The sequence below is a fragment of the Amphiura filiformis genome, chromosome 8 (assembly GCF_039555335.1).
Source record: "Amphiura filiformis chromosome 8, Afil_fr2py, whole genome shotgun sequence".
Taxonomy (NCBI): Eukaryota; Metazoa; Echinodermata; class Ophiuroidea; order Amphilepidida; family Amphiuridae; genus Amphiura; species Amphiura filiformis.
The window spans coordinates 26,921,170-26,975,359 of record NC_092635.1 but is presented as its reverse complement, the minus strand read 5'-3'; the positions used below and the strand labels follow the sequence as shown (position 1 = coordinate 26,975,359).

At 37.3% G+C, this 54,190-nt stretch overlaps 3 protein-coding genes across 3 annotated transcripts; 2 read left to right on the top strand and 1 right to left on the bottom strand.

Annotated features, from left to right (window-relative positions):
* Positions 1 to 5,476: 5,476 nt before the first annotated feature.
* LOC140158885 (G2/mitotic-specific cyclin-B-like) lies at positions 5,477 to 20,105 on the top strand. The gene is made up of 9 exons (XM_072182146.1): positions 5,477 to 5,642; positions 8,040 to 8,186; positions 8,962 to 9,063; positions 9,708 to 9,878; positions 10,512 to 10,670; positions 15,753 to 15,989; positions 16,234 to 16,377; positions 16,877 to 16,981; positions 18,108 to 20,105. Exons 1-9 carry the CDS (start codon positions 5,616 to 5,618, stop codon positions 18,207 to 18,209), a joined length of 1,194 nt encoding a protein of 397 aa, XP_072038247.1. The 5' UTR covers positions 5,477 to 5,615; the 3' UTR covers positions 18,210 to 20,105.
* Positions 20,106 to 24,309: 4,204 nt separating this feature from the next.
* On the bottom strand, positions 24,310 to 44,956 carry LOC140158884 (coiled-coil domain-containing protein 112-like). Its single transcript, XM_072182145.1, is given in 15 exon segments — positions 24,310 to 26,500; positions 27,249 to 27,364; positions 28,572 to 28,715; positions 28,718 to 28,776; positions 28,779 to 28,818; positions 29,166 to 29,261; positions 30,087 to 30,227; positions 31,978 to 32,127; positions 32,992 to 33,078; positions 33,582 to 33,768; positions 34,579 to 34,654; positions 35,516 to 35,605; positions 36,483 to 36,604; positions 37,418 to 37,593; positions 44,721 to 44,956. Coding segments are annotated over 15 exon segments (1,539 nt in total). The 5' UTR covers positions 44,745 to 44,956; the 3' UTR covers positions 24,310 to 26,469.
* Positions 44,957 to 45,006: 50 nt separating this feature from the next.
* LOC140158883 (sperm-associated antigen 8-like) lies at positions 45,007 to 50,186 on the top strand. Its single transcript, XM_072182144.1, has 4 exons — positions 45,007 to 45,175; positions 46,835 to 47,027; positions 49,208 to 49,431; positions 50,004 to 50,186. Exons 1-4 carry the CDS (start codon positions 45,110 to 45,112, stop codon positions 50,124 to 50,126), a joined length of 606 nt encoding a protein of 201 aa, XP_072038245.1. The 5' UTR covers positions 45,007 to 45,109; the 3' UTR covers positions 50,127 to 50,186.
* The last annotated feature ends 4,004 nt before the right edge of the window (positions 50,187 to 54,190 follow it).

Sequence of the window (54,190 nt, the reverse complement as noted above, 5' to 3'; positions counted from 1 at the left end):
CATTACGGCTGAAGTTGTAGATAACCAATAATAAATCCAAATATACAAGACTCGGCAATTTCTAAAAGAGACACATGCTTATTGGACAAAAATTTGTATTACCAGTCACTGTTATCTGGACAAATAAAATAAAATATCCATGTTACTGTGGAGTCTGTTTTTAGTGACATATTACAAGATACTGCAAATTGTAGATGTAACTTTTCATTTTCAAAACGAATAAAAACAAAATTGCAGTGAATTCTTACTCTGCTCATTTATGGCTGTCAGGTGCACTGAGCATATAAATATGAATGATGTGACATGTAGTTAAATTGAGTTTGGAAATTAACAATTTACAGCCTCTTGTCACAAAATGATGAACTGATATCATCACATATTTATCATTGGCTTGTGCATGATCATGCAATAATATAATAGTTATATTAAAATGCATTGATATTGTGCATTAGGACCATTTTCTGTTTCATATGCCACTGTGTATGTAGTTTTCACTGTCTTTGCTATTCTTAATTTTCCTGCAGCAACACATTAAATAATTTGCCTCTTCCACTGTATTTTATAAATAAAATAAAAAGTGTACAATATTGATATTGTAAGATATTGATTTCACAAGCATGGGTGGAAATTGGATGTGAATAAATTCATTTTAAGTTTTTATGTTGAAACACAATTGAGAACATTTTACTACAAAAACCTGTTCTGAAGATAAAAAAGAATTGGTGCAACAAGCTTTGTCCAACCACACCATCATAATAATGAAATGGTAAATGCAAACAGAAAATCAAGAACTGTCTACTTGGGCAGATTTTGGTTATTCTTCATTTTGTGTTCTTTCGCTTATTGCAGCATAGTTCTTAGAAATAACATAGTGTGTACACTGCAACTAGCACAGGCTGCATGTCATGTAAGCACAGAATTAAAACCAGAGAACCAGGACTCGACCGCCATCTTGATACAGGCATGGAGCAAAATTTGGGGGTATTCGGTTTCCCTCGGAATGCGCTCGAGGCATTCGTTGTCTCGGCAAGCGCGATATGAATGATGGGCGCATTTGAGAGACGCACTTGATGCGACCAGCACGCGAGTACCAAGACGCTTCAGATGAGACGCAGAATTGTTTTCGTTCGTGACCGCGCACCGTCGGCAAGGACCCGAATAACCCCCAATTTTCTCCCCATAGCTGACGGCGCGATTGTACGTGGCGGTATAGGGAGTCCCGGTTCTCCTTCTCTAATTCTGTGCATGTAAGTGACTTACACCTCTGTGTAAATAAAAGGTGCCATGTGCCATCATTCGGAAACTGCTGTAGTTGGAAATATCTTGGTATGAATCAAGATTAGATGAGAAATGTAAAATAAAAAGCTAGACGAATTTAATATCTCCAATTTCCATCACTGTCAAATTCAGAAAGTTTTTATGTTATAAATTATTTGGTAAGTTTTTCTTTGTAAATATTAAATGTACTAATGTATGTAAGTAATGTGCTCATCATAAATCTGCCAGTTAATTATAAAAGATATTGTAGGTTTTAACAAATTATCTATATCAAATAAATAATATACATGTTTGTGCACCGTTATTGTCCCATATTATTTCATATTGTAATTTTTGATTTTTGAATAAAAGGTGGTTAATCTGGAAATAAAATGGATTTTGAGTTGTGCTTCATGATGTTCATGTGAAGACTGATTGGTAAATTAGTTCTAGACCCGACCTGACCAGGGCTGGGGCCATTATTTCACAAAACAAAGGCAACAGAAACAAATTAGTTTGATCTTTTCGATCAACCATTGATGCTTGGATGAACCTTATTATTTATGAAATAAATGAATTGACTATTGTTAATTCTCGCGTTTCACAATACGATGCGCCTCCAGCGGTTGCTGGGTCAAGGCCAAAATACGCAGTGCATCATGGGAAAATGAGTCGACATCCAAAGCCCGCGTAATACGAATACAATACAGGAACATGCATCATTGAGGGTTTAAATGTCATTATAATGGTGTTACATGCGAATGCAAAATAAACAATTTACAACTAAATAGATCCATTTCTATCTATTAATCACAGGGAATCCTTCGTGGAGCTGTTTTCAACATTATTTATTATCACACTCGCGTGAAAATTTAATAACAGCTAGAACGGCGATGTCGACTCTGGAGTCGAAAATTTGACTGCCAAAAGCAACCGCTGGCGGCGCATCGTATTGTGAAACGCGAGAATTGTGATAACATATAAATCTTTGCCTGTATTGATATTGACCAATATAAATTTAGCATTAATTCTGATTAGTTGTCAGTTCATTTATAACAAGCATCAAGCAGCATCTGTGGTCAATCCAAAGATTGAACAAATTTGTTTCTGTTGCCTTACCACACATAAATGTTAGTTAAATCAATTCGCTGTTGTAGTGCACGTTAGAATATGACCGTTGCTAGGACAACTGGATCACGCTTTCTTTGTTACGAACCACTGATCGAAATGATCACAACACATAGCCTATGGTATATCAAAATTCGGAACATGTGTATGAGCCCAGGCTTGGAGCAGTAACCAATGGTTACTAACGTGCACTACAACAGCGAATTGCAAGATCTTTTTAAAGCACAGACGAGTCAAAAATTACAGGTAGGGGTCTATTTGTGTTTTCTGGTGCTTGTGTGAGATACTAAACTCGCTTCATGGCATGATGCACTGACTGCGTCTATGAAATAGAATGTGTTACCTTGCAGTGTGATTATCATGCAGAATTGTTTTCATTCATTTCCGTGTACTCTCAGTAAGGCCCCGAATACCCCAATTTTCCCCCATAACTGACTGTGCTATTGCACATGGAGGCTGGTTCTCTTTATTAATCTTCATTTTTGGAAAACAAAATAAAAATTGTGCACAAATGTTTTTATTTTTGAACGCTTTTACCATCAGAAATGTGGGGGCATGAGACAAACCATTTTTTTTTTGGCCTTGAGCCGCAGGGGTAAAATTTCAAAATGGCCTGCCAAAAATTGCTTGCTTCCCTCTCTGCCTGCCAAAAAATCTCCCTGCCCCCTTTGCAAATGCCAAATTTTTGTGCCGCCAATTTAAAAACCTTAAATGGTCTAGCCAAAATTGCTTGCTTCTGATGAAATAGTGGCATAGGGTATCTCCAAACTTTGGCTTTGACACCCCCAGTCAGAACAACAAAAAGTTGACCTTACACCGAAAAAAAGCATGTTGAGTATATTGCGATGCATATTAGGGGCTGTGCAATAATTATGATGAGCCCTGGGAGAAGTAACATTGGGGATGGTAAGAATTTTTTGGCATGCTAAAAATGCTAAAATAAATGAATTATTGAACAGAACGATGATGGGAGGTAGGAAAGAGAGAAAGAATGAATGAATGGCAGAATGGATCACTCAATATTAGGCCGTGTAAAATTAATATTTTGGTTCTCGTCCCCTCCCTCCTCAATTTCTGGGATTTGTCAGATTTTTTTTTTTTTTTTTAGATTTTTCAATTTTTTTAGACTTTGGAATGATTTATGAAATCTTCATACATATAAATAAGTTTATTAGAGAACAAGCATTACTTCCAAGTCTTTTTGTGGTACTCTAGAGGGTTTATCCCTTAGAATCTCACATTTGAAAAAAAAAAAAAAAAGGGCCTCATCGTTTCCTCGAACACTGTTGGAGAAGACCGAAAACTACTGACAATGCTAATTTTACATTAAAAAAAAAAAAAAAAAAAAAAAAAACCCTCCCTCATCAATTCATGAAAATCCTCTGGACGAGAACCAAAACATTAATTTTATACGGCCTTAGATAAATGAATGAAAGAAAGATGGAATGAATGACAAAGTTACTAAATATTTAAATTTAAAATACACATATATTAAGTCCATAAATAAATGGAAGAATTAAAAAAATAAATAAATTAGTGAATGAGGAAATTGCTGATGGAAAAGTGAATAACATAAATAAATACATAAATGAATGCATGAATGAACAAACAAATGAATGACTAAAATAAATTAAAAAATACTAAGTAGTTGAAAAAACAGTCCATTCAATATGCTATAAATCATTGAGAAAAATAATAGCATAATAATAAGTTATTTAACTAGAATTTTATTTTTATAACACCCCCCACTTTATCTCAAAATTTATCAAAATTGAACCCCTCAAGAAACGTGACAGAGAAAGCACACATTTTTTTCGATCAGTTTAGGGCCTACCATGAACAATGCATGCTTTGTTTAAAATGTTGTTTTTTTAAATTGTAGGTAGTTCAAGAATAAAGTAAATAATATGATAAGTAGACCAAATAAATAAATAAAATTAAATAAATAATAAGGGGTGGTGTAATAATTATGTGTACCCCCGGGTGCATGGTAAATTCTCAAAATGGTCTGCCAAAAATCTCTTGCCCCCCTCCCCCTGGCCGTGCCAACAAATCTTTGCCCCACCCTTTTGACGTGCCAAAAACCTTTACCCCCCCCTTTTGATGTGCCAAAAAAATCTTTGCCCCCCCCCCCTTAATACACAACAAGATTTTTGGGAACCTGAATTTAAACCTAAATATTGTCTTATCATAGGCCTATATAAATGCGAGCACAGCGAGTAGGAAATTTTGCATATTTGAACGTGTTCCTAACGTTTTCCTAGGGCTTATTATAGAAACGGTGCCCAAAATATCTGTGCCAAAAATCGCTTGCCCCCCTTCGACCTGCCAAAAATCGCTTGACCCCCTCTTTCGACCTGCCAAAAAATGCTTGCCCCCTTTTGGCCTGCCCAAAATATTTGCCCCCTATAACCATTAAAATAAATAAATAAATAAATAAATAAATAAATAAATAAATAAATAAATAAATAAATAAATAAATAAATAAATAAATAAATAAATAAATAAATAAATAAATAAATAAATAAATAAATATTTTTAAATAAATAAATAATTAGATAAATAAATAAATAAATAAATAAATAAATAATAAGATAAATAAATAAATAAATAAATAAATAAACAAATAAATAAATAAATAGATCAATAAATAAATAAACACATAAATAAATAAATAAACAAATAAATGAATAAATAAATAAATAAATAAATAAATAAATAAATAAATAAATAAATAAATAAATAAATAAATACAACTGAGACAAAATTTGAACAGAAAAATAAATAAACTTTTTAATAAATATTTCAATCATGTCAATCAAGATGTATTCATTTTGCATGTATTTTAAATTATTATATATTATTTTTATCAATAAAACAGGGATAAAAGCTATTTTCTCTGAAAGTCCCCTGGGGAAATTAAAATATCCCCTCGGCAAAAGTCGTGAAGTCCGTGTGTTACTTCGGAAACGCATTCAAGAGCTTTTGTACTGTAACCAGCTAGCCAATCAAAACATTGTGTGTGTTTCCTATTGACCAATCAGAATGCTCGCGCGGGTTGTTCGAAGCTCATTATGCAGAACCGGAAGTGGTGCTAGACAGGAATTCACAGGAGCTGTATTTTCATTCTGCCTGTCGATATCGTGGAGAAATCAAGTCCGAATTCTACTGAAATTACATTATTGAAATAAGTTTTTAGCAAAGTATAGTGCAATCAACGTTCTGCAGTCATGGCTATGAGAGTTAGAGCTGGATTGGTAAGGTTTAAACCTAAAATCTAACGTATTTTAAAGCTTTGTTGCCAATGTTTTGTTTTTGATATCCGCAGCCATTTTTAAAATTCACGATTTCTGTTTGGACTCGTTGACAGATCTGATGGAGGTTTATTTTCTATCCCGGCCTTCCCGGGATGATAATTCGTGTCAACAACTGAAGTACCAAGTATGAACATGATGATTAGAAAATTATAAATTATAAAGATGAAAATATATTCCTTCGCTGTCCGGTGCCGGTCTTGCGGTTTCTAGCGCGACATGCACGAGCTACTCATGTACTCGCATGACTCTCAGTCGCACCTGGCCTGAATGCCTGCAACATTCATGACATTGGCAAGTGCAAGCAAGACTTCCCGTCTTTATTTATCATATAATAAAACATATACAAATGAAGGCAATGGAAGGGGCATGTCATGGTTAAAATTATAGGCCCAACATGCCAAGCCTAAGGCATGAACATGTGAAGTTGATCTCAAAAGACAAAACCATGTCCATGATGAGTCGGACATTCATGACATTGACAGCCCGAGGCGTATCGGAGCCAGATGAGCAGGGGCATGGTTTTGTTTGGGAGGTAAATTCAAGTCAACTCGAGCGGTGCCACTCTGTACGAGAACAAAATAAGATTTTGATTACTAAGCGCCAAGAGTGGCTTTCAGAGTCACGCCGCTCAGCCATGCAGCGCCGCGGTATGCCGCTCTGCTTGCACATGATGTGTAGAAAAGTGCAAGCGGTATTAAGAACTAGTTCGCAACACAAACTTAAAAAACCGGGCAAAACAGACACATCATTTAAATCGGTATGACATTTTCGTATTGGTGCTGCCCTATTTAAGTTTGCACTGAAGTGCCATCTCAATTTGGGAGCGGCGATTTGGATCATGAGCTAATGAATTTTTATTTATTCTGGATAAATAATAAAGTACCGGTATTAATTATACAATTTCAAGCATGTAGGTGTTTAGGCAAGCAGTACAAGAAGCTGCGTAAATTAATGACAAACCTGAAACTATTTAAGCCACAGGAGCCTTATATTTTTTAGTGCAAACTCTAATTGAAATCGTGCAATGACGTTGCACTATAGCCAAAATAACAATTTCTCGATCATGAGAGGATGTACCTTCTGTGTCAGCGTACTTTTCATAGAATAACACGATCGCGCGACCTGCATGACCGAATCTTGACCTTGCCTAGCAGCGATCGTGTGATTGGTCAATTCTCAAAAGCTGTGGTTGCGCCGTAAGCGCCGGTATTTGCGTAGTACGCTCGGCGCAAATAACTGTGCGTACCCAAGTTGGCTCTCATGATCGAGAATTTAATATTTTGGCTATAGCTTTTTGTATACACTTCATCCCATACCGTTGACGTTGTGCAGAGCTACTACGGTATGGGTTCCCTGTACTAATTAAGGACATGGAGCCGAGTGACAAGCGGCAGAAAGTATCACGAGTACGAAACCAGCATATAAGCATAACTGCACCCTTTTTTTTAGAATTCTAGCTCATTCCAAGTCATGGCGAAATGTGTACATAAAAACCAACCAAACTGCAAAAAAGAAAGTAACCAAGTAAACATGAATACGCAATACAGACTACAGTATTTGTAATTTATTTTTTTGGTTTTGGATTGGCCCTGTACCTACAGTTTTTGTCGGAAGAACAGCTTTTGAAGGCTAGCGGGAGCCTTGTTTTGAGAGCTTGCAGAGTGTAAACACGGAAGTGGGGGTCGGAGTGTCTGAATCAATCATGGCAACCAATAAATCTGATTGAAATCTTTGGACGGCACAGATCGGCGCCCTTGAAGCAGTGTTAAATTTACAAGTTACTTGCATTTGTGCAGGCAACATAGAAAATCTAAAGTGAAAGTAACTTGCACACAATTTAACCAAAAATAAGAAGTTTGTGCCACGAAACTAATCATCTTTTTTACAGATGAAAAGTAAAAATTGGTGTCATTTCGTAAGGGATATTTCTATAAACTACTTTGATTTGGAGGCACATTGTACGTTTCAGATTCCATAATTTACGACTGCGGACTGAAATTCTACATGCAGTACATTTGAAAAGTTACCTGCACATTCGAATCGGTCACCTCAGTAAATCGAACACTGCCTTGAAGTGAAGTCGCTCATTAGGATGCTCGCGTCATCTGGGCAAGGGACTGTTCTTCTCTGAAACCCAGTGTAGAGCTAAATGCTTTTTTATCAATAGGCTATAGCCCATAAAACGCAATATTAGCCAGACTGAAAATTTAATAGCCATGGTCATCGGGCTATTTTGACCCCTGTGATGCAATTGACGTATCAAGATACCTGCAACATGTGCAATAAATATTTGAGGTATAATTAAAACAATGTACGGTACACTTGTTATTTCTACAGAATACTTTTGGCATTGAGAATGCCAACGTCAACTTGCCTGGGAAGGCAGCCACCAAGTCTTTCGTCACAAAGCAGACAAATGGCAGAAGAGCCTTGGGAGCGATCGACAAAAATGTGGTATCCAATCAAAGTGGAGAATCAAAAAAGGTTGGTAATGCACTAAATTTGGATTTATTATATAGTTCAGGCCAATGAAAGTAAATTATTCCTTGTTTCCCCGTTACACAATTTTTCATGACTGTGTAGGTGACCATTTCATTTTTCATAATTCATTATTTCATACCATTTCATTATTGCATCTGTTACAGGTGTAAACCAATACCTATTAATAGATACATGTGATAAATCACAGTTTGTAGTTTACAGATGTAGTTTACAGCCACATGAAGGTGATTGTACAACTATTATCAAAAGTTTCACAATATTTTTTACGGGATGAGATCAAAAAGTACGGGACAGAAGCGAGTAGGTATTCATTATTAATCCATTATTAACAGAAACAGATTTATGATATATTTAAAACCACAATTTGTTGGTATGTTAAAGTTTGTTAGAAATCAATGTCTTATTCAAAATAATGAAATATTTGGCCAGCAATTGATTTTGAGCGGAGTAGGGTAACGGGAAACAAGGATTCAACTTTCATTAGCCTAATATTATGATTTTGCATTTCTTTATACGCTGTATTCTATATCATGTTGTGTACTGACCTTTGGCGGCCAACATTTTTTTATAAATGGGCGAGTTTTTCGAAGTTTGATACGCATTTACAAGAAAAATGCCCGTCTCCCAAACCCTACCCCGCGACCAGATGATGGTCTGCCTTAAAGCATGGGTTACATGGTATTAAAATATTAATTCAACTTGTGCTCATTTTGATGAATCTTGTTATAACTTAAACCTGGTACACATTTTATTTCAGGTCAACAAAAAAGACACAAGACCAACAAGGGGTATGACCAAATCCAAAGCCACTAGTTCTCTTCAATCGGTAATAAAAGATGAAAAAATCACTTCCACACGGGTAGGTAAAACCATAATGCTGTAATGCATAATTTTTGGCCAGAGTATATTGTGCTACAAGTACAACCAATTCTTGAGCTGCAAATTGTAGTTTGAATTCTCTTCTTGGTTACTCAATTGATGCAAAACACAGGATTTACTTTGGGCATGAGAATAGCTTTTTTGAAAACTGCCAGATAAAGCTTGTAAATTTGGCCCAAAACAGGCTGAAAAAGTAAAAATTTGTAAATATGGACAACAAAACTGCTTGAATTCAGACAAAAAACAGAAAATTCTCATGCACGTTACCTACGGAATTAAAAAGTTGACAAGCCGGGGTATGCAACATGCAATGCAGTTGGTGTAACAAATCAAAATCTATGCCGCATCACGTGAGGATTTGTTTCTAGTCATTTGTCCAGCATGTAAGATTGTAAGTACTGTTTGCCAATCGCGATTGCGTACAAGCGACTAGTCTAGCTTGTCAATTGGTCTTGATAGCAAAATGAAAAGGCCAAATTTCACTTGATTGTGTGATGAAATTGTATTTCAGGAGCCTGAGGGGCCTGTAAAGGCAAAAATGCTCCAGATTTGTTGCTTCATTTTGAAGCATCTATTGTATTTGGATGGTCACGTGTTAATTGTAATTGTGATGACCCTTTTCAGGTTAAATCCCCGGAGCCAATGGACATGGAATCTGTAAGCAATGCACTTGCAGCTTTTTCCTCCGAGCAGCTGTTAATAGATATAGAAGACATTGATAAGAATGACCACGACAACCCACAGCTATGCAGCATCTATGTAAATGACATCTACAAGTATCTTAGACATCTAGAGGTAAGTCTATGGGCTTTACAGCAGTGCGAACAAAATCATTTTGATTTTCTTGCGACATTATTAGTTGGGCATCGTGATGACCAAGGCCTAAAAGAAACCCCGACCTACCCTAAAAGTAGGCCCTACTCAACATTTTTTGCAAAAAAAAAGTGAAAGAAAGACGGTTCAAGGCCTTTATCAAATGCAATTTACAGCTTTAAGAAGTAAAAAATCCCTACCTTAAAAGTTTGTTCGGTTTATATAAGGCGGAAAAAGTATGACTCGTAACACCATGTATTGATAGAATGGCATGCATGCAGTTGGGTGCAAGGCTTACGCTAGTTGTGTGTTGCGTAATGTGCGACTGGCGCACGCTTATGCGAATTCACGAGAGCTTGAGTTGGGACTTTATTGACGCGCGCAGTAACAAAAGCGGAATAATTTCCGCATTGAGCCGAACAAACTTTACCTACCTTTTTTTTTTTTTTTGATTACGCCAATCAAACATTTTTTAGGCCTAATGTGAAGAGTTTCAACAGATTCTCTCGGATGGACATGCTTAAATGTCAAAATCCCTATGCCTCCATGCAGTAGAATTCAAAAGTTTTTATAATTTGAGGTGTCGTTTTCTTTTCACCGTTTTCCTTTGTGCAGTTTGAATTCAAGGTGCGTGCCGACTATATGAATGAGCAAGAGATTAACGCCAGAATGCGAACCATCCTAGTGGATTGGCTTGTACAAGTTCATCTTAGATTTCACCTGCTGCAAGAGACGCTATTCCTCACAGTACAACTCATTGATAGGTATTTACAGGTAAGCCACAACATTTTTTGGCTCCAGCGAAGCTACGGAGCCATCGTCATCAGAACCGTAGGGTTACACAATACAGTGTTGGTTTTTATGCTAAGGAATTTTTTGTGCTTGGCTTTAGTTTTTCAAATTGGTTTCTAAGTTTTGCTAAATTATTTTTTAATCGATTGCACTCCCGATAGAGTTGAAATTCAGTTGAGAAAATGTGATTTTTTGGTTAAAAAAGCCACCATAACGAGTTATTACTTGGTTCCCTAGTGTGCTAGAGATTATTTTGGTCTGTATAATTTATCCTTGCGTGACAATGGCGCAAACCAACTGAAGTTTAACATTAAAATGTCTCAAGATTTTAGTACTCTCAGGTTCAGATTCAAAAGTTATTTTGACTTTCTTAACTTTTCTTAACTATTTCTTTACAATTTAAATAAAGAAATAGTTAAGGAATATCAAAAAAATAGTCATGAATATTGTCGAATCTTGAATAAATCGGAACAAATTGAATTTCCTAGTGGACTATTTTCCTTGCGCAAGTGCAAATTTTTGCTTTTTCGGTAACGCGGTTATCTCCCAATGATGTAATGCGTAATTATCCAATCAGTGCTGTCCTTAGAAATTAGCCCCAAAATGAACCAATCACAGACATCGTAATGAACAGTCTTTGGCAGTGGAACAAGTCAACAAACAACCAAGATGTCTGCCCCCACATGAACAATAGCATTGCGCACTCACAACCAGTGTTCGAAATAAGCACTTATCCTCTTGTCCTCTTGTCCAAAAATCACTGGGGACAACCAAATTGAGCCATGTACTTATCCCCTGGATAACCACTATATTTTACCTCCAAATATATGACACATTTTGGGGACAACCAAAATGTTTTGAGGACAAGCAGAATTCATGCTTTAGTTGTCCTCGGGACAACCTCCATATTTTCCTTATTTCGGACACTGCTCACAACCCTGTCCGGCTTACTTCTACCATTGCCAAGCAACCAAGGAGTGTTGGACAGTATCAAATCAGATTCAGAACACACATGACAGATGTCGCCGGCGAAATTGCACCACGATAAGTCGTAAACATGGTTAAAACAAATGAAATTAAATATGTCAAAGGACAGATTGTTACTCTATTTGGTAAAAATATCCCAAAGAGAGATCGCAAGGTGTCTGGGAGACTAGGAGTAGGAGCAGTACTACTACCTCTACGATCGATGCAACTTTCAGAAGTCGGAAACCATCATCATGGCATATCATGATATGCTCATGCACATGATGCACTCATGGACTACATAGTACATAGCACTGGTACATCATGGGTACGTGTACGTAAACCCGGGACGTAAACACGGTAGTCATAGAATTTATCATTACTACTACTAGCCACTGAGTGAATTCAATCACCAAACCAAATATCCTTTTTCAACTGGCTTTTCAAAAAAAAAGATAATTACGATGGCCCAAATATTTTCTCAAACATAAAAATAATGCCCAAAGACAAGTAATAATATTATAATTATAATATTGAATAAATTATGCCCACATTACGCAACGTCTATCTGTCTGTCAGTTTACTCCAGAACTCTAGTTTCGAATTAGCCTCAAACATCATGGCCATGTTCCTTCCTCACTAGGGCCCTGAATGCCATACGTACGTAAAAACGGGGCACCGTGAAGTCACGTCGCGGTGATGACGTCACACTGACGGCATCTATTTATAGGAAGAATTCAAAACACGGCGACGATAACAGTCACAAGTCGGGTCTTTTACATCGTCAAATGTGCTCAAAATTTATGAACATGCACCAAATATGTTTTGTTTAAGTCACATCGTGAGGAATGGTAGGAAGTGTATTTATGAGAAAAAGTGGTATTTTATGTGTACCCTGGACCAGATATGCTCAGAAGTCTCAGACCTTCGCACGGAGAAGGACAGTGGAAATCGAGTGACGGAGGTGTGAGTACCTCGGCTAGTTTCAATTTGTACACGTTCTTACGCATTCCATGCTAGAGTGCTTTGCTATCGTTTTTCAGGCAGACAGCGGTGCAATTTTTTGCCGTTTGCACCGGAGGTTCATTCTGTTAATGTTGAAATTTGGATGAAAGTTATTTCGATGAGTCAACTGCATCTTTTGAGCAAGATTTGCCTTTTTTTGCCGAAGAGTGAAGTGTAATTTCAGCAACATTTTTGATGCAATCGGCTGTGTTGACTTCTGAACTTCCATTGCTTTACACGGTGTCATTCTTCAGCAAATCCCGACTAGATTTTGAATGCAATGGTCTCTAGTCTACCAAGTAAAATGTGAAGCTATCGGTGAGCAAATTCTTATTTTTTCGGAGACTAGGGGTCGCGTGTTCCTCAAACTTGGTGGGTGCATCTTGACCCGAGACAGAACAAGTTTGTTTTGGCAAGTGGGTCAAGGTCACCCGAGGTCATTTGAGGTCAAATTAGTAAAACTGTCATGGCAAGAATTAGAAACTTGGTGGGTACAGTCAACATTTAGAGCCAAATTTTTGGAAGGTCATTTCGGGTCATCTGAGGTCAAATTAGTAAAAACTGTCCTATGGGCATGAAACTTGGTAGGTACAGTCAACATTTTAGGGTCACCAGAGGTCACACGAGGTCAAATTAGTAAAAACTTTTGGGCGGGCATGAAATTTGGTGGGTACAGTCAATATATAGAGCCAAATTTTTGGAAGGTCATTTCGGGGTCAACAGGTCATCTGAGGTCAAATTAATAAAAAGTGTTGAACGGGCATGGCAGGTACAGTCAACATTTGAGTCATATTTTTGGAAGGTCATTTTGGGGTCATCTGAGGTCAAATGAGTAAAAAGTGTTGGATGGGCATGAAACTTGGTGGGTACAGTCAACATTTAAAGGCAAATTTTTGGAAAGTCATTTCGGGGTCACCAGAGGTCATCTGAGGTCAAATTAGTCAAAACTGTTGTATGGGCATGAACATTGGTGGATACAGTCAACATTTATAGCCAAATTTTGGAAAGGTCATTTCAGGGTCACCAGGGGTCATCTTGAGGTCAAATAAGTAAAAACTCAATGGGCGTAAAGCTAGGTGGGTATCGTCAACATTTGGGAGTCAAATTTTTGGAAAGACATTTGGGGGGTCATCTGAGGTCAATGTAGTAAAAACTCTTGGACAGGCATGAAACTTGGTGGGTAAGTCAACATTTAGAGCCAACTTTTGGAAGGTCATTTTAGGGTCACCTGTGGTCATCCAGTGTCTGAGGTCAAATTAGTAAAACTGTCATATGGCCATGAAACTTGGTGGGTACAGTCAACATTTTAGAGCCAATTTTTGAAAGCTCATTTTGGGGTCAACAAGGGTCATCTAAAGTCAAATGAGTAAAAACGGTCGGACAGGCATGAAACTTGGTGGGTACAATCAACATTTAGAGCCAACTTTTTGGAAGGTCATTTTGAGGTCACCAGAGGTCATCTGAGGTCAAATTAGTAAAAACTGTCATATGGGCTTATAAATAGGTGGATACAGCCAACATTTATAGCCAAAATTTTGGGAAGGTCATATCTGGGTCACCAGGGGTCATCTGAGGTCAAATTAGTCAGAACTGTCTGATGGGCTTGAAACTTGGTGGGTACAGTCAACATTTGAGTCAAATTTTTGGAAGGTCATTTTGGGGTCACCAGGGGTCATCTGAGGTCAAATTAGTAAAAACTGTCGGATGGGCATGAAACTTGTTAGGTATAGTCACTTTTAGCGAGTCAAATTTTGGGAATGTCATTTCAGAGTCACCAGGGTCATCTGAGGTCAAATTAGTATTAACTGTCATGAAACTTGGTGGTACAGTCACCATTTAGAGCCAAAGCCTTATTCAGACTAACACTATTCTTGACATTCTGTCGGTCGGACATCCGGGCTATCTCTAGTCTCGGGCCCAAACTGCATGTGGCTCACGGTTTGTTGTGAACAACAGAAACCGGCTGTGAAGGAGGCTACATAGCGATGTTGCTGGAGTGACCCTCAATTTCGGAGAAAACGACACTCGACCATTGAATTTAATTTTAAGTCTGTCAGTATATAAACGGTAAATCAAGTAAGTTTCTTCCACTCTGAAGACTTAGAAACGGTTGTTTGATTCCACTGACTATTTTCGATCGAAATTTACATAACACCAATGACAGAAATCATCAAAAAAAAAATCGAATGTTTTCACTCGACCGTGAGTCGCATCATCAACCGGAAGTGACGTGGCACGGACCGACAGAATAGGCCTACTCGCCTGTATATAATTATATTTTGATGTGTTTTGGCCCATTTGGACTCATTTCCACCCGTTTTGATCCATGTCGCTAATTCCCTAAATTGATTGATGTATCATTGTATGATCTGCAAATGAGATAGCTACCAACCTACCAGATGTACCTGTTGAGGGAATGTGATCTGTCACATTATACTCAAATGATTTCACTTGTTGCCCATGGGACTCCAAGAACAATTACTTTCACTGTCACCAAAAAGCGCAGAGCCACAGCGCCATTGGTGCTCTTGTTTATCAGACGGAGCAGGGGATCGTTATTTAAAAAGTAATGTGCGATTTCCACGAAATGTTAGTTTTCACTTATCATTATGTCCAGCATGGTATTTTAGTACAGTACACCATTGGGCATTGGTCGTGCAAAAAGAAAAAATTAGGTTGTCGCTGTGGAGCAAATCGTGCATGGCTTTTTAGCTATACTGTACTATGAAGGGCACAGCTGCAAACGCCTGCACTGCACCACTCAACCATGACAACTTGTCCAGAGGGGGGCTGTTATGGATGCAGCAGGCACATGGAATTGTACAGTCTAAAATGGCAGCGTGTGCTCGCTCGATTTTAATTTAAATTGGGGGCAGGGAAGGTGGCCTTGTAGGATTAAAACTTTGGAAGATATTTTTTTGTTGAAATTTGTAATCGGGTCTTGATTTGCATGAGATAAAAAATGTGCTGTTGCAATCATTTGAAAATTATGTATTGTGTAAGATGTGGAAAGCATTGGATGTTTAGGCACATGGATGGGAAATGTTTGTTCCGACAACTTATGATTTTTTGTATTATTTGAATCAATTCCAGGTGCAATCTGTGTCCAAGAGTAAACTGCAACTAGTAGGTGTGACTGCCATGTTCATTGCTGCAAAATACGAGGAGATGTACCCACCAGAGATCAACGACTTTGTGTATATTACTGATAATGCCTACAGCAAGAGCCAGATCCGCACCATGGAGATGCACATGCTGGAATCCCTTCACTTTGCTCTTGGAAAGCCTCTGTGCCTTCACTTCTTGAGAAGGAATTCAAAAGCAGGAGGGGTAAGAAAGTTCTGTTGAAATTGAAGTGAAAAGATTATGAGCTACCTGTGGTGTCAGCAATGACTGGACATTGCCTGAGAATGTATTTCCCTATACCAGTGTACAAGACGAGATCCATGCGAAATGTCTGAAAACTTTGCATCCATGTTGTTTCAATAGAAATTAATGACTTTATTAATTTTCATTGATGAGCAGTCAGTAGTTGGGCAAAGTCTCACTTGCTTTTCACCTATTTTTTATTTAGGCTGATGCCCAGAAGCACACACTAGCCAAATATCTAATGGAGCTGACTTTGCCAGAGTATGATTTTGTGCAGTACGACCCATCAGAAATAGCAGCTGCAGCACTTAACCTTGCAATGCAATTACTAGAACCAGATGTAGAATGGGTAAGTAAGCAGCTGGATTACAATAAAATTGCAACAGAAGTTGGTTAAAAATTCAGCATGTAAAGAAAACCACAAGAAAAAGAAAATTGTTTTAAAATGGCAAATCTGACAATGCATGTCAAGGGCACGATAGGCGGCGTACATGTATAAAAGTCCGACCCTATTTATCCGACTTTGTTACCCGTGAAATTTTGTCAGCATGATTGACTTGACGCCGATGTCGGCATCAATCTATGGAATTGCAAATGTGGGCCAACATAAAATTACAATTTTAATTTTAATTTACGAGGCCCATCCATAGATTTCAAACACAAGGACCCAAATGGCCCTTGGCTTATTTGCTCTTCAGTCATTACAGATCTTGACTGCATCTTCCTGTAAGCCTGTTTAATATTAAATTTGTCAGAGGGGGTCTGGGACTTGACAACTCAAATATCTAAAGTCGTCAAGATTGTGATTTTTATTTTAATGACTTCATTTGCTGTTCTTTACCTTGCAGAGTACAACACTTGCTCACTACAGTAACTACACAGATGCTCACCTAGCACCAATAGTTACAAAGATGGCCATCTTGGTTCAGAAATCTGTCAAATCAAAATACCAGGTAGGCTAATATCCAAGAGGATGTCATTGGGCAGGAAAAACCTTTTGGCCCCTAAACATGTTTAAAACAAAATTGCCAACCGGTTACATAGGTTTTGCTTTAAAAACATGTTCAGGGGCCAATGACACGGGAGGTTTTTCCTGCCCAATTACATTTTTACACTCTACCTAATGCAAAAGATGGCCCCAAAATGCAATAAAGTTTGTATAGAAACGCAAACCATCTTTTTTTCAGTCCCCAACACAATCCCCAACGATTTAACACAATGACAGATGCCACAAAGTTTTTTGCTTATTGTGCCATTTGTTTTGCACATCCACAATCTTGACATTGTCATTATGCAGGCTTTTTTGCGCATAAACAATGAGCAAACCTGGGATATCTGCGAGAGATTGCAACAATTGCACACTTTGGTCAAATTTTGAGATGTTAATGACCTACACTTGTGTTTGGGTGTTTACAATGAAATTGTTGGTTTCGTTCCAATTGGCACATATGTTTTTGACAGTATTTTGCCATGTCTCGGCAGCCAAAATTTTTTTAAAAAGCTTAAGGATACAAGTTGTAACTGCAGAAATTTCATAACAAGTGCAAAATAGTAATGCATGTCGGATTTACACAACTTGATTTTAAATTGGCATTTCTTCAAACCAGATTATTCATGGGCCACGCTATATGGAATGAAGCAAACTAAATGATTGGATCACACTCACAGCATATTCATATTCATGAGGTTATGGATGAGTAATAATATTGTCCCGATTTTTGTAATTGGAGATTTCATGCAGATACCACAATGAGCGTAAACTCGCAAGTTCGTAGTTTCAAGATGTCCTGTCCACTGCATTGGGTTTTTTTGTTTCACTCACTTGTTCAAGCCAATATTATGTCTGCATGTCCTTTGTGAATTGGGCACAATGGGCCATTCGCAAAAACATACTGTCCAACTCTGCAGCTAGGATATCTCGAAAACTACCAACTTTACCTTCATTTTGTGATACCAGGTCACAATACACTTATCCGGCCTATGCTTGGTCCCAACATGGTTGGACCGTCATCCTTTACATTCAGGATAAATGCATTGTACCCAAGCAAATCAATCATTGGATCTTTTCTCTTATTGCAGGCTGTCAGGACCAAATTCGCTAGCAGCAAATTCATGAGGATTAGCGGCATTCCCGAGTTGAAGTCATCGCGGATAACCGAATTGGCAGAGGATGACAGCTAGTTGGTTGAAAACCTCTTGATTGAACTTGTACATATTGTATATAATGACTAAAAAGAGAATATTGGGTTTTAAACTTTCAACAGTGCTATGGTGAAAGAATGCCAACTTGTTGATTGCCCACCAAGAGGAGCAACTCTGAAATATGAATAATGCATGTACACAATTGCGGTGATAAGCTCCAGCAGCCACCACCTGTATCAATACAAGTCGGGAAAGGTGTAAATACCATCTGGAGACTTCTGTGTGCAGTTCCTCCCGTCTATCGAGGTCCGAGGCAGAGTGCTATTCATCGCCGGGGGTACAATGTCAGATTTTTCAGCCATTTGGTGTATGGATGGTCATTTTTCAAAATTTTCACCCCGATTTTTATTTTGAGAAATGACCCATTTGTCAAATATTTTGGCTGAAAATGTACCCGAACCAAACTTGGCTATCCCCCAGTAGAACCATCTGAATAGAATAGCATGGAGAAACTTCGATATTTATTGTACCCACTGTGACTATGTAGTGCAAGTCAAAATAACATCGCATTCGAGTGATGCCCTCTTGGTTGGCCATTTTTATGGTCAATCTCAGGATTTGATGGGCACAACAATCAAAACCGCCAATAAGCCACCATTATAGATCATGTTTGACCCAATTTTATCAATAAATGCAATATTTACTTGTTTTAAGGTGAATTGTGTTTTTCACACAAGGCCATCTGCTCTTATTTATGCGCGTATTCAAAATCATGTATTTCATATGAACTTGGCAGAAGAAACCAAACCACCCAAATCTTGGCAAATTACGAAAAAAAAATTTAATGTGATTATTGGCTTTGTCCTTCGGGAAGTCGATTTGTACCAAAATTTATCCCCACAATGCTATAGGCGTGCCGTGTATTGCATAACAGATGGCTTGACCGAACTGCATTTGTTATGCAATATGCCTATCGCCTTGTGGGAAGGAATTTTATTTTGGTACAATTTGACCTCAAACAGTGAAACACAAGCCATTGTATGTAAAATTTTATGGTTGAAAAATGAATTCGATCTTCATATGGACCAAATTGCACAACCTATGTAAAATTACTGTTATAAACTTTTTTAATTAGTGTATGAAAACATTTTCAATATATTTGGAATCAAGAAAAGAAAAAATTGTAGATTTCCTAGAATTGGACAAATGCACTGTAAATATTAATGTCGGCATATTGAGTCCCATTTGTTTAGGCTCAATATTTCAGAAAAGAATTTTTTAAATGTACAAGAAAACTGAAAAAAAATTGATCATATGGTGATAAGATCAACTTTCTCACGATTTTATCAAGCAATTGGACGGCCACCCAATGTAAAGGCTTGGAAGACTACTGCCACAAGCATTTTTTGATATTTAAGGTTTTTTAAATCATTTCCTAATTTGCATTTTGTTCTATATTTGTGAGAATCTTGTGCCATGATTTTGGATTATGAAATTGGAATCATTGGATTTATTAAAATTTTGGGTTTTTAAGCAGCATCACAATTCTTGGGGTAGGGCTACTGCTCAACAGAACAAACTGATTTCACGGATTTGCAATGCACTGAAAATATCCACATCCACTAGAAATTTGCAAATTGAAATTGATTGGATGAATGGATTTCTGGACACTTTGGAGTGTTGCACATCTGTATGGAACTTTCTGGATCAAGCCATCTTGTCCTTGCATTTTTCGAGTGCCGTTGACATTAGTTGGGAGTTTACAAACCAAAATATAACATACTAAAGCGTTTCATAGCTTCTCACATTCTAAGCATTTCTTTTTGTATTTCATGTAATAGTTGATCATATTGTGTGATAGTAATCATTTTTTTCAAATATTGTATGTAGTAGAGTAGATAGTGAAAGTTTAATAAATTGTTATATTATAATAAATCACGTTTTCCTGTCCTTGTATTCATGAACTCTAGGAATGGGTACTCTTTGATCCAGCAAGCAGGTCACAAGTTATTCCCATATTTTCCTGTGCCATGTGCAAAGGGACCATAGCCCCAACCCTACTTGTCAGTCTGGGAAATGTACTTGGTTGGGGAAAATCATGGGACATACAGACCGACGCCATTTACCAGGCATTTTCGAAGTTTCTTATTCAAATTCAGACTGCAAAAACTACAGCACCTAACACAATTTTTGCAGGGTATGTTTCAATGGATTCAAAATGGTGAATATAGAGGCTGTCGGCATGACATCATTTGCCGCCATCTTGTGGGTACACTCTGCGTGGACAGCAAAATCGCTGCGTTGATGTGTGGCAAGCTGCGCCCTGCGAGTAGTGTCCAACGCATGAACACGCACATCATTTGTACCCACAAGATGGCGAAAGGCTGACGGCCTCCATTCTCAGTCGTTAGAATCACAAGGTTTTGAATCCCTAGCCGTCTCAAAGTTCCAGTATTTGATTTAAATCAAAACCTTGTGTTTCAATGGATTCCATAATAAAGACTGCACATAAGTAACACAGCTGTTAAATAAATCCAAGTAAGGTAAATCATCCACAGTAAAGTGCTCAACCATTCCGCGCTAGAAATAGAAATCAGTTTCCAGTGATAAGCATATTCTGACGAGTGTAGGTCGGCTTCGGCTGGCTTGCATGAAACAATATTGTAAATAATGCTTTAATAAATCACCAAGTCTATTTTAAATGTAACACAGCTGTTATAAATACGCATATAGCTTCAAAACTTGTTTCCACAATATTTCAACAGGATTTATTTTCGTGAATTTTGATAACACGTTTGTTCAATATTAACACGGCAGTGTTTTTGAAAGAAAAAGTTGCAGCTATTTGTATTCATTTGAAGTTGGCGCAAAGAGAATGGTATCAAAATACGCATAAATAAATGGTCTGTTGAAATATTGTGACAATTGGTTCTGAAGCTATAGGCGTATTTATAACGGCTGCGTTACTTGGGGAACAACCAAAAAGTTCGATGAAGCCCTATAAACGAAAGCCCTTTCGTTAGAAGGCTAACCCCATCCCCCTCCCCTTAACGCAAGTGTCAAATACCAAAAATTCCAACCCCTATTAATTGAAATATTACAATTATATTTTAAATCCTTAAAAAAAGATGAACTTTGACCGATGTTTTAACTACTTTACAAACGTAATCTGACTTTTTGACCCCCTCCCTCCCTAACAAAAGGACTTTCGTTTATAGGGCTTCATCGAACTTTTGGGTTGTTCCCTTATGCAGACCTTGCATAGGGAGCACTGGGAAAAGTTGAAAAAGGCATTGGACCTCTGAATTGGGAATTGAGTATTATTGATATCCTAATTGCATAGTGTTGAGTCAGTGAGCACATCGATCAATGGGAATACCTGTACAAAAAGTTACTCCTATAGCCAAAATATTAAATTCTCGATCATGAGAGCCAACTTGGGTACGCACAGTTATTTGCGCCGAGCGTACTACGCAAATACCGGCGCAAACACAGCTTTTGAGAATTGACCAATCACACAGACGTTGCTAGGCAAGGTCAAGGTTCGGTCATGCAGGTCGCGCGATCCGTGTTATTCTATGAAAAGTACGCTGACGCAGAAGGTACATCCTCTCATGATCGAGAAATTGTTATTTTGGCTATAACAGTTATAGTTTGCTATAGCCAAAATATTAAATTCTCGATCATGAGAGCCAACTTGGGAACGCACAGTTATTTGCGCCGAGCGTACTACGCTAAGACCGGCGCTTACGGCGCAAACACAGCTTTTGAGAATTGACCAATCACACGGTCGTTGCTAGGCAAGGTTCGGTCATGCAGGTCGCGCGATCGTGTTATTCTATGAAAAATACGCTGACGCAGAAGGTACATCCTCTCATGATCGAGAATTTATTATTTTGGCTATAGAAGGGGTTGTCTTTGGAATGGGGGGGTCGGAATTTTTATACCGAAAATAGTCGTATATTTACCCGTTGTGGCGGGGGTTTTCAAACTAGCAGGTATTTCTACCAATTCAATGTTTTTTGTGGGGAAATGACCAACAGGCCCCTCGGAAAGGCCAGTAAAAAACTGGGTATCCTTGGCAATATGGCTTGCGTTAATGCGCCTAGCAGAACCTTGATACAACAATGATATAAAATTAGATTGATTGAGCCCATATTTATTGGTTGAGCTATGAGTTTTAAAATATTGGAGTCCAATATTTTAAAACTCGTAGCGAGACCAATAAATAATGGACGTAAAGCATCCAATTTTAGCATTGTTTTGGATCCAATATTTTCACACACTTGGATTCATCAAAACATAATGCTAGAACCCGGGTGCTATAAAATGGTACTACTCATTGTACAACTACAAATGGCATAAAATATACAACATGACAATTTATTTAAATTACGCCAGTTCACAAAATATACAAATAGATCAAAGTTTGCATACAATTTATGTACACCAGAGCTGAATTTGACCAAATCCTTCGAAACTAGTCCATAGGATTTACATGTACACAGAATCATTTAACCAGAACCCGAGTTTTAAAAAATCAACCCAGGTTAGTTTCTGTTCACACTCGGTTATACCGGGGAAAAACAAAATGTAAAAAGAAGATTAGTTCCGATGGTTAGGAAATAAACTCAAAAAAAAATTTCCAAAACGGCTAGCCTATATATCAGAAATATTTCCAAAATTCTTTTGAGGAGTGTAGGTAAAAGGACTTGTGACATGTTGGAAATGTTAGTGAAATGCATCCCTGGTTTCTCAACAGGTCACACACACAAAACGTTTTTAAAATGTGAGGGGTAACTGATGAATGCAGCATACAATTAGTTAGAAAAACAAACACAGAATAAACCAGGACTCGGGGGGGGGGGGGATTTTAATTTGGATTTAAAAAAATTAAAATCAATTCCAAGAACTGCTATGCCCCATCATCATGATAAAGTCAAAAGAGACCGGAGTATTACTAGACATATGCCAATATGCGCAATCATATCGGGTATTAACAAAAATTTAAAACATGTTTTAACGCGGCTGTGTACTCTAGCCATTGTTTCTTTCTCAAAATTGAGTTTTTTTGATATGTTTGTACCTTGTTATGTTTTTTATAAATACAAGGAATGAAAATCCAGATTTGTAAACTCCAACTGCAATATTTTAAGGATTTTATTTCACTATTCCACTCGTGTTTGAAATTGAAAAGGAAAGAAAATCTTTGTTGTACCAGCAAGGTACACGCGCAAGCAACAACTCATCGCGTTATGTATCGCGCAATTTGTGAACGCACAAATACGCGACGATATCGCTGACGCTTATTCGCTTGCGCGCGCAACTTATGGAAACACCACGGAAGCACTGATTTCACAAAACCTAGTGGTCAAATGGCTCCGTTTTAGCTGATAAAATGTGGGTTTTTCAAGTTCTTTCCCGATTTAATTAAATATCAAGTTATGAATGGATTTCGCTCAAACTTCTCAAGGGGCTGTGGATTTACCCAATGTTCACGTAATATAAGTTACAAAAACGAAAACTGTCGCATTCTCCTGTGAGATTCGATGAATGTGCAAAATGTGACCGCTTTAAACTTTAACAACCATAATGTAAATGTTCAATTTCTCGGTATAATGACGATTTAGGTACGCCATAACTCAATAAATACAGCATCTATAGGTAAGCAAATATGATCATCGTAAAAAGCATGATCGACTCAAGAAACGGTTTTCTCATTTTTTATATTTTGGTCTATTTCCGATTTTAGGCATCATTTTGTGCAAATAGGCGTTTTTGAATTTTAAAAGTTCATTTTGATGCCTTATATGGTCAATATCTCAAAAAATAAGGCCAATATCAAAAAATAAAAAAAACGTTTTTGGAATGGAGCCTCAAGATTGAGCTAAAAACAAAATAAAATATTTTGGAAAGAGTGTTTTTTTTGTTATGATGTACCTAACAAATATTGCCAAAAACTCACTTTTTGTGATTTTCTTCAAAATTGTTGTTTTTACCCCAAATCTGTATTTATATTAAGATTTATTGATGTCTTGCCGTCATAAAAATGTATACTTTTATATGTTTTGCGCGAATAATTACAAAGTTATTGCACTTTTACTACATGCATGTCTGAGAGTACACAGCCACCTTAACATGTGAAAAATTTTAAAGAAAAAATATGGTAAAATTATCCCGGGAAAATTATGGGGGAAAACCTGTTGAATTCTGCACCTTAAAGGTAAATTTTTAGCAATAGTTAATGACATCATTGAGGTATTTTAATTGTATCCAAAATTTGAAGCATTAGAAATGAAATAATTTAAGAAAGAAATTTAAGAAAGAAATTAACTTACATTTATCAAAAATGGTAAAAAATAAAAAGTTGATTTAAACACAGATATTAAATCAGTGATTTTTACTAGTTTTTACAGACAAAGTCCTTTTTTGCATATTTATTGGGCATGTTGCACCCCTCCCCCTGATGACTACGGGCCTAATTGTATGTGAATTTATGTTGCACTTATCAGATTAGTCAATGTGATACAGAAACATCACAGGGCATATGTGACCTTATGTAGTCCACTCAGGCATATAATGTAACTTTGCTATCAAATCAGTTATAAACATAGGGTTTGGACTGATAGAAAGGGAATTTCTTACTTCATATTATTATTAACCTGATAATAACTCGATTTTGAAAAAATATGACTTTAGCCTGAGTGGACTGGATCAGGTCAAATACATAATACCATTCTTGTTCTACAATGTCAAAATATTAAGGGACCACTTAAAACAATACCCTGTTAGCAAAATTGGACTAAATATCAAGAAAATTATCTTATTGCTAATTCAAGACACTGTAGACTCCAGTATGATTATACCTTGGTTCACTTGAAGTTTGGTAGTGACATTGATGCATATTTTGCTGGTAGCAGCATCAAATTGTGTGCAAAGGTAACAATTATTGTGCATACCATATGCACACACATACATGTACAAACATTGATGTCACTACTGAACTTGAGATGAACCAAGTTTAGCCCCCAAATTTCACAAAATAGCCCCAGTGAAAAATATTTGTCAATGGCAAAATAAGCACATGAGCTACTTTTTGTAGAACAATATATAACATGCTCATTTTTTTTTTGCTTACAGAAAATTGTATTGATTTCTACATGACATATGTTTTACACCAAGAGTTTTTACCCCAATGAAAATGGATCATGACATCTTGAGTAAACTTCATTGAGACTTCCTCTGTGGAATGGGACCGGGACTCGCCATTCAAAGCCGCCACATCACACTTGTCCATGGGTAATGATCATTTTGACACAGCCTTATATGGCACTGTGACAGGGTCTTAGCTAGCCACCCGTCTGGCCATCAATTTAGACGGGGAGTTTCCTTTGAGTACAGATGCTATATTATAAATTGTATGTTTTGAGAAGCTAATTGACCATTATAGTAGACCCAATTTGTAGAACAAGGCCATATCAGCACCTATTTGAACTCTTTGAACTCCCACCCAATAGGCTATAGATGTCTGGTAAAGTTCAAATTAGGACAGGCAATTTTATTCAACTGACGGGCAACCTTCAATTCCTAGCTAAGACCCTGCACTGTGAGCCAGTGAATAAAATTGTGGTATCAGATCCCAGTATACTGTCACCTATTAATTGAATAAGACTATTACTGGCACAGAATAAAAACCAGAGAACCCAGACTCCCTATACACTGCCATGTACAGTAGCGCCGCCATTCAGCTATGGGGAGAAAATCAAGGGTATTCGGGTCCTTACGTTTAGGTATTGTGTGCAAGTGCATCTCTCGATCGCATTTTGAGCGAAACCGAACAACCCTTGCTCCAGGCGTATATCAAGTTGGGGGTCTAGTCCGGGTTCTCTGGTTTTAATTTCACCTTCCCTGTACTCCCCGTAGCAAAACATACTGTGAACGGATTGAAAACTTTTATGTGATCCCACACATACAATATACAAATGAAAACTGATTTTGAGTCACTTTGCTTGATCATGCCACATGTGATGATGATGTTGTTGATGAATAAAACAATTATGCAATCTTTCATGGTATCTCCTTTAAAGAGTTAAAACCAGAGAAGATGGTTAAAATAATACTGCCAATTGATAACAGAACATCCTTCTTTCACATTCTGTATACCAGAATGAACTTGAATAATATGAGATGAGATGTCCAGCAAATCATCATTAGTAATTTAACATGATATGAAGTTGTCATGTTAGTTACCATCGCAGCTGAAGATTGCAGCATTTCAGTTGAAGAAAATGTGAAGAAGTCAAAGTCCTGTTCTCCATGAAGGAACAGCCCTGGAAATGAAAACAAAAATCAGATTTTAGATGGGTCTTGCCAACATATTATTGGCATCTATTAAAATAATCAAAAACTGCCAAAGTATAATTAGACAGAAATCAACAAAAGATAATTACAAAGTAGCTCTTATGTAAACTGAGCCATATATACCACTGACCCTGTCTTTGAATCTTTATTAATGTAAAAATAAATATATTAAGAGACAATGTTTCATATGTACGTTTCATGCACGTATCTATGCTGAGTCTCTCAATGTGTGCATACACTAGCATTCGGAACACAGGCTTATCATTTGAAGAGGAGCCTGATTGAAATGTGCTATGACCTCAGTGAATGCACTTGGCCAAATGCCTAGTTCACCAAATGCCCTATAAGTACTTCTTAGCACCAAAATCATGCCAAATAGTTTACACGTTATCAGGCTGTCATACCTTGGTCAACAGAAACAATATTTAAAATATGTGCAAAAGCTGGGTTTACAGCAGGGTACTTTAATTGTAATATTAATGTGATATTGTACTTTCCAAATTGTTGAGTTGTCTTCCATGCATCGAGCGTATACTCAGAAGTGTAAAGCAATCACACTGACTGGCTGCCGGCTGATCAAAAGATGTCAACAAGATATGACTCAATGGTCATCAATCACATAGAAGGGACGGAGATGTGCTCTTCTATGTGCTCAATGATCACCATTGCCCATAACTCTGAACAATTAGGAAATTTACTTTAGATTAGACATCTCACCTTCTTGGCATATTAATTACAGGCCCACTGCTAGATGCGTCATCTTTTTTCCGCTCTTTCCATCCTTCTGTTAATCTGTACAATCTACTTGGATCTCTTTCTACTTGTACTTCCACCTGAAATAAGAAAGAACTTAATGGATTTAATCCCATGGCACTAATGTCTTTCTTACAGAGTCCCTGATTGGTTAATTACATGAATTAATTATCTGAATATTGTGAGTAACCAATCAAAACCCTTTAAAGCTCCTGATGTTTTTAGGGCAATGCTTGAGAGTTCTACCCAACACTGAATCTTTCATCTACCATCTGTGAATGTCAGCTCCACTCTACACCCAACTCATTTATGGTCTACCAAGCAACTGTGCATTCCATAAGTGACAGACACAAGAAGATATACATGTGCCTTTATAGTACTGGACCATAGTGTAGCTTTCAATATGCCCATGTCTTTGTTTTCTATTGTGGCAGAGTCGCATGTTGAATGTTCTATACTAGGTTTCAAATTTCAGATGCAGGTCAAAAGGTTCACTTGAACACAACCGTTCAGAATCAGTTCCCCAGCTTGTAGGTGTAAAATCTGAAAAGTGCACATAAGTTTTTCTGTTGCCAACCATAACACAGCATTACCTTCAGCTTCATGCAAGCATGCTCAGAGTTAATGAATATAGACAGGGATTTTTACCAGCGTTTTGAAAGCAGAAACAGACAATGCGTTCACATAAACTGGTAGCTCATTGTAGAGCCACTTGAAACAATATCATGAATCTTGGTAACCAGACTGACACCTCCAGTTAGTCAGTGTTATATGGATCTATCCTTCAAGTAAAATTGAATACCTGGTGGAAGAAGACCGTAAGTCCACTTGGCCCCTCAACATGTATACACTAAAGTTGCGTATAATTTCGTATAGTTTGGTAATGTTTATACATGTTCAGGGGCCAAAACAAATCTTTCACAACCTTTCATGATGTTTTCACCCTGGAACATGTATTAAACATTCTAAAAGAAACTATATGTAACTTTAGCGTATACATGTTGAGGGGCCAAGTGGACTTACGGTCTTCTTGCGCTCAGGTCTTCAATTAGCCTATTGTCAAGACTTCATTGAGGAATTACAATGTAGATAGCTTTATTCCATAAGCTGTATAATCCATGTCTTGACATCCACCTGTCCCCAAATTAATGCTACTTCTGCATTTCTGTCTTTTGCTTGTTTTGTCTGTCTGGAAGAGCATTTTGTGACATGTTGTGACATGCAGTTTGAGGGCACACATTGTGGAAATCCCTAACCATCTCATACCAAAGTTTACCTGTTACCTACCTTTCCTTTTAATCTCTGCAGTCTTTTAGCCTGTTCCTTCCTAGCCTCCTCTTTTGCCTGTTCTCTAGCCTTCTTTTCCTGCTTCTTGCGTTGATCCCTCTCTTAGTATCTTGACACCTTCTGTCTTCTCGCCTGCTTCTTCTCTCTTCTAATTCAACTTCTTGTCGACTTAATGCTTCCATCTGCTGAAACTCTTCGTCCTCTTTTTAAGTTTAGCATATTCTATTGCTTTAGCTTTTACTTGCATCTGAAAAAGATATAAATAATGTATATTACATCCAATGCTGTTTCAAGTTATACATCGTACCTTGACCTACCTTGACCTAAGCCGTCCAAACCATTTTGGGAATGTGTGATGGCTTCTGGGGATGGATCTTTTTCCATTGATTCCTAGAGAATGCAAAGTGCTTCAAAATTGTGTTTAAAAACTTTCCTTTCTAATTCATGATATTGTCACTGCATTTGTTTTGCTTTATTTGATCATAAGTTTATCTTTGGGTTGTTCTAGGTTGTTTCCCGAGTAGGTTGATCAATCCATCCATTTGATTTCTATAATTTTTATACTTAGCGAGGCTTTTCCTCCAATCCACTAACCTTTCTTTGCATCTCCTTTTCATACTCTCTTGCTTTCCTAGCCTCTTCCTGTTCCCTTCTCTCCTCCTCTTGTGCTTTTTCTAATTCCTTTTGTACCTGTTGAGTAAAATTCACAAAAATAAAACCCTCTTAAAAAGTAACACTTATATTATTATATTACAAAGCATACAAAAGTCCAAAGAAGTTAATGAGGTGACACAATAGCTGGAAAAGATAATACAAACTTTTTTTTTTTAATCTTTCAGCCTAATATTTCTGTCACTGGAAAACATATGGCTTTCCACTGATACCAAAATCTCCATTTTGGTGGAAAAAACTTGGGGATTGTTGAATGGACCATTTGCCTTTAAAATGATCTTAAACCCACATATAACTGAGAGAGCAAGCACAAACAACATACTAAATATGCAAAACTCCCAACAACCCTAAAAGGTGACATCCACCCTTCCTATGAACATATTTTTGTCTGAAATCAAAAGGTAATGCGTCATTGTGTTGATTATTAATTAAATACTGTATTTATATAAACTAATTGCTTGTTAGCAACTTAACTATTGCTTCAATACATTGCTTTTAATTAATATTAACTTCTGTCATTATATGAAATTGTATGTGTAAATTGTTATTCAGGACCCCTTGGAGGCCCATACCAGTTATTGAAGGGGCTACCCTGGTTAAAGAAAGATTAAATACATAAATAAACAAATGAATAAATAAATAAATGAATGGGAAGCTGTGAAACTCAGTGTAGCGAATTAGAAATCAGAAACTACTGTATTAATAATGTGTAACAACATTGCCCTCCTTCGGGATTGAGCTCTTTTCTCACAGTAGTTTTTTGTGATAACTTTGATATGTATTAAATAAATAAACAAATAAATAAATGAAGGGGTGGATATACTTGTTTCTAATGTACCATACCTTCCATGCAGATAACCTCTCATATCTTTCTTGTTTTTCTTTTTCTAGTTGTCTAGCTTTAGCCTCAGCTTTCTTCTCCCTCAGCCTGGCTTCTTCCTCTGCAGTTTGTTCAGCTTGCTCTAATGATGAACCTTTCTCAACCTGATGAAGGGGTTAAAAATTACAGTACATATCCATCAAGTTTTGTTATAACTTAACTTTTACACCAAGGTTGGTCAACCATTTTAAATTTAAACTATTTATATCATTCTGGGCTAGTCATGCCACTTATAAAGCTGGCAAGTAAGTTGTACATATAAACCACAAAAGCATGTGGCCCAATACCTGTACTTCTGGTATCATCACGACTAGAGGACGTATCTAGACTGATGCCCTCAGATGTCAACATTCTGGGTTGATGTCTGAGAAACGTCCAGTAAATGTTGTGTCGGACTCACTACTGAATCTGGAGGAATGATTCTGCACAGTAGTGTCCAACTGAACCTTTTCACCACATTTGTTTTTGCCCATATACTTTTAGAACATTAGAACATTCAAAGAGCGATCTTGTCACAATTGTACCAGGACCAAAGTATAAACATTAGAGCATTTTCTTGATCTTGGCACTTTACTTTTTGGAATGTCATCACTAACCAGCATCACACAATAAATATCCAAAGTTGGTGGATGATGAAGGATTCAGTCTAGGACCTTCCAGGTATGACATGGGCACTAAATATGGGCTATTCCTGTTGAAATTTATACATACACCTCTTATAGAAGACATGACCTTATACATTGATCAGCTCGTAATCGACGGGCCTTATATTATAACATCCCGGATTAATATTAATATATTTTATTTTGAGAATTGCCTTGTGACATCTCGCCAGAAGCATCACAAAGTATTAATTGAAGACCTATACTTTGTCTACTTTATTTAACACACACAATATAGACCAGACAGATCAACTTCATCACTCCTAACGTGGGTCTACTTTTTGGCGTAGTGGTAAAAGCCTAACAATTTACGAGCTGATCAAAGTGTAGCCTCCCACACAGGGGGTGTGGAATGTGGATTTCCAATGGTGTCTCCAATTCAGGTAACTAAATTTGAAATTCACATTCCCTGTGTGGTCATGTCTTCCATAAGGGGGTGCAGGGGATGATTTAAGTACTACCCAACACCCCACTAGAGCAGTGTGAGTAACATGACACCACTGCTCAGCTATACTGTGTAGAAGTGCATGGTTAAATTTGAATATAGCTATATTTACATTAAAAACACTGTGAATATGCTGGTCGATTTCACATTTTATGTTACCTACAGAAGGTGTGAATTATCCTTTATACACGCATCACTTTTGTTCTGAAATCGACCATGTAATAATGACACACACACAATTTTAAAACAACATTTTTGCACAGAATTTAATGGGATTTGAAAAGTAAAGGGGCAGTTGAAATTCTGGTGATAACACTTTTACAGTGCATGATGGGAAGTCCTTAAATCATCCTTTGAGATGTATGGATTTTAAAAATAGCCAAAAGAGATATTAGATGGTGAGATGGGTAGGAGTACAGATAAATCAAACTGGATACAAAATACATACCGTAAAAACTTGATAGTTAGCATATGACTATGTGCTTACTATCAAGCGCTTTCGAAAACAAGAAATTGTATTAAAGTCCATCAATGCTTTACCAACTGAGCTAATGGGGTTGAGACACACATTTGCAGGTTAACTTGTTTGTATATAACTATGTGTATCAATGATTTGCTCAAAACCCTTTACACTTTTGTGGATGGGGCTTTTCATGTTTTCATGTTTTAAAAGTGCTCGATAGTAAGCACATATGCTAACTATCGTGTTTTTATGGTATCACTGTAGAATCAAGTTAAATAGTTTACCTCTTTAATGGCTCTCCATTTCATTATAGCATCTTTTTTCTTTTCTTGTAGTGAGGTATATTCTTGGTACCATGCTTCATGAGCATTGACATCTGTAATGGTTCTACCCGGTAAGGAATTAGTTGCTTCATCTAGAAATGTTGCCTTGCCCTGTAAAAACAATACAATGCTGATTGGATAAATGTTGGTGAGGTTTGGACTGGGTTTCAGAGAAGAACTGCAGTCCCTTGCTCAGATTCACGCGAGCGCCCTGTTAATGAGCGATATACGCAGAGCTTTGTGTTCACTTCAAGGGCGCTGATCTGCGCCGACCAACGATTTGACGCACAATCGGCCAATCAGATTATCAGTCTGTTGCTATGATAGTCAGACGAATGATTCAGCCAATCAGAACCCCACTTCCGTGTTTATGCTTTACACGCTCTCACAATGTAAACAAGTGCTGTTCTTCTCTGACAAAACGGTAAGCAATGATATCCATGTCTTATTCTGTGTATTACTCACCACTGACCAAGAGGATAGGGGTAAGCACCTTGTCCCCTGTTCCACATACTAGAAAAACTTGCTTTGTTATCATCCTTTAGGCCAGATTTGTCCCAATAAAGTCAACTAAACTGGATGATTCTACAATTACCACACCCAGTTCTTTATCTTGATCACGACCAGTGTGGTAAACCACTGCATTTTTTTAAACTGAGAATTTGGTGCCTGATGACACTGTGAAAATCGCCCAAAGCAAAACATAAAACGGTTAAATTTGCAATAAAATTGATAAATAACAAAAATGCCCAATATTAAGTGGAAAATTAAAGATTGCATTAAAAAAAATTGAATCATAAAAACAAAATGAGACAAACAAAGAGCATGCTGTCAAAGAAATATAAAATCGCCTACATTCCCTCCATTCAAACTTATAAACCTTGTGTCCTAGCATAAGGCCTTATTGCCCCTCATAATTTGCCGTTTTTGATGCAAATGTGGTGTGCACTAAAATAATTTCTACCAATATCATACCTTATGTTTATTTCTGATGCGTAAGAAGGTGCCGTGATCATACTCATCCCATCCACCTCTAGGGCCTCCCGTTTGTTCGACAAACCTCTGAAAGAAACATCACACATAATAAGTCACTGAGTAAAAGCCCAAAAGAACAAAGTAAAAATGTCATTACTGAACAGATTAAATGGAGAAATACAATACCTTTGTTGCTTTCTATCAAGAAAAATGAAAGCTGGAAAAATATGATAACTATAATCATATTGAACTTTAAATATTCAATTTAAAGAGCCTATGATAACCATATCTCAAGGTAAAAGTGCACACAGTCAGATTTAAACAAAATACAGTGTTAATAATGTTTAACAGTTTTGTGCTGGTTACTTGGACCCTGCAGCATCAATATGTTGTGCACTTGGGCAAAACACTTTACCTCACTTGCCTCACCCACCCAGGTGTAATGGGGAGGTGTTAGAGAATAGTTACAATATAATGTGCTGAAAGGAGCTGCACTACGGTTGTGCCCCTTATTGAAATGAAATGATTCTGATGTATCTCAGTGGCAGCTGTAAATCACAAACATTTATTTTATTATTTGTATATATTACCTCAAAAGCAGCCACATCAGGAGGTAGATCAGCCATTATGTTTCTTGCTGATGATGCCGTCGGCTTAGATTTGGTTGCCTTTGTTTCAATGCTAATGGGTGGTGCTTGTGCCCATGAGTCGATTCGTTTCTCTAGTGTGTTGATCTCTTGGTTGAGAATGTGTTCTTCTTTCATCAGCTCCTCGTAACTTTGGAAAAATTTGAAAATAAACTCAGATGGTTTAATGATAAACTTTTAAAGGGTTATATTTTTGTATATCAAGCATAATTCAGACGTTTAACAGCTGAAATTCCGGGAGATAACACCAAAGAACCAGTGGCGTAGCTAGGGCTTGTGGCGCCCAGGGCTAAGCATACATAATGTTGCCCCGATTCCTTAAAAAAGCGCACGCAGAGCGCGCAAAAATGTGCACAAATTGGGCCTACCACTATTAATTTTGGTTATATTGAAGTTGAATATCGGTCTTAAATTTGACTTTCATCGCTTGGAAGGGCCGGCGCAGAATTGATGCTGAATTGGTCATTTCGGAGCCCCCTATAAAGGCGGCGCCCAGTTGAAATCAATACACCCCTATGGAAGACATAACCTTAATATTTTACACAGGGAGTGAGAATTTCAAATGGAGTTACCAGTTACCTCAATGGGAGACTCCATTTGAAATCTATATACACCCCTATCCCCTATGGAAGACATGACCATAATGTCTTACACAGGAAATGAGAATTTCAAATGGGGTTACCTCAATGGGTGACTCCATTTGAAATGTACACCCCCTATGTGGGTGATATATCTTCTACAGGGGGTGTATAGATTAAACCGGAATAGCCCATGGTCATGTCACATTGTCTTAGGTGCCTTGGGTTATTTTTGTCCCTGCACTTTATGACAGCCTGTACATACAAGAAACAAATGATTCATATTATAACAAAACATGAAAAATGCTGATCTGTTGATCATGACAGAATATCCAAGTAAGAACAAGGATTGTACTACTCACATTTGTCTTTGTTGAGTTTTAAATTCATTTAATTGACTTTCAATATCCTCCATCAGTTCTTTTAGTTTCTCAACAACTGTACAAATGGAAAAGGTAAAATATATTCAATAAGTATGATAGTTTTCCAAGCTGCATCAAGATCTTTTGAACATGCACATAAATGTTCAAAAAAAACCATACCAGAGCATCTGGTCGACTAGTTAGATAAGTGAGGTATTAGCATGATACTCTTAACCAATAGAGCCACCAACTGGCCTGGGATCTGGCCAGATTTGAACCGATATTGATATACCGTAAAAACTTGATAGATAGCACATGTGCTTACTATCGAGCACTTTTTAAAACATGAAATTGTACCAAAGTCTGGCGCTTTACCAACTGAGCTAATGGGATTGAGACACACATTTGCAGGTTTACTTGTTCATATATAACTATGTGTATCGATGCTTTGCTCAAAACCCTTTACACTTTTGTGGATGGGGCTCTTCATGTTTGCAACTTTTAAAAGCGCTTGATAGTATATGCTAACTATCAAGTTTTTTCAATACCAAATGACCAAAAATTTGACCCGTATTTACAGCACATCCCTGTTTGGTCATTTGTACTGATGAGTACCCTCTCCCCTGTTTGTTATGGTTCATTACACTCTTCTTGAAAGATATACCCCATTAACACAGAGAGTATAGTCAACTTCAATTCTGAATTCGACTTTACGCCTTCACATGCTACAAATAACCATTATAAACTTGACTTCTAAATTGCACGCTCATTTACACTGCAAAAGTTTGTTGAGTTTGAATTTGACAAAAGTTGCTCTGGGTCGTCATTAGAGGTCAACTTCTGAAGTTGAGTTCAAAAGTTTACACACAAATGAAGTTGAGTTGATATTTGACTGAAGACGACTTCAGGCTATGTCGGTCTTGGAAGGTTTACTTACATTCTGGTGTTGGCTTCACATTCTGTAATTCCCTTTGAAAGTGCTTCACGTTACTGTGCATTTTTCCAAGTTGTTGTTTTAACTTTGTTTCTAAAAATTAAATGAAAAAACAAAACATCAGTTGTATACCAGATGATTTCAGTGTGATTCACAGAATTAAAACCAGAGAACCAGGACTCGACCGCCATCTTGATACAGACATGGAGCAAAAATTGGGGTATTCGGTTTCCCTCGGAATGCGCTCGAGGCATTCGTTGTCATGCAAGCGCGACATGGATGATGGGCGCATTTCAGATGAGACGCAGAATTGTTTCGTTCGTCTCTGCGCACCTTGGCAAGGACCACAAATACCCCCAATTTTCTCCCCATAGCTGACGGCGCGATTGTATGTGGCGGTATAGGGAGTCCCGGTTCTCCTTCTCTAATTCTGTGGTGTGATTACAACAAACCTTGAAATAAGCAGGCGCTGGGAGCAAATTTGCTCTCTAGAGTAAAGCCACCAATAAATGCTCCTGGTCTTTGTACAATTCACATGAAACATCAGCAATGTTCTAAAACAAATTGATCCTGGCTCCAGTTTTGCACTTGATGCAGTAAGCTGTATTGGATATGCAGAAAAGGATATACTATTTGAAAATTGCTCCTGTTACTTCAGAAATTGCTCCTAGTTCTTGTACAATACCAGTGAACAACCTTCATAAAAGTGAACCAAAAAACTCTTGGTTCCAGTACGCTTATTTCAAGGCTTGGATTACAATGCACTTGCATTACACAACTAAAATTATCACTACGAGGAGTGTGATATCAGGTTTCTACTGTATACTTTACCATATACATATTAAGGAGTGTGATTATAGCATACTTAATTTTTTAATATGGTCCATTAAACTTTTGGTGTTTTGGAAGTTGACAAAATCTTTGCTTTGATTATAGTTTAAATATGTAGAGGCTGGTTCTGACAACTTACTTTCTTGCTTCCTTTCAGACAGTAATTTGAGCTCATGTTCCTCCAGGACACAAAACTCCTTCCTAAAATCACTGCGTTTGTTGTACAAATGGGTGCTTTTTTCCCGATCTAGGTTGGTAATTCTACAAACAAAAGTAACATTAATACAATGAAAAGCACCATCTACAACAGTCCCCAGATCACATACATTACATAACCAGGCACATGATGGTTGTAGCTAGCTACGAAATGGAGGCTGGTTTGAAAGTTATTATGCTGATTGCTAGTTTAAAAATAACATTCCTAGCATGCAAGTATTGCATTCTATTTCTATAATCAGTTAATGCTGCTGTTGACCCTTGAAGTTGCATCTTTCACAGAATTGAGCTTATTTTGATATTTATGTAATTTTTTTGTACAGGTGAAAAAAAATCCAGATTTGCAAACCCCAACTGCATATTTTGATGGATTTTATTTCACTATTTCACTTTGCCATTTTTGAAACCTCTTGATGCAGCGGGACAAACAACGTATCACATCATGTAGTATACCTGGTACACATCATTGTGCGCAACACACAATGGAAGAACTTCTATCAAAGGAACCTCACAGTTGAAATGGCTTTGCTTTTAAATATTGGTTCATACATGTAGATAAAATGAACAAACAATACACTTGAATGTTTTACCATGTCTTTTCCCACAAGCATGGAAGTTTATTCACAAATTATAACTAAAATATCAGTAAAACATACAGTACTTTATATCTGTTGCTTCATAAGTACCCATTTCAAAATTACACTTTTTTATCCTTTATCAGGCATTTATGTAGAACTATTCTCCTCGCTTGCCCACCACTCTCCTTAACAGCTCAAGCACTCGAAATTTCCAGCTCGTCTGGAAAAGTCTAAAACACAAAGCCTGTATTACCCATTCTAATTATCTAATATAACATACTTCTTTTGCAACTGATCAATTTCTCTTAATATTTCCATCTTCTTAGCTTGGTCTGTCTTTCTTTTCCATGCCCAGCCTTCCTTAGCATCACCACCAGCTTTAGCCTTTGGTGAGTCAAGTCGTTCTTTTTTCCTGGCTCCAGGGTGATTGGGTTTTGCTTGGTTTCCAGTCATGTTCTACAAAAGTTATGAGAAATTATAAGAACATAAGGAACAGAACAAACAGCTTTGTCTTAATAATCTTGAAAAAAAAATTGAACTCAAGTGCATAGTATAAATCATAGTCAAATGTGTTTCTGTTACCATGCATATGGGGATATATTGTGGAAGTTTACATAGTAAAAATACATAAAACCTCCGATATTGGAATTCTTTATGTATACTAAAAGTACGGTAATGCTTTGTCTTAGGAGACTATGGAAGAAAATCAAGTGTGAACAATATGCTTCAAACCTTAAATTGGAACACTTTGGAGCAGAGACGTGAAAAGCAACGTTTATGTGCTTTTCACAACGTTTATGTGCTTTTCACAAAATAATTCATGGTGGATTTGAGCTTGAATTGAATAGATACACCACCAAGAAAGTTGACAGACCAAGACGGACGCACAACCAACAATACCAGAGCAACTCTAATTTCATCACAACAAGCCAGTTCGCTACATCATTTTTCCCCTTACAATTTCATCTTGGAACCAATTACCCCAATCCACTGTAGACATCAAAACAACTGAACCCTTTAAACAAGCTATTTCAGAAGTGGACCAGACCTCAAAGACGACGACCAGAAGTAAACATTAGCATCCCACACTCTCGTCAGCCCTGTGTTACACTTCCACAAGGAGGTATACGGGGAGAATTTCTACAAGGTACAAGGTATGAAGTTTAGCATGTTTAAACAATTATTACAACATCAGTTTTGATGCGCAAATCCTCCAATATCGGAGATTTGCGACCGGTGCAAAACGATTTTGGAGTTTTTGCGCACGCTGTGGTGGTTTATTAACTATAATAGTTACTGTCGTCCGGGCTGTCGTCCATGCGCAAAACCTCCAAAAACGGAGTTTCTGCACACGTTATACGCAGAATCTCCGGTTTTGGAGGTTTTGCCCTCGGGCGCAGAACCTCCGGAAATGGATTAACTTCATAACTCGATGGTGAGTGACAATTCATATTAATCATCAACATCGTGACAGAGTTCAAGGTTATTGCCGCTTGACAAAAAAAGTTTTGCCGGCAAAAATGGCAAAAACTAAAAAAGTGATTTATAGTTCAGTTTTTTCATCTCAAAACAAATTATTACAAAAATAATTTCCTGAGTGTAACAAGGCCAGATTTTGCAATTATAAGTAACATATTAATAAATTAAAGGCATGCGTTTTCATTGCTCAAGAGCATTTAACCGAAATGTGGCATACATCAAATTCAAAACTTTTTCATTTAAGGACTTGATGAGACAAAAAGTATGTTGAATGATTCATTAAAAGTTTTGTGTTACTGTTTATGAGCTTTCTGTGTTACTTTTTAATATCTAAGTGACTATAAGTGGGTTTTTGCCAGTTTTTGCCATTTTTGCCGGTTTAAACCAGGCAAAAACTGGCAAAAACAGGTTTTTGCCAGTTTTTGCCACCCTTGCTGGCAAAAACTGAACCCTGCATCATGACATGCAATTGCAACATCCAAAAAGGCAAAAGAAAATCATGCGTACTCAGTACTGTAAGTAACTTTGCCTTTGGCTTCTAGTATTTCATGTATTTGGCTTCATGTTAATAACATGAATTGATAATTGCACAGGCCCCACAGCCAGCACAGCTACAGACTAGTCTAGGCATGATCACAAAATTTCAAGTAGGTTTTTTCACATGGAAATTATTTTGTTTAAAAAGGTGATAATTTAACTTAAAAAAATGAGGGGTCAACCATGTCTGTAGCTCAAATATCAACAAAGTTATGGGCAAATGTCTGTTTTTAAAAATTTTCATTTTTCTGCGGCCATCATTGACAATGCCTTACAATGACTTACTGTACAAAAGAGCCAGTAATGTATCATTTTTCACCACGATGATCCGTTTTACACAAAGGCGATTTTATTTTATGAAATCTAACTATCACTGCATGATGACTTCTGTATCAAGGATAAAGTAGGTATGCTAGGTGAATTCAAATTTGCCATCAAACTGCATCATTTTACATATCAAATTAAAGCCCTTGAGTAAAGAAAGCCAAAACTGAAAACATTTTTGTCATAGCACTTTCCGTAACAAAGTTACATCTGGTCAAAGATTGACTTTCATCAAAAAGATTCTGCTAGCAAAATGCTCCAAAACGGCATTTAGGGGTGTTTCTAGATCTTAGTCTCATGGCGATAGCAGCTTTTTTTTTAATGGAACTGCTATCAAAATCCTCTAAAATTCCATATGCGACTTGATTATCACCATAAAAATCATATATTTGGGTCAAGTGAAGTATAGAAAACATATTTATGTAGGTTTCCTTCACCGACCTATTCTCGAAAAAAATTCAAATTTCTATGTAAATATGCATTGTGTTTGGGCCCCGGTCTCGGCAAATTTCGCTGACTAGTAAATGTGTTAACTAAGGTTTGCCTGGGCTGGGATACTATAAAGGACCAGCACTTTTTAGACTACGTCTCCAAGTTTCTGGTGTCCAAATTTCAAAATTTTGTATTTTCCTATGGGGATTACACAGTTAAGCCATTTACTGTGGTCGCAACTTTTTGAGGTTTTTGAGTTGAACGTCGCCCTCTATAATAAGCAATGTGGACTAGTCTACTACAGTCACACTAATGCACTTATCAAGTCTTTCCCGGCCCTGGGGGACCCGGGACATAGCGGGGAACATGCTGGGACATAGCCGGGGATGTACACAAAATCATTGCCCATGAGGCGGGAAGTTAGCCGGGACTTGGCGGGGATGTACAGTAGATCGTCCCCGCTATGCCGGGCCAATCATTCATGTTAGTGTGGGCTTTTGCAGGGGTGTACAATTTTTTTCCCCGCACTGCCGAGACATAGCTGGGACTTTCATGAAGAAGTCACACCATTAAAAAACATCAGTATGTATACCAAGAACGGCCGATTTTGCATACTCATCTGTAATGCTCTATTTTCACCATTGTGGCGCTACAAAGGAAACTGAGGAGTGGGGTAATTACTTGTTTTAAGTAACCAATATTATATTAAAACTAGTCCGAATAATCAGACCCAGAACAAAATATTAATTTCTGACATGATCGTGTACTGGGTCTGAACTGTTTCCATATGAAATCTTGATGGCAAATTGGACAATAGAAGCACATGGTTCTACGTGACAGCTTTTTAATCCCTATTCATGTTACGTGAATCACGCTATTGTGGACCATCCTTCTGATACTTGAGTGTTTGGACAAGCGGAGCGGTCTTTTGTCTACCTCTCTGTTTGTAAACAAACCAGGAGGTCGAAATAAATCCTCCTCGCCGAATCACGAAAGTCAGCGTAATAAACGGCACTATATTAAAACCAATTTCGTGCATCTATAAATGAAAGTCTACTTTTTTTTAAACACTTTATTTTGTTTAAATCCTTATGCGTCTGCATGTAAATTAAGGCTCAAACATGTTGATGTCTTTAAAATTATCGGCATGCACTATTAAATCGGCCGTGTCGTATACGATCACTGCTATCCAAATAATCCAATCAATCTTTTTTTATTAGGCCTATATTATGTCGTTCATTCAATAATCGACACAGGTATATCGCGCTGCAAACTTTAGCACGTGCTATTAAAGTCGTTGACCCCTCTCCCACTACTGACAAAATGCAATATTATTGCCCTAAAAAGTTGAATTAACTTTGAAATTGAACTTTTCTTCTTCTTTTTATCTATGCCCGTATACCGTATATTAAACTCTGCAAGATAGGCCAGGGCATAGCCGGGATTGTACATTGTTTTAACGCAAGTCCCGGCCCATGGGGTCAGGGATTGTGCCGGGATTGTCACACTGTAGCCCGGCTAGCGGGGGCCGAGTCATAGCGGGGGATGTACAGAAAATTTATGCCCGTAGGCGGGACTTTAACGGGTCAGTGCCGGGATGTCACGCTGGCAAAATGTACTTCCCGGCTAAGTCCCGCTTAGTCCCGGGTCCCCCAGGGCCGGGGAAAGACTTGATAAGTGCATAACAGCATCAAAATCTATTCATCTCAGTTTCAGTTTCAGTTTCGGTTGTCGTCGGTAGGGTAGACAAATTGTCCACATTTCGCCAACTTCATTAGATTATATTGACTTGACGCGCTTACAGGACTAACTTGAGAACTTCTAACAATTGTTCAGTTTTTGTTTAAAAATCTCTAATGTAGATGCTGCTGTGACTTCCCCGGGCAGCTTGTTCCAGTCTGGGATTGTTTGGTTGAAGTATGAAAACTTGTTGATATTGAGTCTGGTGTGTTGCCTTTGATATTTATGAAGATGGCTTCCCCTGGTTCTGGTGATTTGTGAAGGAATCAGATAATCCTCGCTCTTGACCCCGACCAGTCCATTTGAAATTTTATACATCATTGTAAGTCTGTCATTCTTTCTTCTTTTTTCTAATGTTTCCCAGTTCAATTTAGTTAACATATCTGTGACACTGCTGTATCTGCTAAAGTTCGCTACAAAATCTGGCTGCTCTCCTCTGCACCATTTCGATTCTGTGCTTATGTATTTGGGTATGGGGTCCCAAACAATACTGGCATATTCAATATAGGTCGCACCAGCATATTATATGTGCAAGTTTTCACGTCGGTTGTACAGAACCAAAAATTCCTCCTGAGAAAGCCGGCACCTTGTTCGCCTTATTAATTGTGTTTTTGATGTGGACACTCAAGTCATTTTATTATCAATTTCAACCCCTAAATATGGATTGGAATCTACCTCTTGCAGAGTCTCGCCACAAAAAGTAAATGAGTGCGTTGGGGCTCCTTTTTATAGGAAATTAGCATGGTGTTACATTTCGCTGGATTGAATGACATCAGCCATTTATCCTGCCAGTCTTGGAGTTTAACAAGGTCTTCTTGGAGAGTTGCGACATGGGTGTTGTCCCTCCCAGCAGTGTAAACTAAGCAATCGTCGTGAAAAAGTCTCACCGAGCTTGACAGGTTATTTGGCAAGTCATTTATATACAGCAAAAATAGGAGCGGCCCTAAGACCGTTCCCTGCGGCACACCTGAAAGCACTTTCTCTGGCGATGATTTTTCTCCATCACAAACAACTTGCTGGTTGCGTATAGTGAGAAAGTTGTTGAGCCAAGCGAGGAGTGAACGTCTAATACCATAAGTGTGAAGTTTGGACAAAAGCCTCTCATGCGGCACCTTATCAAAGGCTTTTGAAAAGTCTAATATTGCGAGATGGGTAGTGAGCCCTTTTTCCAGGTTTGAGGTTAAATCATGAGCCGTTAGTAAAAGCTGGGTAACTGTTGAGCGTTTGGCCCTAAAGCCATGCTGTTGGTCAACTAGGATGTTCAATTTCTCCAGGTGCTTCATTATGCAGTGTGTGCGAATGAATTATATGTTCAAGGATCTTGCAAACAATGCTTGTCAAAGACACCGGCCGGTAATTTTCAGGCTTGCTTTTGTCTCCTTTTTAAAGATCCCAACTATGTTAGCTTAGCGCCACTGCTTGGTAAAATTCCTTCATCCAGCGAACATTGAAAAAGCTCAGTTAGAATTGGAGCAAGTTCATCTGCGGCTAGCTTAAGAAACCAAGATGGCAGTTGGTCTGGGCCAGGAGCTTTGTTTGGAGACAAAGTTTTCAGCTGTTTAAGCACGCCATCCGAACTTACTAGCAGGCGAGGTATTTCATCATAGTTCTCACAATCAAGCTTGGGGACATTGTCAGTTTTTTCTTGAGTAAAAACACTAGCAAATTGATGGTCAAGGGCTTCTGCTTTGCCCTTAGCATCACTGATGACACAGTTGTCGACTTTGAGATCAGAGATTCCAACTTCCTCACTTTTAGTTTTTTAATAAAGCGACCAGAAGGCTTTTGGATTTTCCTTGATGTTATCCGACAAGTGATCAGCAATGTACTCCTTTTGCCTTTTGCAAACTTCTGCGAGTGGTTTTTTGGATCACTTTGAATCTTTCCCAGTCTTTCTCCGATCTAGATGCCTTTGCTTTATTGTAAAGCCTCTGCTTACAGCGGGTTAATCTTCTGTGTTTCCTGCTGAACCAAGGTAAATCATGCCGGGTAGAGCTCATTTTAGATGGTACGCGTCTGTCCATAATGGCTTTGATTTCATTTTCAAGAGAGTCCCATTTTTCCTGCACAGTGTTAGGGACAGGCACATCTGAGCGAGGGCGCTATTTATTTTACTTGATAATAAAGCCCTATGTAAATCTGTGCCATTTTGTGCCACTGAAAACACCATTTTTGGAGAAAATGATGAATAAAACCAAAATTAATCTGTTTCAGATGCTCTAGTTTGCATTGACAACAGATTCAATGCTTTAGGAAGCAGAATGCAACATTGACTTCACTTTTGAATATTTTTTCTATGAGATATGCCTTGGTGAAAATCACCGTTTTGGTCAAAAAAGGGGTCAAAAAGGGGCATTTTTGGGAAAAATTCTATTTTGACCCAAAATTCATCTTCTGACAAAAGGGAAACATGGTTTGACAAAAACTTTCATCCTTTTCACATAACAATTCCAGTTTACTTATTTGCTGGGAGAAAGCACTTTTTTATTATCGCTTGGGAAAAATCATTGTTTTTGCCTAAAATGGGCCCAAAATGGCCGAAAAATGGCAAAATTTGACCAAAATTAGCACAAAAATCACTTTTTTACCACCTTAAATTTGAATTTTCATACAAAATTTCACAGATGTGTTGAAAATGATAACATAATATTCAACAAAAATTAGATTAAATTACAGTGAAAACAAAAAATTGACAGGGGGGCACAAAAATTATCAAGTCCCCCCATGCACTCTTCTTCTTCTTCTTCTTCGTCTTCTTCCTTATAAGTGCCTCCAAAGTGTCATAACTTCACTTAGCAATACAGTAGAAGATTGGTTTTGGTGTCAAATTGTTTCTGAGAAGTTCTCTCTTCCAATAAACAACAATTCATGTTAATAGAATTAATTTGAAATTTTTATGCCTGTCCCTACAGTGTTGCATCTATCTTGCTTAGAATCTGACATGGAAATGGCATAGTCACATAATCAGTAACGCTTATACAAATAAATCATATAAACTTAGTTGTAATGTTTACAATCCGACAAGAAATATACAAAATCATGAAATAAAAATAAGCAACCAGTAAGCTTACCTGTCGCTTTTCAGCAGCCGACATTTTGATTCGTGTGTTTCAGCATTCCCCGACTCATTACTCCACTAAAAATTTTCAAACATGGACAGCTTAAATTCACAAAATAGACCACTTTACTGAAAATTAAAATATTTATTCATACTTTTGGTAGAAAAGTATACATAAAATCTGCAAAAATATACTCTTAAAGCTCAAACAATCTAAATTTTATTCACAAACATTTGAGTGAAAGAGGATGACCTAGCCTTTCCCAAGCCTAGCAACAGTAATCAATCTCATGATCTCGTCGATTTTATCTGTGTTTACAGCTGAAAAAGAGCCACAAAATACTAGAACTACAACCACTGTTTTAATATTTCAATAATAGAGGCATCTAGTATAGATACAAAATGAATGCGACAAGGACGATTTATAATTCTAGTGGCAAATGCTTGCTCGAAAATTGGGTAGAAGAGGTGAGTTGTCAAATTTCAGGGTTTTTTCACATGCACACCCTGTACTGTGCTGTGCATGTTCATGTTGATGTTCATGTGTTCATTGTTTACATTACAACTACAAGTACAGTTTTTGTCAGAGAACCCGGCCCCCAACTCAATACAAAAGTTTGCAACCATGAGAGTTACCAAATCTTTTAAAGTCAAGACCCCTTTGCAATGATTTTTCAATTTCAATTTTCATCAAATTTACCCCATTTTCAATGCAAAATCGAGGACAAAAGTCAAAATGTGGCCCAAAAAACCCCTTCAATCTTCATGCCTTTTTTTCAATTTTTGTTGTTTTCAATGACTAGAATTCAAACACCCCTTTTCAGTGACATAAAATTAACGGATTTTCCCAAGTACCCCTTTTATCCAAATTTTGCGGACAGTGCAAATTATAAATTACCCCCCCCCCCAACTCAAAACAAAAGTTGGCAACCATGAGAGTTACCAAATATTTCAAAGACCCCCTTTGCAATGATTTTTCATCAAATTTACCCCCCCCCCTTTTCCATGCAAAATCGAGGACAAAATTTGGCCAAAATCAACCCCTTTTTTGTGGTTTTCAATGACTAGAATTTCAAACATCCCTTTCAATTTATACTAGACTTTCAAACTCCCCTTTTCAATGACACTAAATATTGACATAAAATTATACCGGATTTTCCATAGTAACCCATTTATCCAAATTTCGTGGAGAGTGCAAATTAAATACCCCCTATTTTGCTGATTTCACGGTCAAATTTCGCGGACAGTGCAAATTAAATACACCCTATTTTGCTGTCCTCGCTACTGGTTAAAAATTACCCTTTTCCACGCTATTTGGTAACTCTCATGGTTGCCAACTTTTGTGTTGAGTTGGGGCCGGGAAAATACTCAAGGAGAGTGCAAATACAACATGCATAGTTGCATACATGCACAGATGCATGTTGTAACTTTGACTCTGTGCATGTAGAATTTTGCCAATTTCGCGGTACCGTACTTAAAAACAATCAAAACTTTTGACCTATGATATCCTATTTGCTGGTGATTAAAAGCTTCAACAGTTGGTCGACATTGGCGCCAGGGATTGACGGTTTAGTCGCATCAGAAAAAATCTAGTCGCCAATGGCAATGCGACTAAAATGGTCGCAACGTACAGCACTGAAAAAGATGTGTTTGTTAAAAAGAACAAACAACATGATGAAGCGATATTAGAAATGAAAAAGAAAAGAAAATGAGGACAAAAAGGTACGGGTATGTGGGTTATAGTTAGTCACAGTAAGAAAAGGGGAATTAAATAGGCTAAAGAAAGAAACTAATCAGGAAATGTAAGGAGAAAAAAAAGCTAAAATAAGATCAGGAAATATAAATTTAAAAAAGCTATTTACGAGAACAGAATTAAATAAATAATGTGGAGAGTAAGCAGCAAATAATTTTATTGGTTTTACAGCTGAGAACTGTGTAACATGTAGTCAATCAAAAATAGTGGCATGTCTTTTTCATGTATTCTCTTTTACTTTGTTTTCATTTCTTTTTCTTGAACTCTTTTTTCCCCAGAATGAAAAGAAATATATACTAAATTATGAGTTACATAATTTGTGTGTCATTTGTTGGTTATAATTAATTAGTTCTATTTTGCATTGCAAATTACAGAGGCAAGTCCAAGAAAAGGGAATGGACACTGCAGTTGATGATGATGGGAAAGAGGTGTATACAATTAAAGCTCTTCCATTTAAAGATGGTCACCCAGGAATATTATCAACAGATGTTAATGCAGATCAAGAAAAGACTTCAACTTACAGAGAATCACACAAAACTCCAGAAAAACCTGGTGTTAGGACAGTGGGTAAGATTATTATTCACAATTTAATCAATTCAAGTACTTCCTACGTAGATTTAAATTAGTGTAATAGTAATTACTAGACTTGACATTCCAATATATGACTCTGTACATTATTGTTTTTATTCTTTAGTTTAATTTTACACTTTGCTTAAAATTACTCAAATTTTCTTCATAACTGAGTGGATTATATATTAGTAGAACATACAAAGTAAGTTGTACTACCAAAAAAAAATGTTTGGTTGCCCTCAGAGACCAACCCAAAAAAATCAGAAATCTTGGGTCATTTTTTTTTGTCAATCACTTTTTTAGAAGAAACCTTAAATTTGCACAGTATCAAGGACATTTTGTTATTCACTCATTTCATTTATCAAATGCATATATTTGATTAAAAATGAGAAGTATTTCCATTTAATTTTGTTCAAAAGTGCACAATTCTTTTAATGTAAAATGATCAAGAATTTGAATTTGTCGATACTAGCCTTTTCAAAATGGAGGAAGAGAACATGCAAAAATAGGATTGACCTACCGACCCTCCAAACTTTTGTCTTGGAAGGGCAACCCAACAATTTAATATTTTTGCCTTACTCTACTGGATTTGGCTGTTGGTATGCCAGTATTTGCAACCTGAATCTGTACAGCATCTCAAGTTTAACCATATCACACTCGGCAGTCCACGCTTTATAATGCGTGCCGGTTCGAAATTCTGAAAATTGGTGAAAGCGTGGGGGTTTAAACTTTTTGGGTAAAAAGCGTGGACTGATATAAAGCGTGGGATTAAAATAAAAAGCGTGGGGCTTCTTCCAACTTACAGTATATTTTTATTGAATGATAAAATAATCATAGTTCCAAGAAAAATCACCAAAACTTGCACACTATGTCGCAAGATAAAATTCCATTTGATGCAGGCTCGCGCTTGTTTACGTGAATCCAGTGCAATGTACACAATATCCTCCCCGGAGCGCTGCCAAAACACCTACGTCATATGCAAATGTCCGATTTTCCATGACGTGTTATTTTTCTTTACATTGATCGTATATGAGTGGCGTCATTAACATGCATAATTGATTGAGCGAAGCAGCACGGAAGAAGTAGGATATAGTCGCTGAACACAGCGTACGTCAAGTTTCATGACAAGAACAACATTTGAACACCACAAAAGTACAGTTATTCATTAAAATGCTTATTTTACAGTGCAGTAGTAGTTTTTCACATATAATTTGCATTGTTCACGTAATGTATCAATTAACTTATTGGAGAGAAAAACATCGGACTCGCACATGTGAAATAGGTGCAGAATTCGGCGTACTTGATACTTCGAACCAAATTGCGTGCGACTTTGTCAGTTTACAAATAGCGGAAAAAGCAAAAAGTGGTGGGGGTCAAGAATTTTCAGTATAAAGGTGCCTCAGTAAAAAGCGTGGGGTCAGGAATTTTCAGTATAAAGGGTGCCTCAATAAAAGGGTGGGGGTAAAATAAAAGGGTGGGAGTCAAACCCCACTGCCGAGTATGCATATATGCCAAAACTAAGCAACACTGCTTTGCCATGGTATATGTAGAACACAATTGATTTATAAAGGTTGAAAAGAAGCAATATTTCCATTACTTCATGTGAAAATCACAGCGTTAAGAATGATGAACTAGCCTCTATGAATGATGTAAGGGGCTGTGCAATAATTATGAGCCCCCCCGGGGGGGGTCAAATTTCCAATCGGCTCGCCAAAAATCGCTTGCCCCCCTCTCGGCCTGCCAAAAATCGCTTGCCCCCCCTCTCGGCCCGCCTAAAATTCTTGCCCCCCCCCCTGCGCATGCCAAATTTTTGGGATCCCGATGTACAAACCTTAAATGGTCTATATACCTGTTTGCGGCTTGTAGCAGGAAAATTTGCATATTTAAGCGTTTCGTACTGTTTTCCTAAGCCTTTTAGAGCGTTTGATTAAAAAGCGCCCATGAATGTGTGCCAAAAATCGCTTGCCCCCCTCTCAGCTTGCCAAAATTTGCTCCCCCCCCTTTTGGCTCGCCAAAAATTTCTTGCCCCCCCCCAATTTTACCCTCCCCCCAGGGCTCATAATTATTGCACAGCCCCTAAACTACATTGCAGCCTCTATGAAACAAATCGTTGGATGCAGTTTGCTTTTACTTTACAACTTTATTAACTTTTTTTCTTTATGAATTTCTATACCCAGGTAGGAAAAAGGAACTAATGGAGAGGGCTTTATATGCCCAAGTTAGCAATGCTGTCCATGAAGAATTGAATGCTCCACCACCTGAGCCAGATTTTGTATCTGTAACTAAGAAAGATTTCACAATAGAAGACTTTAAACATGAACTTCCTGCACCAGAAAGAGAACATAATGTTGAAACAGAACAACCTGTTACATTCTGGAGTGAACACAAGCAAAAGATACATGTAAGTAATTTCAAATCCAGAAAGAAAGAAAACTGCAGAATATGATTATTACAGAAAAAAAAGCAAAATATAACATCATTGTAATTGTAAAAAGGTAAAATAATATTGAAGGGAAGGAGGGGCCCAAAATATGTTTCATATATAATTTAGCTCCTGAACTATGACCAAGAAATCCCCATTTTTGTGGGACTCAAAGTTTTGCAGAAAGGAATTTGGATTTTGGTACACCTTGTTTAGCCATGTTTTGGGAGAACCTTTGTGCTGTTGATTGGGTGAACATCGATGTCATGTATAGTAGGGTATAGCAAAAGCGAGGTATCAAGAAGGGTATCATGTGGTTATTTTTATGTGATACCCTTCTTGAAGTGAACTCACTTTTTGTTGTTTTATAGTATGTGATATCGATGGTGCCAATTTTAGGAATGGGCTATAAGATACTTACTTCTAATCAAGATGTACAATAATTTTGTTACCCTTTTTGGAAATCAATCAAAACCCCACCACCTCACCCTCTACTAGTTAAGATTTAGTAAAATTTCAATCATATATTTATGTGTTTATTCATTACACAGGGAGTAACACAAATGAAGACATTAGACACACCTTTTAAGAAGAACTCATCATTTAGTAAACCAATAGAGGAAAGTGTTGACCAAGCCAAACCATACCAAGGAGAACCGCTTCCATTTATGTGATACATCAGTGTCCTCTTTAGTGACTCAGAACTTTATTTTTATGCATATATTAAACAAACGAAATACCGTAAACGTTCGCCTAATGGCGCTATGGGCTGCTTTGACCTAACTGCAATTTTAGGCACAAACTAAAAGAGCCCTCCCGTAAAAATCCTACCAGCAAATAAGGGCACATACCCTTAATTCTTGTTGGGATTTTTGAAGAAGGAGCTCTCTATTTGTACATGAAATTTACCCCAAGGCAAAGGAGCCACGGTGCGCCATTAGGCGAACGTTTACGGTATGGACATATAGTTGATGATACGTTGTATTATAATAAGCTCAAAATGGAATGGGAAATGTTATGTAAGGATGACTGTGCAGGTGTGTAGTAGAGAAAAGAAAGTGAAATATTGTTGTCTTTTTGCTACTTGTACTAATTGAGATGGTTTTATAATTATATGTTATTGTTGAAATACTGTTTTAAAGATCAGTCTGACCAGGTGAGAATGTATGCCCAGCATTACTTCCGAAGAACCCAACATAACTACACACAGACACACCAAGGATCTCTTGCTTAACAAGGACCTAAACATGCGTCCTTGCTACAGATACCTTGTTAAACGGCGAACAACAAGGTCGTATACCATACTACCCACTCTAAAGCTTACATCCTTGCAGCATTTTAACACTTGTTCTGTATTACCCACTTTTTGAGCACATGACATGATAACACACAGAGGACATTTGGACATGTAAAAATTTTGTCATTTTTCAGGTCCACTTACATATTAGTAGTGCGGGGGGGGGGGGGGTGTGTGTGTAGGAAAATTATGCCTCAAAAATAAATTTGATATGAAGTTCTCTTGCTGGGGGTATTATTTGCTGGTAGGGTGACATCTGTCAGAAAAGGGGGTGTGTAATACCATGGGCTATTCGAGTTGAAATCCATAAACCCCCTATGGAAGACATGACCTTAATCTCCAACACAGGAAGTGTGAATTGCAATGGGATTACCTGGATGAGTGACTCCATTTGAAATCTACACCCCCTGTGTGGAAGATTTAGATCTTATCTTCCATAGAGGGTATGTGGATTACAACTGGAATAGCCTAATATGGTCAAGCATGTGGACAGTATCATACTTGTCTTGTATCCACTGAGTGTTGGGTGTGTCTGTGTGAATTATTTGTAGGGGTGGAATTTGCAAAATTATAAAATGACCTAATTGAATGAAATGTTATTTCAACAAGGCCAAGGCAATGGGTTATGTAGACCCTTGCTTAGTGAACTCTTTCTCAACTTGTACTGACAATGTCCGGTGGGGGGGGGGGCACTCAACTTAAATTTTGGAATGTGCGGTATGGAGCGTTGAACTTTGGGAACTAAGAACTGATTTTTAGGCCAAATAGGGGCTCGATGAACTGAAATTTCAACATTTTTGTGGGGTCTGTGAACTAAAATTGGGCCAAATTAGAGACTTTGGAGCTAACAAATTCAAATTTTTTCCAAATTCAAACTAAAGAGCTACAAGAGTTTGAGGCTCATTGAACAGGAACATGATGCAAATGTGGGTCTTAAGGAACTGCCAGAGAGCCTGAAAAAGGGACCCTTGACCGCCGCACATACCCGTACCACCTTTAGATGTGAGTGATCTGCAGTTCTCACAAAATGAGAGGAAAGTCGCCAGGGAAGAAAAGGAGATGTTGCCAGAAAACAAAAGAATTCTTCTGAACACCAAGGGAGGGAGCAATCCTAACAAGCTGTAGCTGTGCATTATTTTAAAGCTTATGATAACTAGAAAATAAATATTTGCATCTTTCCTCTCATTTTGTGGGAGCAGGTCTCAATATTAGTTTTATTTTGGTGCTACTAAATATGCTTCCGACATATTTGAGTGATTATCAAACCCACAAAACTCAATAAGTTGAATGGCAGCAAATATAATTTGATATTACTAGTATTTATTTATGCAAAAATGTGGAACAAGGTCAAAATAAGTAATTTCTCTATTTCACTTATGACATTTAGTTTAATACATGTTGATAGAAACTTTGAAAGCTCAGAACTAGATCACTTGTACTCTACTGTTGATTGACATGACTTGTGTTCATTCACTGTTTTTTAATTTTTAAAGAAATGTAGTATTTGATTTTTGTATCTATCAAGTCATTAGTGTATTACTAAATAGAAATATCTAAATGTTAGTTTGTTTTTCATCAACGTGCCACATTTACGAAAATCGGGATAAAACACAGTTATTGGTCATCCTTTCTGCCAATGAACTTTTGACAGGAATTGGCAACAGATTCAGAATGATGTTGAAAGCAATTCTTGCAAGGAGCTCATATTCATGTATTCCGTCCATTTATAAAGGAAGAAACAAAATAAAGATGAAGATATAATAGTTGTTATGTTGAATATATAGTATTCCAGTGCTATTTATGTTTGAATCTTGAGTATAAAGCTGTAATGTACAATTTCCTTCAGATTTTAAATTTGTTATTCTATGCTGATATAATACCAGTAATAAATGTCGGTAAAGATTTCTGTCCATTTTTGAGCTGAAATATCAAGGTAAAGTTATGACTTTAAGTTGAACTTTGCTCTGTTGACCTAAAAACACAGAGTTTTTACATTATGTAAACATTACAAATACGGTATGCCTAAAATCAGGTTTGAAATTGAAAAAAAAAATCATATTATCGTACATTATGACTTTAAAAGCAATTTGTGTCTAAAACAGAGTGCGAACATAATATGGTTTTATATTAACAAATTCATAAGATCTATGCCATTGGTATCAGACTGTGAGTGCCCTGGTTCGAATCTCAGATCTGACCCAATGTAGTATTGCATTTATCTTATTAGCAGAGTGTTATAAAAAGATCCTCTTTATTGAGTCGACTGTCACCTGAAGGCGCTCGGCTCCCATTTTTTTTTTCAATCAGTCGCTAAAAGATCTAAGTCGTTTGTAGACCTAAGTCGCCCAAAGATATATTTTATTGTCAGAACTCCACTTATCACCCTGGCTGTATTTTTCTGATAGACAGGTCTTTAAAAAGGTTTTAGGCCCCACATATTCATTTTGTAAAGACAGCTAGTTCCCAGCTCAAAACCATCGCATTCAATTTCCAAATTGAAATAGCAAAGCAAAGTCCTGTATTTTGTGCAGATTGATACCTTATTTGTTGCGCAAATTTTTTTGAATGACGAGGTGCAGATCCATAAAGTACACATACACCAATTTTATAGATTCAGATTCTGAGTTGTTATCAAATGTTAAAACTGACCTGTGATGGACACTCCCAGGATTTTTCTCTGTAGTTTTATTTTTTTCTAGTACATCAGTCCCGCTGTTACTCATCACGTTTCCCAACTACATGTTTCTCTGGGTTTTTTGTTGAAATTTTTTAATAGCTCGGCATTAGGGCGAATTACGTTTTTTTTTTAATGCACGGCTTAAAATGTTTAATGATTTTTTAATGATTATTATTTTGACAATCTACTGAAGATAGCAATTACGGCGGGTTTATACAAGACAAAGGGTAATTTCTTGCGTACTGAATCATCATTTTGTGGGATAGGAATAGAATCATCATTGTTTTTTTGTTTTTGTTTTTTGGTGTGTGTTTTTTTTGTTTGTTTTTGTTTTCTTTCTTTTTATTACTTCATGTTCCTGATAATCTCTGCTATATAAGGGTCATTTTAAATTTTGGCCAGCTTCTTCATTTTAACATTTATTTATAGCTTTGCATTCGGCCTATTGGCTATTTTTTTCTAAGCGCGCGGCCAATTATAGCCGTTTTCCCCGGAATTTTGCGTACTGAATCTTCAGATTTTGCGTACTGAATCATCTAGAACGCGTGTTATAGGCAATGTTTTTTGGAACATTATTATTTTGCATGATTTTCGCTCTGCTTGCTATCTTCTGTAGATAGCATTTAGGGCTTACAAAGAAAATAATTAATACCTCTATTTTTTTCCTTTAAGTTTAATGATTTTTTTAATGATCATTATTTTTACTATCTACTGAAGATAGCAATTACGGCGGGTTTATATAAAACAAAATGTAATTTCTTGCG

Excerpts from the sequence above, each read along its gene's own strand:
- LOC140158885 (XM_072182146.1), top strand. The coding sequence starts at position 5,616 with ATGGCTATGAGAGTTAGAGCTGGATTG. Across the intron at positions 10,671-15,752 it reads TCATTGATAGGTATTTACAG|GTGCAATCTGTGTCCAAGAG; the intron begins GTAAGCCACAAC and ends AATCAATTCCAG. Across the intron at positions 16,982-18,107 it reads CTGTCAAATCAAAATACCAG|GCTGTCAGGACCAAATTCGC; the intron begins GTAGGCTAATAT and ends CTCTTATTGCAG.
- LOC140158883 (XM_072182144.1), top strand. The coding sequence starts at position 45,110 with ATGAATGCGACAAGGACGATTTATAATTCTAGTGGCAAATGCTTGCTC. Across the intron at positions 45,176-46,834 it reads TCGAAAATTGGGTAGAAGAG|AGGCAAGTCCAAGAAAAGGG; the intron begins GTGAGTTGTCAA and ends TGCAAATTACAG. Across the intron at positions 47,028-49,207 it reads ACCTGGTGTTAGGACAGTGG|GTAGGAAAAAGGAACTAATG; the intron begins GTAAGATTATTA and ends TTCTATACCCAG.